The 72,089-nt window shown below is 38.3% G+C and overlaps 3 protein-coding genes across 5 annotated transcripts; 1 reads left to right on the top strand and 2 right to left on the bottom strand.

Moving 5' to 3' along the window:
- LOC109820809 (uncharacterized mitochondrial protein AtMg00300-like) lies at nt 15,876–17,813 on the top strand. Its single transcript, XM_020387006.1, has 2 exons — nt 15,876–16,103; nt 17,688–17,813. Exons 1-2 carry the CDS (start codon nt 15,876–15,878, stop codon nt 17,811–17,813), a joined length of 354 nt encoding a protein of 117 aa, XP_020242595.1.
- LOC109819930 (putative GATA transcription factor 22) lies at nt 33,688–35,175 on the bottom strand. Of its 2 annotated transcripts, none has more exons than XM_020385919.1 (3): nt 34,969–35,175; nt 34,551–34,889; nt 33,688–34,235 (listed from the first exon to the last, which is right to left on the bottom strand). In XM_020385919.1, the coding sequence occupies exons 1-3, from the start codon at nt 35,119–35,121 to the stop codon at nt 33,912–33,914; spliced, it is 816 nt and encodes a 271-aa protein (XP_020241508.1). In that variant the 5' UTR covers nt 35,122–35,175; the 3' UTR covers nt 33,688–33,911. The 2 variants fall into 2 exon arrangements, with proteins under 2 accessions (XP_020241508.1, XP_020241509.1); XM_020385920.1 differs by having other exon boundaries at nt 34,551–34,877.
- Nucleotides 48,587–62,637, bottom strand: LOC109851332 (calcineurin B-like protein 9). 2 transcript variants are annotated; one of them, XM_020421405.1, is made up of 9 exons: nt 62,516–62,637; nt 62,247–62,433; nt 62,069–62,151; nt 61,895–61,984; nt 60,971–61,079; nt 60,814–60,866; nt 58,432–58,512; nt 58,232–58,344; nt 48,587–49,079 (listed from the first exon to the last, which is right to left on the bottom strand). In XM_020421405.1, the coding sequence occupies exons 1-9, from the start codon at nt 62,531–62,533 to the stop codon at nt 49,025–49,027; spliced, it is 789 nt and encodes a 262-aa protein (XP_020276994.1). In that variant the 5' UTR covers nt 62,534–62,637; the 3' UTR covers nt 48,587–49,024. The 2 variants fall into 2 exon arrangements, with proteins under 2 accessions (XP_020276994.1, XP_020276995.1); XM_020421406.1 differs by having other exon boundaries at nt 61,925–61,984; nt 62,516–62,636.

The raw sequence follows: 72,089 nt of genomic DNA, 5'->3' as shown, positions 1-72,089 counted from the left end.
TTTGTAGTCTCTTTCTATCGAAGTTTTGCAAAGATCGTCATTTTGTAATCTTTACTTTAGCTCTTTGATATGCAAGAGTTGTCAGATTGTAACTCTCGATGTTGATTGTGAAGGCTGTTAAACTAGAGCTCTCATCGGTTGTCGTGAAGGTTGTCAGATTGTAACCTTCAGCGATCTACGTGAAAGTCTTTAAATTGTAGCCTTCTGGAAGTCGTCAGATTGTAACTTCCATCATCGGTGTTTGATGGGGATCATCTATCTATTGTGATTTTTAGACAGCCTACAATAGCCAAAGCAGTGGGAGTAGCATTTCAGATACAGATGGATCTAAGTACATGGATATAGAGGAACTTCCAGATAGAGGTGATGATGTTTGTTCTAATCAGAGAATGGAGGAGGCTCCAGGTACAGAAGAAACTACCTAGGCCATGGAGCTTAGGAAGTCATCTAGGGTACCCAAAACCAAATCCCAGATATTTTTCATCTCTTGACTACTTATTGTTAACAGATAGCGGTAAACCGGAGTGCTATGAAGAGTCAATGCAAGTGAGTAAATCTCAGCAGTGGGAGCATACGATGCAGGAGGAGATGGATTCTCTACTCACTAATGAGACATGAGAGTTATCCCAGCTACCTGCACAGAAGAAGGCCTTACATAACAAATGGGTCTACCGGGTCAAGCAAGAGAGTGACGGAAGCAAGAGATTCAAGGCCAGATTAGTAGTGAAGGGGTTTTAACAGCGGGAAGGAGTGGACTACACGGAGATATTTTTCCCTGTTGTGAAGCTCACAGCCATCAGAGTGGTATTGAGTTTGATGGCTGCAGAAGACCTCTTTCTTGAGCAGTTAGATGTGAAGACTGCCTTTCTTCATGGTGACTTGGATGAAGAAATCTACATGAAGTAGCCTGTTGGCTTCATTAAAGAAGGAAAGGAATAGATGGTGTGCAAGCTCAAGAAGAGCTTATATGGTTTAAAACATGCTCCGAGACAGTGGTATAAGAAGTTTGATAACTTCATGCAGAATAATAGCTACAGAAAATGCAATTCAGATCATTGCTGTTATTTCAAAAGATTCGAGTCCAGCTTTATTATTTTGTTATCATATGTTGATGACAATGTTGGTAGCAGGACCATATTTAGAGAAGATAAACAGTTTAAAGAAGCATCTAGCAAAGGAGTTTGCAATGAAGGATCTGGGTACAACGAAACAGATTCTAGGGATGCGAATCAGTAGGGATGAAGCTGGAGGGAAATTAAGATTGAGCCAAGCTGAATACATTAAGAAGGTACTTTAGAGGTTTAACATGCAGAATGCTAAAGTTATTAGCATACCTGCATACCCCTTGGAAGTCAGTTCAAGCTATCTGAGGAGCAATCGCCTAAGACAGATGTAGATAGAGAGCATATGAACATGGTATCATATTCTTCGGCCATTGGGAGTCTCATGTACGCGATGGTTTGCACGAGACCAGACATCGCCCATGCAGTGAGAGTTGTGAGCAGGTTTGCTAGCAATCCAGAGAAGCAGCATTGAGAGACCGTGAAGTGGATATTGCGGTACTTGAGGGGAACAACAAATAAACCACTATGTTTTAGGAGGAAGGAGTTGGTGCTGCAGTGATACGTTGATGTGGACTTTACCGGTGATCATGATACGAGGCGAAGCACCACGGGGTATGTTTATACATTAGCGTCGACAGCAGTGAGCTGGGTCTCATATCTATAAAAGATTATGACTTTATCTATAATCGAGGCTGAGTATGTCGCAATGACCAAAGCAAGCAAGGAGATGACCTGGTTGAACGGGTGCTTGGAAGAGTTGGATTTGAAGCAAGGGAGAGGAGTTCTTTATTGTGACAGTCAGAGCGCTATACATCTTGCCAGGAATCCAGTATATCAAGCCAGAACGAAGCATATCGACGTCAAATACTATTTTATACGCTCGCTAGTTGAAGACCGAAAGTTACATTTAATGAAGATTTTGGGGAGTTAAAATCCGGCGGACATGTTGACGAAGACAGTCACCATTAAGAAATTAGAGTTGTGCGCAAGTTCAGTTGGCCTTCACGAGTAGAAGACGAAGGCGGAGCCACACTACGAGGATCGGCGAGATTGCCGGGATGTTGATGATTGAAGAATAGATTTTTCCAAGTAGGAGAAGATGCTTGTGAAGAAGGCGGAGTTCGGGAGAGCTTATTGATGGTGGTTTGATCTCCAGGTGGGAGATTATTGATCTTGATAGTGGAGACTCAAACCTAGAATAAAAATCAATAATCTCATGAAAATTAAAGACAGGCCATGGGTGTGGTGTCTGCCACACCTTGGTGTGACAGAATCTGCCCTGTCTACCATGGATGTGGTGTCTGTCACACCAGGATGTGACAGACTCGTTTTAGAATCCTAATCTGTTTGAGATTATGTTTTGTTATAAATAGAAACACGTCCCTTAAGGGTTTAAATGAGAAAAAGAGCACGAAAAAGAGGGGTTTGAGGGCTCTTTGAGATTAGAAATCAGAGAGAGAGAGAAAGACCAATTGCAAGCATTATAATCTTCTTCAAGTAATCAAAGAATTGTGTGGTGTGGCTCCCGAGGACGTAGGCACGTTGCCGAACCTCGTTAAATCTGATGTGTTCTTTCTTATTTACTTTCCTATAAGTTTTTATTTTTGATTTGTGGTGAATTTCTTTCTTACTCAACTCTCAAACACAAGATCTGGAAGGATACAGATTTGATTTGATTATTTTGAATCCCCAACATGTAGACTCTTTGAGATAGTTCTAAAGTTCTTTTAGACCTATCTTTATGAATTTTTATGCCAATGACATAAGAAGCTTCACCTAAATCATTCATTTTAAAGTTTTTAAAGAGGAATTATTTTATTTTATGGAACAACCCCAAGTCACTGCTTGCAAGTAGAATATCATCCACATTAAGACTAGAAACATACTCTTGCTCCCACTGACATTAAGATTTATACATTGATCAACGATATTCTTAGAAAATCTATATGAGGAAATAACATTGTGAAAATTTTTATACTATTTATGTGAGGCTTGTTTTAGTCCATATATAGATCTCTTTAGCTTACAAAATAAGCGATCATCTTTCTCATCACAAAATCATTCTGGCTACCTCGATCGTGTATACTTCTTCCTCAAGATCCCCATTTAGAAAGGCTATTTTCACATCTGTTTGATATAACTCCAGATCAAAATAAGTTACTAGAGCCATGATAGCCCTAAATGAATCCTTTTTAAAAACTAGAGAGAATGTTTTATGATAATCAATTCATTCATTTTGAGTGAAATGTCTAGCTACAAGTCTAGCCTTATATTGCTCGACATCACCAAAAGTGTCCCTTTTGGTCTTGTAGACCTATTTGTAGCCTATAATACAACACCTTTTAGTAATTCAACGATATCTCAGACTTAATTTTTAGCCATAAATTCCATCTCTTATTTCAAGGCATCATAATAAAGAGTAGATTGATCTCCACTCATGACTTGTGAAAACGCACACAAATCATCTTTAGGCCCGATATCAAAATTAGACTCCTAAAGATGTATAACATAATCACTAGAAATAGCTGAACTTCTTTCCTTGAGGGCCTTCTTAATTCTACCTCTTAATTTACATCAACAGGGCTTCATTATGTTTTTTCAATTTCATAGGCCGGTTGCTATTGAATTGGTTGCTCGTCAACATCATCTGTTTGAGTTTCTTAAAGAATAACCAAATCTCTATTTTTATGCAACTCGATTTCCTCATGTGCTTCCTCAAATTCTATCATACGAGGAAACATACTCCCATTAGGTTTAGAATCTTTAAGAAATTTAGCATTTTTAGCCTCAACTACTCTTGTAGAGTGTGAAGGACAATAAAACGATATCCTTTACGGTTAACTGGATAGCCAATAAAATAACCACTGATTGTCCTCGGATCAAATTTCCTTATGTATGGATTATAAATCCTCAATTTAATTGGACGACTCCATATGTGCAGGTGATTTAAACTAGGTTTCTATCCATACCAAAATTCAAATGAAGTTTTCATATTTATATTATATCCGTTAGGATAGTTAATGTATGACCCAAGTAACTTGTAGGAAGTCATTTATAAAGTTTGCTCATAAAGTCGCTCACTTAGTGGATTTATGCATTGTGATACATTGAAGGAAGAGCTTTTTATTACTAAGAGCTTAACTGCTATAATTCCTGCATTAGATTCTTTGTTTGAGTGGGAGCTACCCACTACTAAATAGTATGAATTTTAATTATGACCATATTCTATGTTAATTATGAGATATTTGTATCATGTGGACCAAGTGAGAGAATGTTGTATGCACATAAAGTTGTGGCTCACACAATACAAATTATCTCAATGAATTTGAATCCTCTCCACTACAAAAAAACAGTGGAGAGACAACTACTTTTAATCTCAATCGTTGATTACTTAGTAGGTAATTATGATATAATCTAAATCTAATACTCACCATAGCCCCGTCTATTGCATTCAAAAAAAAATCACAACTATCAACTAGATAATTAATGATTGTGATTATGTAGTGGTCCCTCTACTACTTTTTAGATAGTGGAGAGGATCTGAATCCTATCTTAATTTGTTATAGTATTTGAAATTCTTATTCTATAAAAGTTGTAGTGGATTAAAATAATATCATATCTAGATAGTTTTCCTGATAGATAGAAACTGTTTTTTCTTTCAGAAGTCTTATTTTTTAAGAATTTTAGTTATAACAGAAGGGTCTTAGCCTAGCATAAACTTATACCCATGGTTCTTTTTATCAGATTTAGGCTTTTCGGTAAGGTATATACTAGAAACTCTTTCTATATTTCTTTATTTCATTTATTTTAACGGTGATCTAACTTTTATTCTTTGTTCATCTATATGCTCAAATTATCTCTAGTTTTGATCTAATTTTCTGAGTTACAGATTGTTCTAGACAACAATGGCTAGAGGTATTTTTTAATTTAATTTATTTTCGCTGCATGATCTATATTTATTTAGATTACAATTTCTAACATTAGATGGAGTTGGCTATGATACCACATGTTAGAAATTATAACCTAATAAATTAGATCACGTAATGAAAATAAATTGAATTAAAAAGTACCTCCAAGACGGATTGGAATCCTCTCCTCATCAATAGTGTTTTCTAATATCTCCTCATGCATCTCCACCCTTCATTTTGTAGGACCCACCTTTGCATTTGTACTTGCCCACAAAATAAAGCGTGGAGATGCATGAGAAGATATTAGAAAACACTATTGATGAGGAGAGGATCCCAATCCCTCCAAGACACTCTTGTCTAGAACGGTCTATAACTCAAAAAATTAGATCAAAACTATAGATAATCCGAGCATATATATAAATAAAGAACACAAGTTAGATCACTATGAAAATAAATAAAATAAAAAAATATATAAAAATAGTTTCTAGCCTATGCCTTAACGAAGAGCCTAAATTTGATGAAGTAACCATAGCTATATTTATAGGCTAGGCTAGGATCCTTCTATTACAACTATAATTATTAAAAGATAAGACTTCTTAAAAAATAGTTTCCATCCATCAAGGAAACTATCTAGATATAATCTTATCTCAATCCACTATAACTTTTATAAAGTAAGAATTTTAAATACCATAATAAATTAAGATATTTCGTATCGTGTGGGCCACTACTTTATCCGGATGCAATAGCACATACTATTATGAAAATGTTCTTATAAAGGCTCAGGTAGACAAAGTGCAAATGTATAACGTAAGTGTAAGGTAATGATATTTTCATTGTCAATTGCATATAAAGAATTAATTCCATGAACTGTTGAAATCCATGTATAAAGTTACATAGTGGACTTTTAAAATGATGATGACATACGTGAGCGTCAACTTCCAACCAACCACAAAACTCAAAACTTCTATATGAAACGAATTCTACAACCGGTATCTTGAGCGAATAACGAGCAAAATTTTTTCAAAGATCACACAAGCATCTAAATAATAATAACGTATACTTTACTGTGCAATTATACACACACACACAAAAGAATACCAGTTGCAGATTTCATTTTAGTTTTGAGTGATGTGTTTGGATCTGACAATCACATATGCCATCGTCATTTTTAAAGGTTGATCAAAGGGGGTAAAAAAAGGTAAAACAAATAAAAATGCCATTTCCTTTTTGATAATTTTGTTTGTAGGTATAAATTAGATCACGTAATGAAAATAAATTGAATTAAAAAGTACCTCCAAGACGGATTGGAATCCTCTCCTCATCAATAGTGTTTTCTAATATCTTCTCATGCATCTCCACGCTTTATTTTGTGGGCAAGTACAAATGCAAAGGTGGGTCCTACAAAATGAAGGGTGGAGATGCATGAGGAGATATTAGAAAACACTATTGATGAGGAGAGGATCCCAATCCCTCCAAGACACTCTTGTCTAGAACGGTCTATAACTCAAAAAATTAGATCAAAACTATAGATAATCCGAGCATATATATAAATAAAGAACACAAGTTAGATCACTATGAAAATAAATAAAATAAAAAAATATATAAAAATAGTTTCTAGCCTATGCCTTAACGAAGAGCCTAAATTTGATGAAGTAACCATAGCTATATTTATAGGCTAGGCTAGGATCCTTCTATTACAACTATAATTATTAAAAGATAAGACTTCTTAAAAAATAGTTTCCATCCATCAAGGAAACTATCTAGATATAATCTTATCTCAATCCACTATAACTTTTATAAAGTAAGAATTTTAAATACCATAATAAATTAAGATATTTCGTATCGTGTGGGCCACTACTTTATCCGGATGCAATAGCACATACTATTATGAAAATGTTCTTATAAAGGCTCAGGTAGACAAAGTGCAAATGTATAACGTAAGTGTAAGGTAATGATATTTTCATTGTCAATTGCATATAAAGAATTAATTCCATGAACTGTTGAAATCCATGTATAAAGTTACATAGTGGACTTTTAAAATGATGATGACATACGTGAGCGTCAACTTCCAACCAACCACAAAACTCAAAACTTCTATATGAAACGAATTCTACAACCGGTATCTTGAGCGAATAACGAGCAAAATTTTTTCAAAGATCACACAAGCATCTAAATAATAATAACGTATACTTTACTGTGCAATTATACACACACACACAAAAGAATACCAGTTGCAGATTTCATTTTAGTTTTGAGTGATGTGTTTGGATCTGACAATCACATTAGTGCCATCGCTCATTTTTAAAGGTTATCAAAGGGCCTGGTAAAAAAAGGTAAAACAAATAAAAATGCCCCATTTCCTTGGTTTGCATAATTTTTGTTTGTGGCGCTACTGTGGCGCATATATATAGTATATATATATATATACTATATATATATACTATAACATTTGTTGTGGTACGTGCGGCATATATATATTTATATTAATAGTATATTATAAATATATATATATTATATATAGTATATATAATATTTATAATATTAATTATATATACTATAAGTATATAATAGGGAGGTTCTAATTAAAAACCTCCTTAAGGCCTAAAAACTAAGAAAACCACATATCAATCCAATGGCTAGGATTTAGTCAAACAATGCAACACTACCACAGGTGCATTAAGTACCGTCAACGGCAGTGAATCCAGATTCACTATAAGGTAGTGAATCCAGAGTCATACCTCAACGACCGTCATTCACTGCCATTGAACCGATTCATTACCTCAACGAACACGTTTTTCACCTACAGTGAATACGAGATCCACTGCAGTGAAACAGATTCCACTGGCAGTGATACAGATTTGGGGTTCGATTGAGGTAATTAAGCATGGTGCTGTTGAACTGTTTGACCGACCCTCCTAGCATTTGATCATCTAGAACCAATACGTGATATTGGTTTTTAGTTTTTAGGCTAGAGGAGGTTTTTATTTAGAACCTCTTCCTAATAATATAGTATATATAATATATTAAGTAATATATATATTATATATATAGTAATATAGTATATCATAGGATATGGGAAAAGTGATTCTACAGGTGACTACCTTAGATTCCCACCTAAGGACGCGGCCTAAATAAATCACTCATTCCCTAATTGTTTTTGTTCCGATACCGCTCCAATTGCATTTGATCTAACACGTTCTTAAACCCCCCAAACACACCAATTTTGGGTGAAACCCGTCGTGTTTGAACCATTCTTGAACCGTGCAAAAAGTTCTATTCATTGAAACGCGTAAAATTGCGCGACGAGTGAGTGAAAGGTAAAAAACGACGGCTGCAACCCTCAAAAATGTGTGTTTAGGTTTATAGACGTGTAGATCGTGAACGGAGCGGATAAAAAAACAATTAGGGAATGATAGTAGATTTAGCCGCCGTCCTTTAGGTGGGAATCTAAGTGCACCTTAAGAAATCACTTTTCGGCCATATATATATATTATATATAATATTAATAATAATATGATATATATATATATATAATATATATAAATATATATTATATATATATAATATATAATATATAATATATAATAATATAATATATATAATAATGATTAAGGTTTGTTTCCGCTTTTATACACCAATTTTTTTTGTTTCCTTAACTTTGATAACTTGAATTGTTTGATATATATTTTGCCAATTAAATTTAGGGTTTGTTTGGCAATTGATTGAAAACTGGGCTAGATTGGCATTTGGACTAGTTTAAGTTTAAATTGGTTCTAGTTTGAACTAGGGGACTGGTGCCCTAGTTCAAACTAGAACATGTTAAAGGCCAAAGTTTGGCTGAAAAACAAGTCCAAAATCGGTCCTAAAGTTTGCCAAACATAAAACCATTCAAAACTGGGCTAGGTTCAAATCTGGCCTACTTTTGAATGATTGTCAAACACACCCTTAGTATCGCTGCTATTCTGCCGTCTATTTTCCTTCTTAAATTGTATCACATAGTTAACACATGATACATATAGACCAATAGTATTTCTATCATGAAAAATAGTTCCTCCATTATCACCGAGGTGTACACTTTAAACAAATGTGAGGGAGAGGGACCAATTGAAATATGAGAAGGCTTTAGAATATGAATATGATATTTTACTGTGTGGTCCTCCTCTGCAATTCGCCAGCATTTCAAATTTAATGGTAACATTATTGCACATGAAAGGATGTCAGAATATTTAGACAAGTTATTCGGCTTAACATGATCAGTCTACAAAAACAAGCAGGAAAACTAGATGCAGCTATGTCTTTTTTCCTCTTTTTAAGAGTCGGAGAGAAGCCACAATCAAAGCAGTATATAAATTGCTATTTAAACTATGCCTTGTGCAATAAATATTTATCTTCTGATGAGAAGCTTTTGTCTCAACAAGCTTCCCCAATTTTAGATGCTTGTGCTATAATATACTTTAATGTGGACTCTGCTTTACTTAGTGTGCAGTATAAAAAAAAAAATACTCCATATACCATACTAGATCCAGTTCCCATTTAGTTATGAGCAAAATATCAGAAAAACCCCCATTAACTTTGGATGATTATCAGAGAATTCCCCGTGACTTTCAAAATAATGGAAAACTCTCCTTAAGTACATGGATTACTAGAAAAGCCGCATTTAAGATTTTTTTTTTTCAGAAAATTCCTTTTTAACTCTGAGATTTTATTAGAAAACCCTTCTAAAGGCATTGTTTCACTTTAGGAGGGTATTTCTGATAAAATCTCAAAGTTAAAGTGGGTGTTGGGATAACATCTAAACTTTAAGGGGGTTTTCTTACATTTTCAAACTTTAAGGCGGTTGGCTTCTGATACTTAGCCTTAATAATTTTGCACTCAAATGCAGACAGTGAAGAACGGGTCTGGCCCTGGGTTTTAGAAAAAAATCCTGCAAAAATTAGCCTCACATGGTTGATGGGCCTACACTGTGCTTAATCTTGGGCCATATTTCCAATGCTCACCGAACTGACTGAGACTGCTTTATAAAAAGAGCGTACTTCACGGGACGCAAAAAAATTTTGGTGCACATTGAGGCAACGTTAAACAGTTACAGGACATGTCACTTGTTAGCCTCAAAACCTTTTCAGATAATAAACTACAAAGTTGGTGGTAGGGATGTTAAAATGGACCCAAAACTAATTGCCCACCCATACCCACCCGCCAAATGAACCATTCAAACCCACCCATTTAGTTAAATGGGTCATAAATGGGTGAGTATAGTTTCTATTAAAGATAAATGAGTCATTAATGGATGGGTTATTACCCACCCATTTGCCCGTTTAAATGGATATTGTTTTAAAAACACCCTCAACGCTTCAACAATTACAAAACTTATTTTTACAAGTTAAAAATTATAGAAAAAACTTAAAATGACTAACAACCCCTTAAAATTTTAAGATTTGCAAAAAACACCCTCAAAGTTTAAAATATTATAAAAACACACTCAAGAGTTAAAAATTATAAAAAAACTATCAAAATTTTCTAACCTTGACACATGAAATTCAAAATTACCAACAGCCCCCTAAAATTTTATAATTTACAAAAAATACCATTAAAAGTTGTAGAAAATGAGAAAAACACCCTCAAGACTTTAAAATTACCAAACAATCTTAGAGTTTTCTAAACTTGCAATTGACATATGAAATCTAGAAAATTTTAATAGTCCCCTATAAATTTAAATTTTGCAATTAACACCCTCAAAGTTTTAAATTTTTAGAAAAACACCCTCCATAGTTTAGAATTACAAAACCATCCTGAAATTTCAAAACCTACAAATGACACATGAAATCCAAAAATTACTAGCAGCCCCCCTGTAAATTTATAATTTATAAAAAGCACCCTTAAAATTTAAAAATTGCAAAAAACACCCTCTAGAGTTCAAAACTACAAAACAATCTTAGAATTTTCTAAACTTGCAAATGACACATGAAATCTAAAAATTTTCGGTAGTCCCCTATAAATATCAAATTTGCAAGTAACACCCTTAAACTTTTAAAAATTGCAAAAAACACTCTCAAGGATATATAAATATAAAAAGTAGGCGCTCACAATTCTTCGTCGGCAGGAGATATATGCGTGTGCAGCCAAGTGTAATTTGCAAAACTTGCGTCTATTGCGCGAGAAACAGGAGAGAAAGAGGGCGTGTATTGTTATCCGGCGTGATAAAATTTTTTAAGGAGAATTACTTGGGGACACTCTGTAATTAAGAACAAACATGGAAAAAAATAATAGACTTTAACCAACAACAAATATGAAGAAATGAACAATTACGCTCATAGCTCATGGATTTTGAACAAAGGAAAGAAAAACACCATCTCTCTCAAAGCAGTTCACGCAAGGCTAAGGAGGTGCAGGATTTTTAAGATCCTCGGAGTGGGACGTGATATTTTTACCATATTTTGTTGACAAATTTAGACAACAAAAAGATTTAGTTAGGATTTTTTTATGGAATGTGTGGTGCGTGGGTTTTTAGAGCCAAATTTAGGTAGGATGTTTTTATCAAATAGAGCTGTTAGGTAGTGTGGTTTTGTAAACCGTGCAAGGTGGGGTTTTCTGAAGATATTTTGTCATTTCTTTGCTTTGTCCTAATTTGACCCTAAGATGAAGAAGAACTGAATTAAATGTTGAGGGTACTCCGTTATTCTAAAAATTTTGACACATGACCAAAGTATGAGCTTTTTTTAAATAACCGAGCAAGCAGTAGACTAGACTTGTTACGAGTCCATCTCTTCTTTTGCTCAGTCCCGTCATCATTTGCTTCTTTTGCTCACAATTCTGTCCTAATTTTTCCAAGTAGTCGATTCAATTGAGAAAAAAATATTTACAGAAAACCCCCTGAAAGTTTGTAGAAACCCTCTAAAAGTTTACAAAAAAACCCCTGAAAGTTTATAGAAAACCCCATGAAAGTTTACAGAAAACCCCCTGAAAGTTTACATAAAACCCCTAAAAGTTTGTAGACAACCCCCTAAAAGTTTACAGAAAAACCCCTGAAAGTTTATAGAAAACCCCATGAAAGTTTGCGAAAACCCCCCTAAAAGTTTACAGAAAACCCCCTAAAAGTTTACAGAAAACCCCCTGAAAGTTTGTAGAAACCCCCCAGAAAGTTCACAGAAAACCCCTAAAAGTTTGCAAAAACCCCCCTGAAAGTTTATAAAAACCGCCTGAAAGTTTGCAAAACCCCCCTGAAAGTTTGCCAAAAAAACCCTGAAAGTTTGCAAGTAGATCCCTGAAACTTACATATATATAGAAGCATCATAATCATAACTAAATGGGTTATTGGGTCACCCATGAATCACCCATTTAGTAAATGGGTGGTTGAGAAGTGACCCATTTAGCAAATGTTAAATGGGCCATAAATGATCAAGTAGTCATAAATGTGCCCACCCATTTATGGCCCAACCAAGACCCAACCAAAACCACCCATTTGACATCCCTAGTTGGAGGTTATCTAAAAAATAAAATTCACAAAACTACAAAAGTTTTGGGGTTAATTGACATTTTAAAACTTTTTTGAGGGTTATCTCAAAAATAAGTCAATTTCTCGAGGGTATTACGAAATTTACCCTTCATCAAATTAGCTCAGTTAATTCAGTGTCTATGACTACGAGAGAGGTCATATGTTCTATATTTGCTTATGAGGGTTAATGCCTGGCGTTGCAATGCCAATGATTATGAAAGAGTATCCCTCCTTAAACTAGCTAGTAGCTAGGATGATTCAATTATGTATAAGACCTTTATTTTATTTTATTTTTATTTTTGAAGGTGATGGCATCAAAGAAATGCCTCAGACGCATTATTACCCATTAAAAAGTAAAGCGTCCTCATTTGCCCAAGACCTTTATTTTCTTCTTTCTTAATGAGAAGCATTAATGAGAACTGGTTTTCCATCAAGCAAGTCCAACTGTTGAGACTAGTCTTCAGTAACTTGTTAGTTGATTTGTCTCAAATCTGGCTTTAGATCCACACAAAGTCCCTTTTAGCATGCAAGAAGACAAATTAATTAGGAGCTAATACTGCCCAACTATCAAACTTTCATCTTCTTGTCTCTCAAATTTCTTTCCATTATTTTCAATTTCTCCACATCACCACCGTTAACCCCTTTCTTAGAGTCATCTTTTTCACATAATAACTTCCTAATCATTATTTGAGCACTGGGAGATAAAGAACTAAGTTTTTAATCAAAAAATTTGTATTTTTTGGATATCCAAAAACCGTCCACCATATATAATTCTTCATGGTCCAAGTTGTCTCCAAAATTGGTCTGTACCTTATAATAGTAAACTCTAGTCTTCCTCTCTTCACCAATTCTGTAACTTGAAGGAGGAGATGAAGCACTAGAGCTCTATTTCATGGCTGCCTGTAGAAAATGTAGGAGAAAGAGGGATTCAATTAGGATATTGGGTTTCAAATTAAATGATAGAATTTTTAAATTTGTTGGGGGGTAGGTAGAAACAATAATTTTAGCCATTAATAAGGTTAAAGAGGAACTAAATCTGTCATGTGATAGACACGTGAGAATGTTCATATGAGAATAGTTTATAAAATATTCTCACATATGACTAACAGAAAGTATAAGTGTACTAAACTCGTGAAACTCATGGTATTTAAGTGTCGTAAAAAAAATAAAATAACAGATGCTTGGGTTAATTAAGTGCCAAAACGTAAACTTTGTGGTGTTTAAGTGCCATTTAGCCTTTCGATCAAAATATTAATCTCGAAGTAGGAAAGAAATGTTTTCTTCTACATTCCTATGTCTAACTTATCTCAAAGATATTCATTCTATTGTTTTAACAATACACACATAATAGGTACATTTTGTTGGAAATGAGTGTAGCCCCTTACCTTATCAGCGACGAACGAGGCGAGCTTCAGCGAAATTGAGTTAGAGAAGGCTCGGGCGGATCTCGAACAGGCGAGGGAGATGCCCTGTTGGCGAGATCGATGGACTTCGGGTGAGGTCCAATCGGCGAACTCGAGCGAGAAGAGCTTCAGGCGAGTTTTTCGAGCGGTCCTCGAACAGGCGGATTTCGAGCGGCTGCTGAAGGCGGATTCGAGACCCCTCCCCCTTGCAGGCGAGATGGTTGCAGGCGGATTTGAGCTCGAACAGGTGTGGAGATCGCCTGTGTGTGAAGAGGGACTCTCGCCTGCTGCGGACGTTGGAGGCGAAGGCGAAATTTCGCCTGCGAGCTGTGTTGGATCCAGCTGGATCCTACTCCCTCTCAGCCCTAGGGTTTCCCTATTTAAAGGAACCAGAGCACGAGAAGCAGTTGCCCCGTTTTCTCTTCTTCTCATCTCATTTATTCTGGCGGCGGCCACTAAAGCAGAGCTTCAAAGGAGAATTTTTTTAGAGGAAAAATCTCCTGTTTCCTGTAGCGTTTTATTGAGGAGAGAGAGGAGATTTTACTGTTGTAAAATCTTGCGCCTTTTATTTGAACAACAGAGAGTTTCTGTTTGGCTCTTCTTTTGAGAGATCTCAAGTTTGAGATCTACTCTTTTACAAGCTTTGTAACATTCTTTAATATAAAGGAAATTGTTTGTGTGACTCCCGAGGACATAGGCAAGTTGCCGAACCTCGTTAAAATTTGGTGTTCTCTGTTCTTACAATTATTTTTGATTTATAGTGATTTTTTTTCCATTGCTTAACACAAGATCCGGTAGGGCAAATTCCGCAGAACGGGTGTCGAAGCGTATCTGATATTTCCCCAACAACTGGTATCAGAGCCATTGTTCAGATCTGTGTGTGTAAGAAATGGCAGAAGAAGGCAAATCAAAAATTGAGAAGTTTGACGGATCAGACTTCGCCTACTGGAAGTCACAGATGGAGGACTATCTGTACCAAAAGGATCTTTACCGTCCGTTGATGGGTAAAGCAAAAGGAAAGAAGAAAGAAGAATTCGACGAAGACTGGGAAATATTGGATCAAAAAGCCTTGGGGCAGGTCCGATTGACCCTCGCAAAATTTGTAGCACACAATATATTAAAGGAGAAGACGACGGTAGGACTTATAAAAGCGCTCGTAACGATGTACGAGCAACTGTCAGCTTCAAATAAGGTGCATCTCGTCAAGACGCTATTCAACCTCAAGATGGCAGAAGGATGTTCCTTCACAATGCATCTCAGCGAGTTTAACACGATTGTTGATCAACTTATCTCAGTCGACATCAAGTTCGATGACGAAGTGCAGGCCCTATTGATACTATCGCCGTTGTCGGATAGTTGGGCAGGTTGCGTGACCGCAATAAGCAACTCGGCAGGGAAGGAGAAGTTGAAGCTGAAGGAGGTAGTAGCTATGATTCTATCCGAGGAGGTTAGAAGAAAATCGAATGAATCAGAAGGTTCAGGTTCAGCCCTAAGTCTCGAGCAGAGAGGCGGAAGTCATAATAGGGAGAACCAAAACAGGAATCGATCGAAGTTGAAAAAAAAGAGGTCGAACTCGAAGGTGAGACCTATTAAGGGCAAATGTTGGAACTACGGTCAGGAGGGCCACATGTCTTCTACCTGTAAAGCACCGAAGAAAAATGAGCAGGAGGCTCATATTGTGCAAGATGCGCTGATTCTCGCTATGGATAGTGATTCCGATTCATGGGTTATTAATTCGGGAGCCTCATTCCACGCCACTGCTAATAGAAAGCTATTTCAGAACTATGTAGCAGGGGACTTTGAAAAAGTATACTTGGGGGATAATGAACCCTGTAGTGTAATTGGGAGAGGCGACGTGTAAATACAGTTGAAGGGCTCTAAGTGGTCTCTGAAGAATGTCAGACACGTACCGAAGTTGAAGAGGAATCTTATTTTGGTAGGTCAGCTTGGAGAAGAAGGCTATGTTACAACATTCACCGGAGATTCGTGGAAAATCTCTAACGGTACAATGGTGGTTGCCCGTGGTAACAAGACCGGTACCCTCTACCAAACTTCACACGCTAGTGACACACTCGCGATTGCTGCAGACAAGGAGAGTGCAGATCTATGGCATAATAGGCTGGGACACATGAGTGAGAAGGGTATGAAGATTCTACACTCAGAAGGAAAGCTAATTGGCATTGATTCGGTGGAAGTCGGTGTTTGCGAAGACTGCATCTTCAGGAAGCAGAAGAGAGTTAGTTTTCTGAAGGGTGGAAGACCACCTAAAGCTGTATGGGGTCCAGCTAGCGTGTCTTCTCTTGGCGGTTCGGCGTACTACATCACCTTTATTGACGATCACTCGAGGAAGGTGTGGGTATACTTCATGAAGCACAAGTCAGAGGTGTTCAACATCTTTAAGAAGTGGAAATCCATGGTGGAGAACGAGACAGATCTGAAAGTGAAGTGTCTGAGATCAGACAATGGTGGAGAATATAATTTGGAGGAGTTCAAGAAGTTCCGTGTTCTGAACGAGATTCGTTTGGAGAGGACTACTCCAGGGACGCCACAACAGAACGGCGTAGCAGAAAGAATAAACAGAACGCTGACAGAGCGTGCGAGGAGCATGCGTCTACATGCAGGTCTACCAAAAACTTTTTGGGCGGACGCGGTGCATACAGCAGCGTACTTGATAAATCACGGACCATCAGTTCTATTGAACTTTGGGATTCCGGAAGAGGTTTGGAGTGGTAAGAAAGTTAATCTCTCACACTTAAGAGTCTTTGGGTGCGTGATATATGTCCACATCAGTGACCATGTCAGGGACAAGCTAGAAGCTAAGTCATTGAAGTGTACATTCATTGGGTACGGCATTGATGAGTTCGGGTATCGTCTGTGGGATGAGAAGAACAGGAAAATCATCAGAAGCCGAGACGTCATATTCAATGAGGAAGTGATGTACAAGGACAGGGACAATGCAAAAGCGGGCCAAAGCAGTGGGAGCAACACTACGAATGCAGACACATCCAAGTACATGGACTTGGAGGAACTTCCAGATGAGGGAGACAACGTCGATTCTGACCAAAGTACGGAGGAGACTCCAGTTGCAGAACCGACTACCTAGGGCGAGGAGCTTAGGAGATCATCCATGGTACCCAAACCGAATCCCAGGTATCTCTCGTCACTAGACTACCTACTTTTGACAGATAGTGGAGAACCAGAATGCTATGAGGAGGCTATGCAAGTGAGAGAATCTCAACAGTGGGAGCATGCAATGCAAGAAGAGATGGATTCTCTCCACTCGAACGAGACATGGGAGTTAGCCCAGCTACCTGCACAGAAGAAGGCCTTACATAACAAGTGGGTTTACCGAGTCAAGCAGGAGAGTGATGGAAAGAAAAGATACAAGGCTAGATTAGTCGTGAAGGGGTTCCAACAGCGGGAAGGAGTGGATTATACAGAGATATTTTCTCCCGTTGTGAAGCTCACAACCATCAGGGTGGTGTTGAGCTTGGTAGCTGCTGAAAATCTCAACCTTGAACAGTTAGATGTGAAGACTGCCTTTCTTCATGGCGACTTGGATGAAGAAATCTACATGAAGCAACCTGTTGGCTTCATTGAAGAAGGAAAGGAAGAGATGGTGTGTAGGCTCAAGCAGAGCTTATACGAATTGAAACATGCTCCACGGCAGTGGTATAAGAAGTTTGATAACTTCATGCAGAGCAATGGCTGTGGTAGATGCAATTCAGATCATTGCTGTTACTTCAAGAGGTTCGAGTCCAGCTATATCGTGTTATTGCTGTATGTCGATGACATGTTATTTGCACGACCGTGTTTACAGGAGATAAACAAGCTGAAGAAGCAGTTAGCAAAGGAGTTTGCCATGAAAGATCTGGGTGCAGCGAAGCAAATTCCTGGGATGCGGATCAGCCGAGATGCGGCTGAGGGGACGTTGAAGTTGAGTTAGTCTGAATACATTGAGAAAGCACTTCAGAGATTCAACATGCAGAATGCTAAGGTCGTTAGCACGTCCCTTGGAAGCCAGTTCAAGTTGTCTGGTGAACAATCACCCAAAACTGATGCAGAGAAGGGGCATATGAGGAAGGTGTCGTATTCATCAGTCATTAGTAGTCTGATGTACGCAATGGTCTGCACGAGGTCAGATATTGCCCATGCAGTGGGAGTTGTGAGTGTTTTCGTTGAAAGTTGCCTTCATCATTGATTTCATTAAAACTTCAAACGTTACAAATGAATTCAAAAAACAAATAAATAAAAATTACAACTTTCTTGAAAATAAACACAAGATCCGTTCGTCGTCTCTTGCTTGCGTGGGTCTTTAGCCTGTGACGGGGATGTTGATATCCGTGGACTACCTGGTAATCAGATCTGATCCAGAGCTTCATCGATCCGCGAGAAGATCTAGAAACTTGAAGCGCCTATCTCGATAAAAGCGAGATATTTGCTCTTCTTAATATTACCACAACGGGATAATACTAAGGATCGGGTACGGGTGATATAGATCTAACGAAGAACTCTCTTGCGTTGAAGTGCTAAATCACTCTTCAGTCCGGCAGGGCTTCGCCAATTCTCTAAAAAATCCAGATTTGAAAAAATAAGGCCTAAGGCTTGTATTTATAGGCTTGAGGGGATAACGGAGCGGTTAAAAACGCTTAAAAGCCCAAATCTGCCTTGGAGACACCCCAGGGTGTCTCCACTTGTTCGGAGACACCCTAGGGTGTCTCCCATTGATCCGAGACACCCTAGGGTGTCTCGGTTTGGGCCAATACACCCAAGGGTGTCTCGGCCTTAGCCGAGACACCGAAGGGTGTCTCGTTGGTCCGAGACACTCCTTTTGGTGTTTTTTGACGGTTTCCGCTGTAATTCCTTCGTCCGAACTCGGATTTGAGTGATTCGAAGTGCATTGGAAAGCCGACGAGGTGTTTTATAAGCTCCGATGGTTGGATCATCTGTAGAATGAATGAGGCATGAAGGGCATTGTTCCTTTTGTAAACATTGCGGGGCTCCCGATTAGCCCGTACCTTCGTTAGTTCACGTAGTTCGTCGATTTACTTTAAGCATTCATCGACATCAATCGAACTCCTGTGAACCGGATAGTGACGTTCATCGTCATTCCTTAACACTGAGCTGTTCGTGGAGACCTATAGACAATTTTCGATGCCTACAGATACCCCCTCCAAAGCGTTCCGGACTCGTTTCTTTTATAGAAGAGGCTGGAATACTTTGGATGTGATTGGTCTAGCTTTCAGTCAGCGTAAAGGACCTGTAGTTAGCTTCAACTCTTGACTCCTTCGATTTTCGGTCTATTCCATGCTTTGACGAATAGCCGAAGTTCTTCCGGCGCTGCGTTTATCGTCTGGCCGTCGTCGGAGTCTTGAGTCTATCACCAGTGAGTTGAGTTTGGCTCGTGTCATTGACTTTGGACTGACTATCTCTGTCACATTGCGTTGACTTAGGGTTTCAGATCACCGTATGTTGACTTTTTGTCGCAACGCGTTGACATGGCGTTGACCCTAGGGTTTCGAACGTTGAATGTTGACTTTTTGTCGCAACGCGTTGACTGGCGTTGACCTAGGGTTACGCGTTGACCGGCGTTGACCCCAGGGTTTTGAACGTTGAATGTTGACTTTTTGTCGCAACGTGTTGACCGGCGTTGACCTAGGGTTACGCGTTGACCGGCATTGACCCTAGGGTTTCGAACGTCGAATGTTGACTTTTTGGTCACAACGCGTTGACTGGCGTTTACCTAGGGTTACGCGTTGACGGTTGACCGGCGTTGACCCTCGGGTTTCGAACGTCGTACGTTGACACAGTTTATACTCGTACGTTTACTGGAGTATACACAGTTTAAGCTCTTAAGGTATTGGAGCACGGCGGTCCCAAGTGTCGGAGTTGCAGGACCAACTATTAAAGCTGATTCATCTGCATTTGTGGATCTTATTTTAATGTTGTTGGATAATCGAGTCACGAGACCAACTAACAGAGCTGATGCACCAATGACTCGCACTTATAGAATTTTTAGCAAATTCTCAGCCATCAACGGGTTTGATGAGCCTTTACCGACTACCGTTTGAGTCGGGCTAGCATGCAGATTGTTTAGATCCGTTCTGCACATAACGTTGTGCTAAAAGAGTTAACTCTTTTAGTGCTACGACATTGAATACGTAGACTTCGTCTTTCTCACGGGAATAGACTACCCGGCAACGCGTGTTAGACGCTGACTTATCCTTACTTTTAGACATAGGCTTTGGGATTTTTGGCAAACCCCCGGCCATCAACGGGTTTGACGTGCCTTTACCGATTACCGTTTGAATCGGGCTAGCATGTGAATTATTAAAACCCGTTTCACATGTAACGTTGTGCTAAGAGAATTGCTTCTCTTAGACTTAATGCTATGATTTTGAATACATAAACTTCGTCATTTCTTACGGGAACATGGCATCCGGCAACACGTATTAGGCGTTGACTCATCCCTACTTAGGATTCGGGATGAAAGTCCCCAGAATTGTACTCTGGTGTCTTTTTCAATCGGTGAAAGACTAAACCGGTAACGCGTATTAGGCATTGACTCATCCCTACTTAGGATTCGGGATGAAAGTCCCCAGAATTATACTCTGGTGTCTTTTTTCAATCGGTGAAAGACTAAACCGGCAATGCGTGTTAGGCGTTGGCTTATCCCTGCTTAGGCTTCGGGATAAAATTCCCCAGACTGGATTCTGGTGTCTTTTTCAATCGGTAAAAGACTAAACCGGCAACGCGTGTTAGGTGTTGACTTATCCCTACTTAGGATTCGGGATAAAATTCTCCGTACCTGTGAGGCACAGATTTTGGGAGTTGAAAAAAATGGTGTCTTCTCTTGGGGCGAAGACAAACCCGAAATGGGAGAGGAAGAATTTTATATTCTATCTCCCGATATTGAGAAAGAAGAATTTTATATTCTATCTTCAGCTGGAAAGGAGACTCGAGGTGGGATCTCCACCCCTAGAATCCGGAAAGGTGAAACTAAGAGTGGGATCTCCACTCCGAGAATCAAAAAGATTCAGATAACCCTAACTGTCGGAAGGTTTGATTACCGAACTAAAGATGAATTTCTCGTTTATCGAGAGTGAATTGCGGTTTTGGTCCTAACTGTAGGAAGGTTTTGGGAGGTTTGAGGCGATCCTAACTGTAGGAAGGTTTGATCGCTCGATTTGTGGACCTCTCGTTCATTGGAGGAATCGAGAGGGGATTTTGATTGTGGTCCTAACTGTATGAAGGTTTGACCAGGTAGACAGTGAGAGTGGGAGTACAAATTATGGTGAGGGTTTAATGTTTATCACCTTGTTCGTAATTATCGGGTTATTACATATAGTGTTCTTCCGGGAACTTCCCATTACATGACTCATCCACCCCAGCTTCTTTCTTGGAACTGGGTCTGACTTTGTACTCCGTTACATGTTTGGGTTATCCTTAAGAATATTAGCGTAACATTCTCCAGGAACTTCCCATCAATGGTAGGAAACAATTTAGACTCATATACCTATTGGAGTATCAGGGAGCAGTTTAAACTCATATACCGATTGGAGGATTAAGAAGCAGTTTATACTCATATACTTGTCGGAGTGTTAAGAAGCAGTTTATACTCGTATACTCTTCGGAGTGTTGAGAAGCAGTTTATACTCGTATACTCTTCGGAGTATTAAGAAGCAGTTTATACTCTTATACTTGTCGGAGTCTTAAGAAGCAGTTTATACTCTTATACTTGTCGGAGTTTTAAGAAGCAGTTTATACTCTTATACTTATGTTTGGATGCTATTCTTGAGAGCGAAGCAATCCTTGGTGGGATGAAGGATCCTCCTGTGGTACCCGCAGTACTTCGGATCCGTAGTATTGTCAGCTTCCTCCTGATTGACGATAGGTGGTAGCTTGATCTTGTTGTTTTCAAGGAGGGATTCGAAGATGGCTGGAACGTCTTCGTCCTTGAAGGAATACTCTTTTTGGAGTTTCGGTTCCGAAGTCTTTTGCTGCCTTCGGGATTACTGTTGTGACCTTGATTGTTGAGGCGCCTTTTGTTGCTGCTGTTGCGGTTGCGCTTGCACCTTGAATGTTTGATTCGCGTCCACAGCATTCGCATGTGCTTTTCCCTTAGGGACAAAGTTCTGTTGCGGGGCATTATTAGCTATTTGGCCCCTTTCCACCTTCTTCCTTTTAAGGAATCGCTCGGCTCGTTCTCCTCGCACCTTTAAATCCTTCCAGGTCTTTGGCGGTACCATTCCCATAGCTTCGAGGATGTCCAATGAAAGGTTATTGTGACAAGTCTCGAGGATAAAGTCTTCACTGACCGGATCCCTGCAATTCATTGCTTTGTTTCGGAATCTCTTCACGAAGTTTTCGACTGTCTCACCATTCTTCTGCTTCTCGTCAAATAGAGTGCCGATTGAGATCTCGGTGTCGTCGTCAAAGAAGTTCGTCAGAAACATATCCTCTATATCATCCTAACTACTGATACTCCCCGGTTTGAGGCGACGATACCAATCGAAGGCTGCTCCGCGAAGAGTGCCAACGAATGACCGCACCATTAAGGGTTCATTGCCGGAGATTATTCCTAAGTGAGACTTAAAATATATCAAGTGTTGGGTAGGGGAACCCTTTCCATCAAACGACGTGAAGTTAATTAAATTGAACTTTGCCAGATATGGAATTGATTCCCATTCCCTTGGGTATGGACATGGTATGCCAGACTTCTTCACTTCTTGAGCATTCATCAACGCGTTGATTTTGCTCTCCAAATCCTTCATTTTCTTGTCTTCACTCACATCTGTCTTCGAGTGGTTTCTGGGAGAGGTAACATGGTCCTCCTTCCCATTATCATCCGAAGGACCGCCTCCGTTATTGTTGTTGACAGGAGGGATAGTTATGTTGACATTATCCTTTTCCCGTTCATTCTCCTCTTGATTCGGATTATTGCGACGACTGGGTTCTCCTTGGTGAGTTATCAGTGCCGCGATTTGCTGATCATGCATCTCTCTCATCTGTTGCATGGCCATCTCCATCTCGAACTTGAAAGCTTCCTTCTGCTTAGTCAGGGCCTCTTTAAGCATCTTGTTTACTTGTTCAGCGCTGATCATAAGTGATTCGTAAGGCTGTCCCGCACTAGACGCCGTGCTATAGCCGAGTAGGAGTCTGAACCAGCATCTGACGCCTCCTCTTCCAAAGGAAGTCCCTTTTGCATCCTTTGGTAATTCTTTCGCATATTGATCCCTGACCGCAATCGAGTCATGCGCTGGGATGCTTCGGCAAGTTGATCTGAGCTAGAGTGTCTTGTCGATTTCCCTCTGCCGGTCATATTAGCAGACACCTCTAGGAACTCGTCCTCTTGGCAGACAGGCTTCTTCCTACGGAAACGTCTTGACTTGTTTTCGGATGTTCTAGTAGAAATCCTCTCGAACACCGAAACTCTCCTTGGGCTTTTAGTACAGCAGCATTCCGACAACACCGCCTTGATTATGTTGGCACACGGACAGTGAGAATCCGTGTCTCTGGTGTCTCTCTTCCGAGACTTACTCATACCCCCAGCTCTATAGTACAACTCGTCAGTTTGATAACTGGAGCAACTCATAAAGTGTTGGCATGACATCCCAGGTATAACACTATCATCATCAGACGAAGGTGCTTCCCTCTGGGGATACGACGCTTTATTAGCGTTTTCAAAAGTCGCTCGTTCAAGTCTACGCTTTTGCGAGCGTGAAAATTTAACGGGCTCTTGAACTTCGACCCGCAATCCAATGCAGTCGGTAACATGGGCTTTCCCTTTGTTATCTTTCTTGGGGGGATTAGCACGACCCCCGGTCTGGTTTGTTGTTTGGGGACCTTTCAACGGTCCCAATCGCTCCTTGATAGGTGCTTTACCTCGGTTTTCCGGTAAAGGACCGAGACGACCTTTCAAAGGAACCCTGGATCTTGAAGGACCCACGTTCTTACCTGGCTCCACCGGAGGTACGGGGACAGGGGACACTGGATCTGAATTTGATGAAGGTTGGACGGTATTTCCGTCCACTCTTGTCTTTGGCGCCGGTTTTGCCTTTGGCACCCACATCTGCTTGTGTTTTGATGGCTTCTTGACCGTCTCTTCTTTCTGCATCTCTTCCGCTTTCTGCAGAAGGACTCGAGCATGCACAAGCAATGCGCGGCGTTTCTTGATTCGCTCTTCGAGGGTTGAGCGAGCCCTCTTGATGCGGACCCATTCATTTGTCTCCGCTTTAGAGGAGGAGTTGGTTGTTCGCCGTTGTTGCACCTGGCGCTGTCTGGACTTTAGATCCTCAATGTAGCGGATCTCGTCCATCGATTCTGCGGCCTTGGCCAATTGTCGCGCAAGGCGTTGACGCCGTCTTTGGCGCGCCCTCTTCGACAAGGTTGGAACACCTTCAGCAGTTGACTTCGCGGTGGAAGGGAGATCTGGATCTGCAGCTTCGACCACGTTAGACGCCATTGGAGCGTCGCGGTGAGTAAGTGCAATAGCGGCGAGGGGATCTTGGATCTTCGATCCTGAGGGCCCGCGAGCACTCTTGGAAGAGGAAGTCATCCTACGCCTGTTTGGAGAGGCGGATCTGGAGGAGGAGGAAGAGAGGTACTCTTCAAACTTCTGTTGATCGAACTTGTATTCGATCTCTTCATTGACCCGGATCTTGAATGCCGGTTGCGTCACGACAGCCTCGGCAGCGAGGCTGGTGGCTCCCACTGTGGTCGCCAGTTTGTTTTCGTCGAAAGTTGCCTTCATCATTGATTTCATTAAAACTTCAAACGTTACAAATGAATTCAAACAACAAAGAAATAAAAATTACAACTTTCTTGAAAATAAACACAAGATCCGTTCATCGTCTCTTGCTTGCGTGGGTCTTTAGCCTGTGACGGAGATGTTGATATCCGTGGACTACCTGGTAATCAGATTTGATCCAGAGCTTCGTCGATCCGCGAGGAGATCTAGAAACTTGAAGCGCCTATCTCGATAAAAGCGAGATATTTGCTCTTCTTAATATTACCACAACGGGATAATACTAAGGATCGGGTACGGGTGATGTAGATCTGACGAAGAACTCTCTTGCGTTGAAGTGCTAAATCACTCTTCAGTCCGGCAGGGCTTCGCCAATTCTCTAAAAAATCCAGATTTGAAAAAATGAGGCCTAAGGCTTGTATTTATAGGCTTGAGGGGATAACGGAGCGGTTAAAAACGCTTAAAAGCCCAAATCTGCCTTGGAGACACCCCAGGGTGTCTCCACTTGTTCGGAGACACCCTAGGGTGTCTCCCATTGATCGAGACACCCGTGTCTCGGCCTTGGCCGAGACACCGAAGGGTGTCTCGTTGGTCCGAGACACTCCTTTTGGTGTTTTTTGACGGTTTCCGCCGTAATTCCTTCGTCCAAACTCGGATTTGAGTGATTCGAAGTGCGTTGGAAAGCCGACGAGGTGTTTTATAAGCTCCGATGGTTGGATCATCTGTAGAATGAATGAGGCACGAAGGGCATTATTCCTTTTGTAAACATTGCGGGGCTCCCGATTAGCCCGTACCTTCGTTAGTTCACGTAGTTCGTCGATTTACTTCAAGCGTTCATCGACATCAATCGAACTCCTGTGAACCGGATAGTGACGTTCATCGTCATTCCTTAACACTGAGCTGTTCGTGGAGACCTATAGGCAATTTTCGATGCCTACAGTGAGCAGGTTTGCAAGCAACCCAGGAAAGCAACATTGAGAGGCCGTGAAGTGGATATTACGATATCTGAGAGGGACTATGAATATGCCACTGTGTTTCGGGAGAAAAGAGTTGGTACTGCAGGGATACGTGGATGCAGATTTTGCCGGTGATCATGATACGAGGCGAAGCACCACGGGGTATGTTTATACCTTAGGATCGACAGCAGTGAGTTGGGTCTCACGCTTGCAGAAGATTGTGACGTTGTCCACAACTGAGGCAGAGTATGTCGCAGTGACCGAGGCGAGTAAGGAGATGATTTGGTTAACCGGGTACCTGGAAGAGTTGGGTCTGAAGCGGGGGAACGAAGTTCTTTATTGTGATAGCCAGAGTGCTATACACCTTGCCAAGAACCCAATGTTTCATGCTAGAACGAAGCACATCGAGTTACTGTTTGTTGGAAAAATTGTAAAGAAGAGAGTAAAGAAAATTTGACTTTGATTCCTTTGATCTCGATTACTGTTTGTTGGAAAAATTGTAAAGAAGAGAGTAAAGAAAATTTGACTTTGATTCCTTTGATCTCGATTACAACTTGATTACAAAAGAGAGGAAAACGAATTTGGTTTTCCCCTTTGTTTAAAACTGGGTTCTTCTTGGCAGCGATGGAGTGCTTCCTTCGATTGATTGCGTCGAACTTGCTCTCCGTTGACGATCCGACCGTCTTTATCTCGTGGGAACGATGAACTTTCGTGGAAAGTTTTATGAATAACTCTGAATGAGTTTAAGAACTCTGAACGAGTTTGAACTCTGTGAGTAGAGTTGTTGGAACCGAAAATTCGGTTAATGATCAAGCTGTCATTCTGTTGCTGACGAATCCCCTCAGATTTGATCTTCTGAGATTGATTCAAAAATCCTATCTTTAAGGATTTCGCTGCTGCTATATCTCCAAACCCGAGTCTTTTGATCCTTGCTAAATCTTCTGTTTTTTAAAGAGCCAGCTGCCAGCCTTTTGATAATTGGAAAATCTCCAACCTGTGCGGTTTAGATTCTCCGAAATCCAACCTGTGTGGTTCAGATGCCAAAAAATCCAACCTCCTGCTCTGTTGGGTTTGTTGAGCTTTTATAGGGGGATAAGAGGTTGTAACTGACCCCTATATCCGCTCCTACGTGGGTGAAAATCCCCTCAGAACGTGGGATAAACGGTTTTGGAACCGTTCGACTTATGTTTGAACAAGTCAAACGCCCATTCTGGCGTTCAGAACCCAACTTCGCTTCTTAGGATTAAGACGTGAGGTTGGGTGTTAGCTGTGTTAGACCCTAGAGGGGGGGTGATTAGGGTCTTATGCTAATCTAATCCGATTAAATGCCAATTAAAATTAATTAACAAGTTATCCTAGCAAGTATGAAATACCACAAGAATTATGAGCTAGGATAAGCAATGTAAACAATGAGATATATCCTATATGATGAAATATATATATATGCAAGGATATATAAACTAACACAAGGGGTAAACAATGTGAACTAGATAGTGGATGATATATGAGCTAACACAAGATGATATATCCTATCAAAGAGATATACAATATGATATATGTATAGGATATGTAAACTAACACAAGGGGTAAACAATCTAAACAAGATAGTGGATGATATAGATAATGAGCTAATGACAATGGCGATATAAGATATGAACATAAATATGAATGAACGCCAAAGCACACTCAAACAAGCAATATGATCACGGAGTTCGGACCTTCCGTCCTACGTCTCCGCTCCCCACTCCCGGGGAGAAATCCACTATCACAACCGGGTTTTCTACGCTCACCCGAATAACGTTTACACCTCACAGTGTCGGTTTTCAACGCTCACCGATCAACGTTCACACTCACCCTCACAATGTCGGTTTTCAACGTTCACCGATCAACGTCCACTCCTCACACTCGGTTTTCTAGTTCACCGAAAACTTCACAACACACTCGGTTTCTAGCTCACCGAAAACCTTACAACACTCACAAAGTAAATACAACAAATTTGTTCTCTACAATAGATGAGAACACAATGTAGCACAACTCAATGTTACAATCTCTCACCACCCAACTATACTATGTATGCAAATACTATAAGCTCAATGTGGGTGTGTGTAACAATGAGTAAAATAAAATCTAACTCAATTAACAAACTAGCAATAATAAGAATATGAAAATCAATAATGAAATTGCTAGAGAAAAGAGTTAGAAAACTTCTCTAAGAACACAAGAAGAGGATGAAGGGGATTGAGAATGAATCCCTCAATCTGCAGTGAAAACTTCCTCCTTTGTAAACAGAAACCCAAACTCAAAACGAACAATAAAACCCTAAACCCTTGCTTAAACTTTTCTTTTCTTTTTAAAACATTTATTAGTTTACTTGAGAGTTGAAGACAATGGGGTATTTATACCCTCTCACAACTCAGCCAAGAAACCAGAGCAAAAGACAAAACAGCCCCAAGGCAACGGTCAAAAAACTAACTAGCCGTTGGAAGCAATGAGAAATATCATCTTTTTGCAAAATAGTCCAAAACATGAAAATATGAGATACTTGAATTTTGATGTTTTGACATAAACCAACTTTTGAAACTTTGTGAAATGTTTTTATGGACTTAGTAAAACATGTATAAACTGATATTGAAGTCTACAAACTAAACATACAATATTTTCACAAAATTGCATATTCTATGCAATGTTTTCAAAAACACAATAGAAAATATGAAATATATAATTTCATATATATAATCATAAAAACTCAAAACACATGTATGTATATATATAACTATATATATATGCATAGAAACCAAAACTTATGTATATATATATATATAACTATATATATACGAAGAAACCAATAAATGTGTGTGTAAATATAATATTGAGCTTAGAGTATATAACACACATAATATAAATCCTAAACTAAATTACCCAAGCTAGATCTTGATCTTCAATAAGCTCTTCTAGGTAATCTTGCGGATGAAGCTTTAACTTGGATCTTGAACTTTGAATAGCAAGGCTTCACCGACATTCCGCCAACCTCCTTTGGATATGATCGTTGAAGCTCAATTCCATCCATCCTCCAACTACGTTGTTTGTCTATAAAACATAAGAATGCACAAACACTAGACAGACAATAGTAGTAATAAATTGTTTGTTAAACATCATCAAAACAAGAAGGCCAACAAGCTGAACACCATTGAACGCGAGGGTCACTCGCGTTTAGCTTGTTGCATGCTTGGAAACGCGGGGGTCAGTGTTGGTTGAACCCCTATGAACGCGAGGGTCGCTCACGTTTGGCTTGTGCCTTGGAGACGTCGCCTTCATTTCCAACTTGGTGACGCGGGGATGACATCCGCGTTTCAGAAGGAGCTTTTTGACTTGTAGCTTCTTCTGTGAAGCGTTGCGAGGACCGTTGTTCAGTAATCCTGGCTTTAGCTGTTGTGGAGTGTGAAAGTCATCAGATTGTAACTTTCACTGTAGATTGTGAAGACTGCTGGATAGAGTTTTCATCCGTTGTCGGAAGTGTCGTTGAATTGTAACTCCTCTCGATCTATGTGAAAATCCCTCTATTCGCAACTTTCGTTCACCGACCCGAAAGCTATTTGATGGTAGCTTTCGTTGTAGGAGCTAGACGGGAATCAACATCCATAGTGTCTCAAAGATGAATATTTGCCCATAGCTCTCTACCAAGCAACTATTTGATTGTATATTTCGATTATCGGCGCGAAAGCTATTTGATTATAGCTTTCGTTGTGAGAGATTGACGGGAATCAACATCCATAGTGTCTTGAAGACGAATATTTGCCCACAGCTCTCTACCAGGCAACTCACCAACTAAGTCCAGCCTTTTATTTCTGAAATCATCCCACTACTCATCAGCATCTCTAATAGTTGTTAATATAATATTAGTGTTGTTGTCGCAGCCATCAAGATCAATCGTCTCAGAAGTGAGGTCGTGTTTGTGGCGATTGTGGAGTTGCGGATGCAGTGATTGGGAAGTCGTCTGATTGTGACCTCCATTGTCGGAGCTTGTTTGGATAAGCTATCTATTGTGATTTTTAGACAGCCTACAGTTACGTTACCACTTCATACGCTCGATGATTGAGGACGGGAAGTTACAGTTAGAGAAGATTTTGGGGAGCCAAAATCCTGCAGATATGTTAACTAAGGTAGTCACCATTCAAAAACTGGAGTTGTGCGCAACTTCAGTTGGCCTTCATATGTAAGAGATGAGGGCGGAGCCACACAGAAGAAAATGCTTGTTAAGAGAGAGCTTGCTGATAGCGGTATGGTCTCCAAGTGGGAGATTGTTGGAAATGAGTGTAGCCCCTTACCTTATCAGCGACGAACGAGGCGAGCTTCAGTGAAATTGAGTTGGAGAAGGCTCGGGCGGATCTCGAACAGGCGAGGGAGATGCCCTGTTGGCGAGATCGATGGACTTCGAGTGAGGTCCAATCGGCGAACTCGAGCGAGAAGAGCTTCAGGCGAGTTTTTCGAGCGGTCCTCGAACAGGCGGATTTGAGCGGCTGCTGAAGGCGGATTCGAGACCCCTCCCCCTTGCAGGCGAGATGGTTGCAGACGGATTTGAGCTCGAACATGTGTGGAGATCGCCTGTGTGTGAAGAGGGACTCTCGCCTGCTGCGGACGTTGGAGGCGAAGGTGAAATTTCGCCTGTGAGCTGTGTTGGATCCAGCTGGATCCCACTCCCTCTCAGCCCTAGGGTTCCCCTATTTAAAGGAACCAGAGCACGAGAAGCAGTTGCCCCGTTTTCTCTTCTTCTCATCTCATTTATTTTGGCGGCGGCCACTAAAGCAGAGCTTCAACGGAGAATTTTTTCAGAGGAAAAATCTCCTGTTTCCTGTAGCGTTTTATTGAGGAGAGAGAGAGAGAGGAGATTTTACTGTTGTAAAATCTCGCGCCTTTTATTTGAACAACAGAGAGTTTCTGTTTGGCTCTTCTTTTGAGAGATCTCAAGTTTGAGATCTACTCCTTTACAAGCTTTGTAATCTTCTTTAATATAAAAGAAATTATTTGTGTGGCTCCCGAGGACGTAGGCAAGTTGTCGAACCTTGTTAAAATTCGGTGTTCTCTGTTCTTGCAATTATTTTTGATTTGTAGTGATTTCTTTTTTCCATTGCTTAACACAAGATCCGGTAGGGCAAATTCCGCAGAACGGGTGTCGGAGCGTATCTGATATTTCCCCAACACATTTGTCTGGTAACTTGAATCCCAACATGAACATGAACAAATTAACGTGGCATCAAAATAATGTCGTGGATTCGTGGCAACATTTTATGCCAACTTTACGTCCCGAGCAGGAAAAAAATCCAAACCCAATTCTTGTGAGGCCATTTTCTATGGCAACTTTCGCGCCCTCATCCAGCAGATAAAAGTGGCATCGTCGCAGCAATCGTGCTATACTTGTGACTCTTCGGGTGGATCTTTACACAATTTCTGCAAACTGTACCCTAACAATGGAAATGCAAGAACATGAAGCTTGTCTTTAGCAAGCAGAAGGTTTAATGCCAAGACAAATAAAGGATAGCTGTATCCTGTAAATTGATCAGACCTGACCCGGACAAGAATGCTTGCTCCTCTTGGCCATCCACTGCTGATAAGGGAGCCAAGTGTGCTCACCACAAGTTGTTATAGACGTATTTAGTGGGGAGATTTATGAACAAAGTTTTAAGGGTCGATGTTTTTGAGTTATGTGTGTGTTATCTGAGGATGTGTGGTACTTCAACTTCCACCGGAACAAGGGTTTGATGGAGCTCGTTATTAGAAACTGAACACACCGTGTCGTCCCTTATACCAAATGATTGACAACTTGTTGTCCACCATGAGATTTTAGAGTACTGTCGGATTAAGGCAATATCTTTTAGGCTTTATGGCATGAAATTTTGCTGCAACAGGAATTTGGGTGAAGGGTTGCCATCTTCGTGATGGATGATCGTTGTTAGATTATGAAAATATAATCCTCGGCCCTCATCACATCTTTAAAGTTATGGTATGCTGACAGGGACTTTTGACATGGTATCAAAGCAACCTAAGTTCTTTAGCTCCTAAAAGATTTCAGCCATTTATCTAGTAAGGTCAAGTCATGATTAGCATGTTGAGAATTATATTTTTATACTCCTGAAACCTGGACTCTGGCAAGGTATCATTTTTTTCTAAAAATCAGCATTAAATTCGTGGCCAGTGGAACTCAAACCTGAGTTGTTTTGGTATCGTCTTAAGTTAAGTCCATCTAAGCATTACACAAAGCTCCAAAGTTATGATGAGAGTTGAGAATTATATTTTTATATTTTAACTCATGGATCAAATTCTGCACCAATTTGATTGATTCATTGAGATAAAACTAGAAGGAGCTAAACCGGTGATTAGAGATGTCAGTAGTTCAAGGCAAATCGTAGACCTATATATTTATCCACCTACTCATCCCGAAGGAGAACGGGAAGAATGAAACTTATTAATTCATCAAGTATGTTCTTGACAATTTCACTTGGTCATATGTAGTTGATTCCGTTTATGAACTTGAAGATACAATACAATTTTGTTTTGATTAACTCAGATTATCAAACTTCATTAATACATATTATTAGCCCAACGCTACAAGAGATCTAATCAAACTTTATCCATTAATGAACTAGGACTCCTAGCTTCATTGATATTAAACCTCATAGGAAATTTGATGTTACAGGTTAGGCTCTGAGCTTCAATTCAGGACACTGGGCTTGTACTTAATTCGTGTGTGTGGAAGCGCACATTTGGCTATACACCAGCATATACGCATACATGTGTGTGTATGACTTGATTGGACAAAACCAAAGTGATCCTTGCAAGATCGAAAGTCAATCAAGTGAACCGAAGTTTTTCTCTGATACAACTTGGGAGAACTCATGACAAGGCAAAATTTAGATTTCGTTGTAAAGTAAATACATGTCTCATCCACAAACTGAGAGAGACAAAGCGTGTTCATGACATGAAAGTTCGGTCCACAGATTTTTTGTGATATTTCAGAAGCTTATCAGGATATTTCAGTCATAGCCTAATCACATGCATTGGTACCAATCGAAAAAGCTGGTTCGCTATTCAAATTTCGACAAAGCTCTGTGCTTAGTTCTACACATACAAAATGCATTTCTAGAAGGGAAAAATTCTCAACTAATCATTTTTTATGTGAAGCTCCTGTCACCACATCTCCCTGTTGGCAATATTTGTAAATAAAGCCTTTTAATGGTTATCTCGTAGTTTCTTTTAAACATTATCTTCAACTACAGCCACACGATACGATCATGGCTTACTAACTTCCAGATGTCGATCTGTGGACTCATACATACCCTGCCTGAAACTTGCAGATAACGCTCAAATATCTGTTTTCTTACTGTATTCCCAGCGGTAAGTACTTCTTAAATTAGTATAATTTTGTAGATATCCCCATCTGAAGCCTTCTGAAGATTTCACATCGTGAGCCAGAAGAATATCAGTCAGAGTCTTTCATGCATCCAATTGATAAATTAGATATAGATCTTCCCTTTTAGTATTATTATCCACTATCAGTTATATGTCAGAAATTACAGGAGTACTAAAGCCAGAATAGAATTTTGAATGACAGAAACCTTTAACTGTTTATTTATGTCTGAAACTCATTCTTCAGACTCAGTGAGTAATTTTATCGGTATCTACAGATTATTTGAAGATGTTTATGTTGGTGCTGATGCTTCATGACTGTTAACTTTCATACAAGGGTTAATTTCAGATGGACCCTTGCCAAATGGCTGATATACCTCCTGTATGTTCTATTGTTGCAAATAGGACCCTCAGTGAAACTTTTTTTACTCTCACCCTCAGAGAAAGAGAAATTTGCTTTTTGACATGTAGATCTTCTGAGGGTAATAGAGTCAAAAAAAAATTTCACTCGTCTTGTCTTCTACAACAACAGAACTACTGTGTGATAGGACAGGGGCTTATCCCTATACAGATGATACTATTAGTTAGTAACATGCTTAATATTTCTTATCTAGAGATGAAAGCCCATCAGAGATCCCTAATGCATCATTAACCTTTATCTGCAATACACACTAAGATCAAAAGAAATGAACAAACAAATAAAAAGCAAACAAAAAGAAAAAAAAGCAGCTGGTCCTTCTCTTATTGTCTTTATACTACTTAAAACAATGATACAAACTTATTTTCCCACATACTAAAAAAAAGAAGAAAGATTATCCTCATAGAAAATTTTATTTCAGATTACTCTCACACAAAACATCTTATCTCATCCCTTACTTCATACTAAAATAGTTAACAACAAACATCTTAAGATGTCAAAAAACAACTAAGTAAATAATATTCAACCATGTATGAGGCCACCTGATAGAGCCATTAACAAGATAGCAGCATCTTTTTCTTCTTGAGGAAAAGTTTGATGAAAAGCTAACTTGTTCCGCAAACTCATTGCAATGTCATCAAATTGAATTTTCTTTTGAGAAGAAGCTGGGGTCACAATCTTAAATCTCTTTTTAAAAGGAACGGTTCGATCCACATCTGATCTCTTCTCCTCCTCTTTCTGAATCTTGCATTCAGCAGTGTTGATGAGACTGTTGCTTAATCCTGCTGCTGCTCTCATTGCTCGCCTCGCTTTCATTTGCCTTATCCCACAAGCATTACAAAGAGACTGCAAAAATGAAGTTCTTTTATTGGTTAAATTTTTTCAAAGTACAATATTATAACTCTCAGCTCTTACGACTTTAGAGTTTTGGTGTACTGATGGAGATTTTAAGATGATATCACAGCAATCTAAGATCAAATCTTAGTCATAAATTTCTCAAGCAGATTGGAAAAAAAAGATATCGGCCTGTGAGTCTAGGCTTTGGCTCAGGGTATAAAATTATAACAATCACGTCAACTTTGGAGTTTTGGTGCAAAGGCAAGGACTTCAAGAACATATGATATTCTCTAATATATTACGATCATGAATTTAATTTCTCACCTTGGGGCCTTGAGGGCCACTTCTCCATAGAGGGGTCTTTGTAGTTTTGCAACTAGAGCATACCCTGATGATTTCATTGGATGAAATGTTGCTGCTGCGGCTTGCTTGATTAAGCTGTGTTTGATCTTGGAGAGATTGTGATCTTCTTTGTTTGTTAGTGAGAATTTGATCTGTGCCTAGCATTTTTTTCATTAATCGCATCTTCGAGGACATCCACTTAGTTGATCCCTGTGCATGCTCATCTTCAATTTGCTGATTATGGTTACTGGTAGTTTGATTGAGTGCAGAATGACTGCTCGGTCCTCCAACTGACATGAGATCATTTGTCTGCAAACCAAACTAAGAACTCATAAAGTTTAAAAAAAATGTTGCATAGTTTTTTTTCGTGCAATATCATAACTTAACATGCAGTAGCTACCTCTTGATGATGATGATGATGAAGCAAATGATTTTCTTCTTGATCTTGACGAGGATTAAGTCGAAATGGACATGAGAATGATGAAGTATCGGCTGATATAGTAGAAGGAGGGAAATGGTTTTGATTCTGATAATTTTCCTCCATGGAGATCATGAGGAGAGAGAGAGAGAGAGAGAGAGAGAGAGAGAGAGAGAGAGAGAGAGAGAGAGAGAGAGGGGGGGGATGGAGATCATGAGGAGAGAGAGAGAGAGAGAGAGAGAGAGAGAGAGGGGAGGGAGGGAGTGAGAGAGAGTATTATATATAGAAATGCTTATAGAGATTTGAAGGTAAAAAGCTAACTAACAAACAAAGGCCATATATATAAATAAGAATGCTAGGGGTAATGAAATGACTGAGGATAAGGGAAATCTAAGATGAGAAAGGCAAGAAGAGCAATCGCATGACTCCCCTCTTACAAGTTGAGAGAGACATCACATAGCATAAAAAGCTTTGGTCATAAAAGCGATCCCCACAACATTCCAAGAATTCAGAAGGGCCCCTATCTAACAAAATCCTGAATTACTGCAAGAATTAAAAGATGTTGGAGGTGGAGATTTTGCATGGAGGCATTCCAAAAATCCCAAAGTTAGGACAAATTTTCAAAACCGACCACTTTGGGATTTTAATTGCAAAAAACGACCCATTTCAATCTTATTTATAAAAACCGACCCAGTTGGTTGAAACTGGGTCGGTTTTTAAAAAAAAATTTCCCAAACTTCACGGGAGTTCAACTCCCGTGAAGTTTTGTTATGAGAAAAACTTCACGGGAGTTCAACTCCCGTGAAGTTTCCCAAAAAAAATTACAAAAACCGACCTGTTTTCAGCCCCTGGCTGAAAACAGGTCGGTTTTTGTAAATATTTTCAAAACCGGTCGTTTTTTGCAATTAAAAACCCAAAAGGGTCGGTTTTGAAAATTTGTCCCCCAAAGTTATAGAAGATTGCTAGCTCTTTGACACTCGTACCAAAACTCTAAAGTAGTATCGAGGGTTGAGGGATAAAATTTTATACTCTAACATGTCATTGCATGTTGAGTGCACGTTTTATGGGCTCAAGTATGGATTCAAGTAGCTGTTGGATATTTTTGGTCAAAACCGCTTTCCAAAAATGATTTTTTAAACTATGTTTGTATTAACTACTGATAGTTTTAGAAATCCTCAGTAGCGTAACGGAAAGTTAAAGTTTTGATATCTCAAATGTCCTGTGTTCGAGGTTTGCCAACGACAAGCCGAGAATTATTTTTATTTAATTAATCTCTCATAAGTTCTCGTGGGCCGTAGGCAGTGGGCCGTGGGCTCGTGAGCAGTGGGCTAATGGGCCAGGCATTGGAACTAATCGGGCTGAGGCGCTAAGTGACGCTTTGTTAGGCGCACAGTCTGCTTCCTAGCATGCGGACGAGACTCGTGTTCGTATGAGGGTACGACCCTCACGTTCACAAGAGGAAACGCGACCCTAGCGTTCGCACGAGGCTGCACGCGACCCTCGTGTTGCGTAGGATTGCGACCCTCACGTTTAGACATTACTGCATGCAGTAGTTACAACATTTATGTTATTTACCGTTACTATTATAATTGTCATAATTGCTATTATGTTTGTAACGATCAAATTAAATGTGAGTGACTTTTGAGATGTGTTTGCGGTGAAAGTTGATGTTTTCATTGTTATCGAATCTATTACAACTTTAATCGTTACAATAAACTCGAATAAAATAAAAAGTTGATCTTTTTATAAGATCTCCTTACACAATGAAAATAAAATAATTTTACAACTTTGTCAAACAAACGCAGAGAGATCGTTTATCGATCTTCTGCTTACGTGGGTGTCTTTGCCTGTGCCGGGGTTTATCCGTGGACCACCGTCGATCAGATCTGATTGCTAAAAAATTGGGCAGAGCTTCGTCGATCCGCGAGGAGATCTAGAAACAGAAGCGCTTATCTCGACAACGGCGAGATAATTGCTCTTCTTAGAATTACCACAACGGGATAATACTAAGGATTGGATGCGGGTGATGTGAATCTGACGAATCTCTCTCTCTTTTACGTTGAAGAACTCGATCCGATCTCTCCTCCTCCTCTCTGAAATTCGTACACCTTCAGTCTTCAATCCGGCAGGGCTTCGCCTAATCTCTAAAATTCCAGATCTTAAAAAATGAGGGCCTGAGGCTTGTATTTATAGGCCCGGGGGAGTTTGGAGCGGTTAAAACCACCTAAAGGCCCAAATCTACGTTGGAGACACCCCAGGGTGTCTCCACTTGATCCGAGACACCCTAGGGTGTCTCCCCTTGATCCGAGACCCCCTGGGGTGTCTCGGTTTGGGCCGACACACCCTAGGGTGTCTCGGCCTTGGCCGAGACACCTTGGGGTGTCTCGCTTGGCCGAGACACCTCGAAGTGTTGAGACGCCGTTTTTTTGTATGTTTGTTCGTTTCCGTCGTAACTTCTTCGTCCGAACTCGGATTTGAGTGGTTCGAAGTGCGTTGGAAAGCCAACAAGGAGTTCTATCAGCTCCAATGGTTGGATCATCTGTAGAATGAATGAGACGCGAAGGGTATTGTTCTTTTTTGTAAACATCGTGGGGCTCCCGATTAGCCCGTACCTTCGTTATTCCGAAATTCTGTTAGTCCACGTAGTTCGTCGATTCACTTTAAGCATTCACCGATATCAATCGAACTCCTGTGAACCGGATAGTGACGTTCATCGTCGTTCCTTAACACTGAGCTGTTCGTGGAGACCTATAGGCAATTTTCGATGCCTACAAGATGGTCTTATAGGCCTACATATAGTGCCTCTTAGGGAGCTCTTGGATACAAGAGATAAAAAAAGAGATACGAAAAAACACACAAGTGCTTTGTGCTGTTATGCTGCTGCTGCAGAGTCTGAAAGCATGAAAGCTTTAGTCTGTGCTCGAAGGAACATAGCTCTTAAACAAAAGGTTTTTACAGATCGAAAGATCTTTGCCTGAACTGAAAGGTTATTGAACCGAAATATTTTAACAGATCGAGGAGATCTCTACCTGAACTGAAAGGTTTTAACAGACCGAGGAGATCTTTGCTTTGACCAAAAGGTTTTATAGATCAAGGAGATCTTAACAGTACTGGGTCGGTGCACACCAGAATAATGTACCGATGTTCCTGAAAGCAGTTTGGCCTTAGGATCCTTACATTGGAGTAGACCAAATATTGCTTTAAGCACATCGTTTCATAAACGCACAGCAGCTAAACTTGTAAAAAAGTTTTAAAATATAGCACTTCATCTCTCTAACAGATTTATCTGTTTTATTCCAGATTTAGCCACATACCCTAATAATCTTAAAATAATATTTCTGATCTATAATGGATCTTGCGAGAACGATTAGAGTGGACTGTCTCAAGTTAGAAAACTTTGACGGATCCAACTTTAACGCATGACGTCGAAAAGAAATTTTCGGGATGCAACTCCTAAAAATCTACTATGTCGTTTCTGAGAAGAAACCCAACTTTGAAGAAGATTCTGAGTCTGAAGCCTCTTGGGCTAAAAATGATCATTTCTGTAGGAGTTATTTCCTTAACTGTTTGGTTGATCATCTGGTAGATGCTTACACTAATAAGCCATCTGCAAAGGAAATCTGAATTGCTCTAGAGGATCAATACAAGGATGAGGAGAAGCTTTCCAAGTCTCATCTCATTGATAAGTTTCTGGATTTCAAATTCGAAGATGACATTGAGGCTTTGCCTCAAGTCAAAGAGCTTGAAAAGCTTGTTATGAAGCTGAAGAATGAAAATATCAATCTTTATTAAATTTTTATTTCTGGTGCAATTGTTAACAAGCTTCCTCCATCTTGGATGTCATTCTCCATGGACATTCAAAGAAGGAAAAGATATGTGATTCTGTCTGATCTGAAGAGGTTCATTTGGATCGAGGACGAGATTTGAACTCGTACGAAGAATGAGCTCCTTGCTAAGCAGAATGCGTCTGCTAACATGGTCGCTGCTAACTCTGAGAAGGGTACTAGTTCTTCTTTCAAGAAGAAGAAGTTATTTAATAAAAAGAAGAACCAAAACCCAAAGAATCTAAATGTTCAGAAGAAAGAGTTCAAGAAGTACTTCAACTGTGGGAAGCAATGACATTTTGCCAAGGACTGCAAAGTAGCAAAAAAGAGAATATCACACAATGTTAATCAAGTTGATAATTGTGTGGCTATGCTATTTCACGTGACAACTCCCAATAATATCTTTGGTTGGTGGTTAGACACATGTGCTACCTATCATATTTACTCCAACAGAGATTTGTTTTCTTCTTATGTTGCTACCAAAGAGAACATATTAATGACTGATCATTTTATAGTGCCTGTTCTTAGAATTGGGATTGTGGTGCTGACTCTCTCTTTAGGGAAGACTCTCACATTGAAGGATGTGAAACATGTTTCCTCAATTGCTAAAAACTTAGTCTCTAAAAGCCTGCTATGTGTCGCAGGTATGAGGCTGGATTTCCAAGGAGGAAAGACTGTACTATCTTTTAAGAAAATGTATTTTGAAAATGCATATCATACTAATGGCATGTATAAGATTAATATTATCGTACCCAATTTAGTTGTTAATGAAATATCATCTTCTGCTAACTCCTCTGTGTTATGACATAATAGACTGGGACATGTAAATTATAAAAAACTATCTAGCATGGAGAAGTTAGGATTACTTTCAAAATGTGGGGGTAACAAACCTGAGAAGTGTGAAGTCTGTGCGTAAAAAAACTGACAAGGAAGCCCTTTCAAAGTGTCACAAAGAGCACCAACCTGTAGGGTCTAATTCACTCAGATACTTGTGACTTCAAGAATTTCATCACTTGAGGCGGCATTAAATACTTCATCACGTTCATTGATGATAATTCTCGCTTCTGCCACGTCTATCTGCTGAAATCTAAAGATGAAGCTTCAGCAAGTTTATCGAGTTTCGGACTCGTGTGGAGAAGCAGTTTGGACTTCAGGTGAAAAGACTCAGGAGCGATAAAGGAGGAGAGTACCGATCTAAGGAATCAGAAGCATACTTCAAGGAGCATGAAATCATTGTTGAAACTATTGCTCTGTATTCTCTGCAATTTAATAAAATTGTAGAAAAAAAGAATCGCACATTGACCGAGATAGTGAATTCGATGCTAATCACATCTGGTCTACTTACTTGCTATTGGAGAGAAGCTTTGTTGATGACAAACTAGATTATGAATAGAGTACCATATTCCAAAACTGATAGTACTCCTCATCAGTTATGGTTAGGATATCTAGATTCTTTGGATAGTCTCAAAGTGTAGGAGTGTCTCGCATATGTTCGAGTTCCAGATATCAGAAGACCTAAGCTCGGACCAAAGGCTAACAAATACGTGTTTCTTGGCTTTGCTGAAGATAGTGATGCTTACAGGTTCCTGGACCTTGGAACCAACTCCATCATTGAAGCTCGAGATGCAGAATTTTTTGAGGATAAGTTTATCAAAGATAAAGTTTTATTGCTCAAAAATATAGTAGAGAATGCTAGTATGTCAGATGCATCAGAGAAGCCAGTTTTGCAAGAAACTGAAAGTGTCAATGATGAAGAAGTTACCAAACCATCTTCCAAGCATGTCAGGAGACAGAAAAATTTTGAAGATGACTTCATCACCTATAATGTGAAAGGAGATCCATAAATTTTCCAAGAAGCAATGCAGTCAACAGACGTTCTTCTGTGAAAGAAGCTATAGATGATGAGATGGATTCATTGATTCAAAATCATACTTAGGAGCTAGTGGATGTACCTGAAGGTGCAAAGCCTATCAGTTATAAGAGGATCTTCAAGAAGAAGCTTCGTCCTGATGGTACTATTGAGAAATACAAAGCAAGACTGGTAAGAGAATCTTTAAGAAGAAACTTCATCCTGATGGTACTATTAATAAATACAAAGCAAGACTGGTGGCGAAAGGATTCTCTCAGAAAGAAAGAATATATATTTTTGATTTCTATGCACCAGTTTGCAACATCACTACCATCAGAATGCTTATCGCATGTGTGGCGATAAAAAGTTTTGTCATACATCAGATGGATGTGAAGATTACCTTTCTTAATGGAGATCTCACAGAAAAGATCTACATAAAGAAACCAGAAGGACTTGATGCTCCAGCTGGTAAAGTTTGTAAACTTGTTAAGTGACTATATAGACTTAAGCAGGCACCAAAACTCTGGCATAAGAAGTTCGATGAGGTTGTTCGCAACAATGAGTATCAAGTCAGTGAATTTGATAAGTGCCTATATATCAAGAACGTTGAAGGAAAAGTGGTGATTATCTACCTCTATGTGGATGATATGTTCATCATCGAAAGTGATTTGGAGATAGTAATATCTACCAAGAAATTTCTTTCAGCACATTACAGTATGGAGGGTCTTGGAACTACGGACGTGATTCTCGAAATCAAAATCATATACTCTGAAGAGGGTATTGGATTGTTCCAATCTCATTATGTTAAAAGCATGCTAAGAAAGTATGATTACTACGACCTGCCAGAACAGTCAGTACCGTATGATTATAACAAGAAGCTTTGACCGAACACTAAAAAAAGATCAGTAGAGTAGCTAAGGTACTCAAAGATCATTGGGAGTCATATGTACGTGATGAGTTGCATAAGGCCAGACATAGCATTCGTTGTAGGAACGCTTTGTAGGTTCACAAGTAATCCTGAAAAGCTTCATTAAGATGTTGTTCAGAGATTGATGAGATATTTGAAAGAAACTACAGGTCTGACCCTATTCTACACTGGATATCCAGCTGTAATCGAAGGCTATTCAGATATGAGCTGGTGCTCAAAACCAGATGAGTGCAGATCTACTGGAGGATTTGTCTTCACCATATGTGGAGCTGCCGTCTCGTGGAAATCTAAGAAGTAGACTATAATTACAGAGTCATCGATGGAATTTGAGTTCTTCGCACTCTGTGCTGCAGGAGATGAAGCTGAATAACTTAGTTGTTTTCTTCGAGACCTTCTATTAACAGAATTGCATGTCTCAATTACTATTTATTGTGATAATCAGGTGACGAGTGCTATGGTGGCTAACTCGATGTTCAATGGAAAGAAGCGGACCATTCATCTGAAGCATGACTATTTAAGAGACCTTATTTGCCAAGAAGTCATCTCTGTGATTGGCGTCTGGTCTTCAGAGAATGTGGCTAATCTTTTGACTAAGGGTCTGAAAAAGAACATAATCAAAAGGACGTCTGCTAGAATAGGTCTCAAAATTTTATGAGTCTTACAAATACTTACCATGTACATCAAGTTATTAATTCAAAGCTTATGCTATTAATGATAAGATAATTGGTTCAAAAGTCAAGTAAGATTTGCAAAGTTTGGTGTGTCTTACAAATACTTATCATTTACATCAAGTTATTAGTTCAAAGCTTACGTTACTAATGATGAGATGATTGGTTCAAAAGTTAAGTAAGATTTACAAGTGAAATTCTATCATGGTAAAGAGGATGGCTGTTAAGCCTTAATGAGTCCAAAGTATTTCGGATGCGGGCTGTTAGATAGGTAACATACCTAAAGGACTCACCGATAATCCTATCGTATAAAGGGGATGGTTGTTAAGCCTTAATGAGTCCAAAGAATTTTGAATGCAGGGTGTTAGATAGGAAACACACGTAAAGGACTCACCTAGAATCCTATCATGAGAGATGTTGGCTTTTAAGTCTTAATGAGTTTAAAGCATCCCGGATGCAGGATGTTTGATAGGAAACATGCCTAAAGAACTCACATATGCCTGAGTGGAGATTTGGTCTTCTCCTATGGTGTTTTGTGGAAAGATACCTAAAGCCCTACCTGAAACCAGGACATGCACAAGGCCATAAATATGCAAGGCTAAGGTAAAGGCAAAGGCAAAGGCAAAGGCAAGTGTGGTTCAAAGTGAAAACTATCACAGAAGAGTTTGATCTTGTGTGATCACTGGATTTTAGACATATGCTAGTTCAAGTCTCTGCGTCACTATGCATCTATCTTTTATTCAGTTGGTCTAAGGGGAATTCAAGTTCTTACGACATCTACCTTATGCACAATGATTGAAACAACGACACCGTTACACGATGCTAGTTTAAAAACTTGTGGGGGATTGTTGGATATTTTTGGTCAAAACCGCTTTCCAAAAATGAGTTTTCAAACTATGTATTTATTAACTACTGATATTTTTCAGAAATCCTTAGTAGTGTAGTGGAAAGTTAAAGTTAAAGGTCTTGTGTTTGAGACTTGCCAACGACAAGTCGAGAATTGTTTTTATTTAATTAATGCCACACAGACTTCCACGCAGACTACCTCGCAATCTGCTTTGCAGCATGCGGACGAGCCTCGCGTTCTCATGAGGATGTGACCATCGTGTTCACAAGAGGGAACGAGACCCTTGCGTTCGCGTGAGGCTGGACGCGACTCTCGTGTTGCGCAGGATCGTGATCCTTGCGTTCAGACATTACTGTATGCAGCAGTTACATCATTTATGTTATTTACCGTTACAAATATAATTGTCATAATTTCTATTATGTTTGTAACGGTCATATTAAATGTGGGTGACCTCTGAGCTGGTCTTAGAGACCTATATATAGTGCCTCTTGGGGAGCTGTTGGATACAAGAGATAAAAAAAAGAGATACGAAAAACACACAAGTGTTTTATGCTGTTGTGCTGTTGCTGCAGAGTCTGAAAGCGTGAAAGCTTTAGTCTATGCCTGAAGGAACATAGCTCTGAACTGAAAGGTTTTTACAAATAGAAAGATCTTTGCCTGAACCAAAAGGTTATTGAACCAAAAGTTTTAACAGATCGAGGAGATTTCTCCTTGAACCAAAAGGTTATTGAACCGAAAGGTTTTAACAGATCGAGGAGTTCTTTGCCTAGACCGAAAGGTCTTATAGATCGAGGAGATCTTAACAGTACTGGGTCATTGCACATCAGAGTACTGTAATGTGGTTCCTGAAAGTAGTTTGTCCTTGGGATCCTTGCACCGAAGTAGGTTAAATATTGCTTTAAGCACAGCGTTTCATAAACGCACATCAGCTAAACTTTAAAAAAAGTTTTAAAATATAGCACTTCGGCTCTCTAACAGATTTATCTATTTTATTCCAGATTTAGCCACAGACATTAACAACAACTATATTAAAAATTTTCTAAATTCATGACCTGTGAGAATTGAACTTGTGCTACTCTAATACCTTGTCGGAGGACTCTCACTGGACCAAAACTCCGAAGTTGCGGAGAGTACGGAGAGTTATAATTTGACACCCACCCAAACCTTCCAAAGGACAACAATTAAGGGTGCATTCGGTCCGGATACGGCTCGGATATGATGCTTACCATATCCATATCTGCTTAATTATCTTGGATACGGATACGGATACGAATACAGGTACAGATATATCTCGGTAAGGAAAACTCATATCCATATCCGCTAAAATCGGATACGGTTACGGAGATGGATGCAGATATATAAGCGGATATGCATGAGGATACAAAACGAATATGAGAAAACTAGATAATATTGAGAAAAACATAGTTCATGTGATACGAAAGAGGTCCTTAATATGTCCATTATAGCTAAAAAAACTAAGATTAGACATCTCGATTATCAAAATTAACCATAAATCCATAATTTAAGAATCGAAACTATCGTAAGAATATGACTAATGTGCATTCAGACATTTCGGGATACGGATACAAATATTTCACTACAAAACCATATTCATAACCATATCCTATCGGTTATAGATATGAGTAACCATAGCCATATCCTAACGGATACGGTTACAGATATTTCCTCGTATACGGATACGGTTTAACACCCCTAACAACAATGCTTTTAGCAGGCCATAGGATTAGCTGTATTGATTCATAACCAGATTCTACTGTTACACTGGATAGTCCTGAAAGAGATGTCTAGTTCCTTAAAAGTGCTCTACCAAAATAAGCCAATGAGTTTAGGTAATAATTATTTTGTGGTCATGTACCATGTGATATTGATTGTGGAGTCTAAAGTTGTTCCGTTTGGTCTCTTTTAAGGCAACCGACTAGTTTTACATATAAGCTATAACCGTACTCTTAAAATTCTTGCTCCTACCTTTCATTCGGAATATTCCATCAAGAGCTGTATTTAGAAAATACTCCCTCAAAGAAGTAAAAAAAAAAAAAAAACCACGCAAGAGTAAATTTGTTTGGTTTCCTCTGAAATCAAAGTAAATTCTTTACATGAGTCGATGACTAATTTTTAGGCTCATCTTCACAAATAATAATCCAATAACAGAATGATTTAGCAGACTTAATTTTTAGTCTGGCAGGTTGAAGGCCCTACTCTATGCACATCAAACTCTTGTTATATCATTGTGCAGAAAATTACTTATTGGGACATAAATTACAGGCATCACTGGCCTCACTGAGAAAACGATGCCATCTACATACAATGGTATTTTACAAAATGTCACAAAGCAATATGATAGGAGGGCGTGTATGTACAAACTCTAGTATGCCACTTATTTCTCTTACAATTAAAATCATTTTAACCATCGTCTCCCATGGACATGAGAGTGAATATTCCCTATTAACAAAATAATTCATCTTCTATGAGTTCGACAATCGTGAGAATCCTGAACATATAATACCAGTTCCTCATGTATGGAAGAGATTTCTCCAAGAGACTTACTAAAGATTCACAATGTCAGCATACAACCTGTAACTCCACACAATATAATAATAACTTTACATGATTTTCCAACTTCTTGAAGCTGTAGGCTGATTATTTGATAAGAACGAGGAAATAGAGAAGTGAAAATAAGAAAAGTTATTAACATAACGCAAGCTGCATAGTTTAGCTCCTAGTATACTTTTTGGCACATATCAAGCACATATTATCTCAATTTTGATCATCAAGAACATTCGATCATCTGATCTTGTATGATCGATCGTACATCTATGATACTAAGAGGTGATACGTTACACCGATGCAAATCACTCGTGATCCGAGATGCGAGAGAAAGAGACCTAGAGAGAGAGGCGTCTGGTCCCCAAGTAGAATGCAGGGACACGCACTGTGTCAATAGTGTCTGTTAGCTCCATGAGCCATGATCTGATGGTTTTGGCTGCTTCTGTTGAGAGCAACGGTATCTTGGACGCACCCTCTTCATCATTGACCCTCATTAAATACTATCACACATACATCATCAAAAATCAAGATCTCTGACCTCTTTCACTCTCTCACTCATTTGATCATCAAAATCTGATCCAGGACTGCTAGCTAGTGCCAATGGGCTGAGTAAAGCTTGCAGTACACTGATCTGTTACTGAGAAACCCTGAAAGTTTCAGCTGGCGCATGCAGCTGAGAGTTCTCATTGAACATAGAAATACTTACTAGACTGCAGTTTTCACGCCATTTTGGAGCTCAATTGAGAATTTTAAGATCATATTAGCACATTTCAATTGCACTCGGATTAGCGTTCATTTCAATCGCAGGAGGTTAAGCATGACTTGCTCTTGGAAATCTACTTACATCCTCGTCACAAGTTTGTAAGATACACTTGAGGATCCGAACTGAAATCAGAATTAATATTCAACAAACAATTCTTTCTTACAAAATGTCCAACTTTTCTTGAGAATCAGAAGAAATACAGAATATGTAGAATTGGCTTTCAGGCTCAGGTTTCAGGCAGACTGGGTGGCGGTCGATCGCGGCGGTCGACCGCGTTCGTGCACATAGCCTACTATGCGCTTGGATCAGTGGCGGTCGACTGCCGCGGTCGACCGCAGAAGTTTCTGCTTTCGCCGCGGTCGACCGCCGCGGTCCGGTCGACCGCGATGGATCGCGGTCGACCGCCGAAGCGGTTTGGGCCTGGGTTCTGTTTCCAGACCCGTTTCGTTTGGGAGTTGTATAAATACCCTTAACTCGATTTTAGGGTTTAAGAGAGAGGATTTTGAGCAGCAGCTAAAAAGTGAGATTTGGGGCTTCTATTGTTGGAGCCAATTGGAGAGACAAAGAGGGCTTATTTGTGGGTTTTGGTAAGATTTGTAACCCTAATTTGTATTCCCCTTGATTTCAAATAGTAAAACTCCCCCCTCCTTGCCCCGTGGACGTAGGCACATTGCCGAACCACGTATATCTTATGTTCTTGCTGTGATTGGGTTGCTTGTGTTCTATTGTGGTCTATTATTGGTTCTTGTGTGTGCTATTGATTTGTCGAATCGGGCTTCCGCGGCGCACAACAGAATACGCTCTTTCTTTTCACAAAGTTAGGACAAATCTTAAGCACAGAGCCTCAAATAACATGTTCATTTCCTTCAAGGATTCAATCAGACATTGAGAAAATTGCACCTCCTTTTTACTCAAGGTATTCCCTACAAAAATCCAAATTACCATGGGGAACAAAGACAAAAAGATGAATTCTGAATTCATGGAGTACCACAGAGGAAAAAATACTGATGCACCGTTGAATTTTTCTTGTCTAAATTCCAGTTTTGAGTTTATTTTGAACTATTAATTAAATCAAAAGAATTGATGCCAAATAATGTTGCTCCAAACACTCTATGCTCCTTTACTGAGCCTAGTTTTGGGGTAAGGCTGTAACGTCCCCCCAGGATACTTCATTTTTATGAGGCTACTCCTGCCGTAGTATTAATATTTTTAGGTATGAGTGGGGACGTGCAATGAAATTCCGGAAAAAAGAAAATGATCCCTCTTATATATGAAATTATAAGGAGAACCAACAACAGCCAAAGAAACTGAGAAAATCCTCCACATAACCATACCATGGATTCAAATGATAAAAGGGTTTTTGATGGCCGAGGGGGGTATTTTTGCCTTTTCAGTCATGTGCTTGGCACATGACACATTAAGTGTTACTTTAGGTTAAAAATGAAAAACCTTCAAGCATTTTAGTGGAATAAAAGAAGCTCAGGGGGGTTATGTGCAAACACCCCCTCGAATTTGTGGAATTAAAATAGTTAACTGGGTAATTAGCAAAACCCCCAAAGTTGAGGCAGGTTTTCTGAAATTAACCCTGAAACACCCTAAAAACAAGTTGCCTAGATTTGAAAACCGCCTCCCACAACCATGAAGATGAATCAAAAGCAAGATGTGGGAATAACCCCTTGAGAAGGGCTCTCAACCTGTTTTTCTGAAAGAAAAATTACATGAGAGCGCAATAAATGCACAATGCAAGAACTGAAGAAAATAAATTTATAGACAATCAAAATATACTCATATGTCATCCTATCTACTTACAAAACGGAATGGCATAATTTTATGATAAAAGGAAATGCATATGAAATTTAAAAAAAAATGACAGAAACAACTGAACAGAGCTAAAATTTTCAACATGCTATGGCGAAACCAGAAAGGTTGTTCTAGGACAGGACGAGAAGAGGAGAAAGAAGGGTAAACTCCTCTACAGTCTCCACAGAACTTTCTGCAAAATTTAATAGTACATACTTTTGTTCTTTACGTTCATAATATGTTCAATAGCAAGAAACACAAACAAGCATCTCAATTTTGTACTGGTAACAATGCCTCCTTGTACGCAGAGGAAAACACTGTTCAAAACTTCAAACTAATCCCCTTCAAGGTCGGGATAAAGCATAACTAAGGATTTTACTACTAGACAAAACAATAAATTAAATATGAGATTGATGGTTTTAGAAACAACCAATCATTCCTTCACAATATTTACAGCAATGAAAATCATAAATAAATTAGTTTAAGAACTACAGTTATGTTAGTTCATAGTTCCACACACATTGGATTTTCCCTCCCTCTTTAAGGAGGTTCGAACCAATCAGGAAAAAAAATAGCAATTGCACTTCCACCACTGATGAATAGTCCAGCACAGTCTGAGTTGATGAGCAGATGGAAGCTTGAAGAGGAAAATGACAATTCATCTATTCTCATTTAACTGCCTCCTCTGACTTCCGCCAATCACCCTTTGAGAGATCAATTCATCTCCATCTCATGGCCATTAAGGTACTGACTCAGCAGTTCACTAGATATCTTGGATTTATGCATGGGTTTCTTTAATCCTCAACCTCAGTGTTGAAGACAAAACTTGGGAATGCAGTTGTGATGTCCCTAAAACATAACAAAGTATCAGCATTAGAGAAAACAATTTCCATTCCATTAATTTAGAAAGTTATAAAAAATCTCCATCTAACTCTTGTGTTTGTTTGTGGATGTACAGTGAGTTTGTGAAGCAGCATAACGGAATCTGAAGGCAATTGAAGTTTATATTTCAGGAAACGGAACCAATCCTGGCGAGGAGTACAACCAAATGAAGTGTATTTATTTAACAGAAAAATAGTAACAAAAAAATGCCAGACCAATGCAGTTGAACTCGTATGTTGCATAATAATATACAATAATATACACTGTTGAGAGTTGTTTCTTGATGTATGTTTAGTCCCACATTGGTAAGGGACAAGTCTCTTTGTGTATTTATGATATTATAAACAACATCCAGGGGGGAACTATGCATCCTCTCTGATTACTATGTTTAGCATGGGCATCCGAGCCATCCACCCGATCCTTCATCAAATCCCAACCGTCCATCCAAACCAACAACCTTAAATCGGATATCTCCAGGGGGCACCTTCACTCTGTGCAAGAGTTGAAGTGGGGTCCACATGAAATTTGTGCAACTCATAGCGAAACCCTAGTCGCCACCCACCACCATCAAACTCTAAGCCTCCACCCTCAGCGGACAACTCTAGTCACCACCACTTCTGATCACTGTTCAAAGATATGCACTGTTCATCAGGAGCACTGTTCATACCCCACTCCTACCAGGCCCGCTTGAAACAAAAGCAAGGCACTGTTCATCCTCCGGCACTGTTCATCAGGAACGCTGTTCATCCATCATTTGATATACTTTGTGATCGATATAGCGCAAAATTAGTTTGTTTAGTTTGGATTTTGGGGATTGGTTTGATGGAGATCATTCGTTGGTTCGCTTTGATGTTTGATTTAGTAAAAAATGTTCAGTTGGTTCATTTTGGATAAGATTGTTCTCTCAATTCATTTGGTGGATCCTTAAAGAAGGATCCTTTGTTATTAGATCCTTCAAGGAATAATCATTTATTTGTTAGATCCAAGAAGAATCATTTATTGTTGGATCCTTAAAGAATGATCATTTATTATTGGATTCTCTTAGGAATAATTATTTGTTTGTTAGATTTTTAAAGAATGATCATTTATTTGTCGGATCCTTAAAGAAGGATCAGATCCCTGAAGAGAATTATTTGTGTTGAAAAGATAATGTAACTAAGGAATATTAGAGGGGTTTTATGTAAATGTGGGTGTAAGGCTACATAAGCCAAGCCATTCTATAAATGAAGTGTGATCTTAAAACCCCAATCTAGCAATATGGTATCAGAGCCAAACCTAGCCGCCGCCTCCCTCTTCTGAGCCAAATCCTCCGCTCTCCACCACCGCTCTCCGCCGCCCAACTTCCTCCTTGGCCTTACGGTCGTCACGTGCTGACTTGCGGTCGAGCAGCGCCTTCCGGTCCTTGTCCAGCTTCAACGTCGGGATCAACCTGGACCACCTTGCCGTCCCGGCCCTTGTAGGTCCCACGGACGACGAGGACCTTGTCAAGACGCGACGGACGCTGGACGGGGCGGTGAAGTGGGCCCGACGGCTCTTGCAGCGGGAGCTGGACACCATTGGGTTGAACTTCATCGTGCCTCTGTGATGATCGGCTGCTGGTTTTTTTTTTTTTTTCTTGTGAAGATGAGCCAGAGATGAAAGGGTTGTTTCTGATTAGGGGATTTGTTTTTTTTTTGTGATTCGGGGATTTTCTTTTTGGGGGGAAGAGAAATAAGCAGGACTGTTGCTGATTAGATCCAAGAGAAAAAAAATGGGATCTATAATATGTATTAAATGATTTTTTCTTGAATTGTAATAGCTTGTTTAGGTTCCCTCGACAGGTCAGTCCTCGAACTGATGAGAGGAAGAGCTGATATCTCACCTTGTTGAGATATCTTGCTTTTGATTCTTGTTTCCTTAGTGAAACATGAATTCTTGTTGTTCTAACTCTCTTGTTGTGCTGCCGAAGTGCTGCCGGAATTTTCGCTGCGCATCAATACAAGTTGGATCGATGACGGAGACTGGCAGAAATCCGATGGAAGAGATCATCAAGAAGTTGAATCCTGATGAGATCTCAACACTGATGCAACTAATGAGGTTGTCGAAGGGAGAGGGCTCGACAAAGCCACCACCCAAGAAGGTGGAGCTTCCACCTATCGATGTAAAGCTCGATGGACCTGCGACATATCTGAGTTGGTCGCGACGGGTGAAATATACCCTTGCCGGGAGGAGCCTGGAGGGATATCTGACAGGAGAGAAGACTGAGCCAGCTGAGGGCTCCGCAGAAAGAGATGAATGGTAGTTCACTCATATGTTGGTGTACATCTGGCTCTTGAATTCTGTAGTCCAGCCAATTGCCGTCACAGTGGATGGTCTTGGGAGGGTGCAGGATGTCTGGGAGAAGCTGAGGAGGACCTACAATGGGGTGGGGAATAACCTGAGGGTATTCCAGATCGAGAAGGAGATCAGCGCTACAGTCTAGGGAGAGAGGACTGTACAAGAGTACGCCACAAAGCTAGAGCGCTTGTGGCTCGATCACGATCACTTCTCGTCCCTAACGAGCTACAAGAACCCGGAGTGCAAGGAGCGTGAGGCCTCTTTGCAGAAGAGGACCATGTTGTTTCTCCGAGGCTTGGCTCCAGCGTATGAACAGAGGACGGCGTTGCTACTAACCCAGACAAAGATCCCACCACTGGAGGATGCAATCTCGGCCATGATACAGGAGGAGAGCCGTATCAGGCTACAGGCTGGGGCAGGTGGACTTACAGGGGAGAAGTCTGCACTGGTGGTATCCAACCCGGATAACACTAGATTCAGAGGGGAGACTAGCCAGTGCTTCAACTGCGGAGATGTAGGATATCTGAGAACCCTAAACCACCCAGGGAGAGGGACTAGGGTAGACGTGGTCAGGCTGGAGATCGTGGCCATGGCCGTGGAGGCAGGCGAGGTGGAAGAGGAGGTCACCGAACAAACTTGACAGTGACAGAAAGAGAAGAAGCTGAGATGATCTTCACTGACGAGGATCGGGCACTCTTGGCAGCATTAAGAAGGAAGCAGAGAGCAGTAGGTGATGTGTCTGAGGAGGCATCTACTATTTTCTCTGGAGACTATGCCAATTATGCCCTTCGCGCACACCCAAACAAGGAAAGATCCACCGCCTGGATAATGGATTCTGAAACATCCAGACATGTGACAGGCAATACCAGTGAGTTCTTATCTTACACTCACTTAGCAGAAGCCGAGAGCATCCAGATCGCTGATGGTACATCACATGATGTGGTTGGTAAGGGCACTATTAGTTGTACAGGTTCTATAACTCTATCTAATGTTCTGCATGCTCCTTCATTTCCTGTTAGCCTGTTATCCATTAGTGCCATTATCCTCCAACTAAATTATATTGTTTCTTTTGATATTCTCAAGGTGATCTTCCAGGAGAAGGGGACAGGGCGAAGACTTGGGACTGGGACATAACGTAGCGGACTGTGGTATCTGGACCGCAAAGGGAGGGACTCAGCTCTGACATCTGTGATGGAGAGGACGGGAACAGGAGGAGCTAAAGTGTATGCAGAAGATGAGTTAATGCTTTACCATCAACGGATGGGACATCCATCATTTGACATTTTTGGTAAAATGCATCCAACCCTGTTTGAAAAAGTAAATAAACAGAAGCTACAGTGTGATGCTTGTGAGTTTAGGAAGCTGACTAGAAGCTCTTATGTTAGTTCGGGTAATAGGAGTTCTTACAAGTTTGAAGTAATACACTCTGATGTATGGGGACCCTGCCCAGTAAATTCTATAAATGGATGTAAGTTTTTTGTTACGTTTATTGATTGCTTCTCTAGAGTCACTTGGGTGTATCTTATGAAAAACAAAAGTGATGTAGTTGATTGTTTCAAAGATTTTCATAAGCACATCCAGACTCAGTATTGTGCAGCAGTAAAGGTGTTGAGATCGGATAATAGAATAGAGTACACCAACAGAACACTTGGGGAGTATCTGTCAGCTCAGGGGATTCTACACCAGACTACATGCCCATACACCCCAGCTCAGAATGGGGTAGCAAAGAGGAAGAACAGACATCTCCTAGAAGTTGCTAGGAGTATGATGATGACGATGAATGTCCCAAAGGTGTTGTGGGGACAAGCAGTCTTGACTGCTGCTTACTTAATCAACTGAATGCCTTCGAGTGTATTGGAGTAAAAGTCTCCTCGTGAGACACTGAAGGGAGATAACGGGGGGGCCCTACCATTGAAGGTATTTGGTTGTGTGTGCTTTGTGAAGGATAACAGACCATCGGTTGAGAAGCTAGACCCTAGGGCTGTGAAGTGTATATTCGTGGGATACAATGGCACCCAGAAAGGGTATGTTTGCTGGAGCCCGGTGGAGAAAAGGCTGTTTGTCAGCATGGATGTGCGGTTTCGGGAACTTGAGCCGTACTACACAGTGGGGGTTACTTCACCTTTTGGCGACTTGCCCGATGCTGGAGGTATGAGGCGAGGGGGAGAATGGTGAGAGCTCAAAGGGGTCAATCCCAATTTCGATTCCGTACTCAGAAGAGAAGGAGGATGAAGACGAAGGGGAGGAGGAGAAAAAAAGGTGTGTTAGGCCTACAGCTCAGGGAGAGTTGCTTACATACAGTAGGAGGGGGAAGGAACCAGAGGTGCCTACAGTAACAGTGCCAGTGCCTAGTCCCTCGTCCAGCGCTGCTCCAACTCCTGAGACACCTACACCACCCTCCACTCTAGGTAATACCATTCCTACTCCTACCCCTCTCCGCACTCCAATGTCAGAAAGGAGGACTACTCGCAGTAATACGAGAAATCCTCCTAAGAGATATGGTTGGGATCTAGATCATTCTGTTTCCTATTCTCACATATCCCCTTCACATGGACCATTCATTACATCATTAGATTCTGTTATTATACCTAACAGCTGGCAGTATGCTAAGAAGGACCCAAAATGGAAGGCTGCTATGCATGAGGAGCTGGGGGCTCTTGAGAAAAACCACACGTGGGAGTTAGCGACACTGCCAGCAGGGAAAAAAGCAGTGGGATGCAAGTGGGTGTTTACCGTAAAGCAGAACCCAGAAGGGAAGGTTGAACGATACAAGGCACGACAGGTGGCTATAGGGTACAGCCAGACATATGGCATTGATTATGATGAGACTTTTGCACCAGTGACGAAGATGAGTACTGTTTGGACGCTGATTTCTCTAGCAACAAATGGTGGATGAGAACTACACCAACTGGATGTGAAGAATGTGTTTCTTCATGGAGATCTAGTGGAAGAGGTGTATATGGAGATACCACCTGGATGTGGCACAAGGCAGACAGTGGGTAAGGTCTGCAGGCTGATGAAGTCTATGTATGAACTGAAGCAGTCCCCTCGAGCATGGTTTGACAGGTTCAGTAGAGCCATGGTTAGTATGGGATACAGACATATTAATGCTGATCATACTGTATTCTTCAGAAGAAGTGGGGGTCACATCACTATGCTGGCAGTATATGTGGATGACATGATCATCACAGGGGATGATGAGAAGGAGATTGCTCAGCTCAAGGTAAGATTGAGCAAAGAATTCGAAGTGAAGGATCTGGGTCAGCTTCGATATTTTCTTAGGATAGAGATAGCTCACGGACCTAAGGGGATTATTCTCTTCCAGAGGAAGTATGCACTGGATCTTCTTGCAGAGACGAGGATGTTGGGGTGCAAGCCTGCTGCTACACCGATTGATCAGAGTTTCAAGCTGAGTGCTGAGGCGGGAGAACCTGTTGATCGTGAGAGATATCAGATATTGGTGGGCAAACTGATCTACCTGAGTCACACACGTCCAGACATCTCATTTGCGGTAAGTGTGGTGAGTCGTTACATGCATGACCCGAGGAAGGGTCATATGGATGTAGTATATCAGATACTGAGGTATCTGAAGGGTGCCCCTGGCAAAGGACTAAGATTCAGGAGGAGTGGCCATGTGAACATTGAGGGCTACTGTGACTCAGATTGGGCTAGCTGCGGAGATGATCGGATGTCCACCTCAGGGTATTGCATATTTATAGGAGGCACCTTAGTCTCTTGGAAAAGCAAGAAGCAATCTGTAGTGACGAGATCAACAGCTGAAGCAGAGTACAGAGCTATGACTTTGGGGATTGCGGAGTTGATGTGGCTGAAGAACATGTTGGTGGAGTTGAATCTTGGCCAAAGGGCCAAGATGAGTTTGTGGTGTGACAACAAGTCAGCTATCAGCATCGTCAACAACCCAGTTCAGCATGACAGAACTAAGCACATCGAGATTGATAGATTCTTCATTAAGGAGAAGCTGAACAGTGGGTTACTGGAGTTAGGTCATGTTCCAACTAAGGAGCATGCTGTAGACTGCTTGACTAAAGGGCTTAGCTCAGTAGATCTAGCTAAAGGGTATGACAAGATGAGCTTAATAGATATATTTCGCTCATTTTGAGGAGTGTTGAAAAGATAATGTAACTAAGGAATATTAGAGGGGTTTTATGTAAATGTGGGTGTAAGGCTATATAAGCCAAGCCATTCTATCAATGAAGTGTGATCTTAAAACCCTAATCTAGCAATAATTTGTTTGGTGGATCCCAAAAAGGATCGTTTGTTGTTGAATCACTGAAGAAGATCATTTGTTTGGTAGATCACAGAGAAGATCGTTTGTTGATGGATCCCTGAAGACGATCATTTGTTTGGTGGATCCTAGAGATGATCAATTGTTGATGAATCCCTAAAGAGAGTCATTTGATTGGCGGAGTCCTAGAGAGATCAACTGATTTGAAGACATCCAAGTGAAAGATAATAAGATCAAGACTACTTTTGAGTTTTTGAAGCCTCATTACAGATTAAAGTTTGTGCAATTTATTTGTAACAAATTGAATATATATAATATATATGTTCAGCTTGAGAAGAAGTGTTGAGAGTTGTTTCTTTATGTATATTTAGTTCCACATTGGTTTATTTATGATATTATAAGTAACATCCAAGAGAGGAAACTAAGCATCCTCTCTGATTACCATTTTCAACATACACTAAGCTGCAAGAGCAATCATAAAATTTTGGACCATAAAGAGCAGATGCAATAAAAAGAATTTCCGATAATAGGCTCTGTAAAGCTATTGAGTGTAACATAGAAAAGTTGCAAGTTTTCCGTCATAAACTTATCTATAACTAGTGCCATACCGTGCTACCAGGAATCTCTTTTATTACATTTTTATCAAAATGATGAACCTGACTTTTCATATAACTGTTTATTAAAGAAGGCTACAATAGTTCATTTTTTGTGATATTCTTCAATTAGAACTTGAATTTATGCTTTAAGTTCATTAAAATAAAGGACAAATTTTCAAAACCATCCCATTTTGAAATTTATTTATAAAAAACGACCTCTTTTAGCCTTAATTGCAAAAACCGACCCAGTTTGTTGAAACTGGGTCGGTTTTTTAAAAAAAAAATTCCAAACTTCACGGGAGTTCAACTCCCGTGAAGTTTTTTCTCATAACAAAACTTCACGGGAGTTCAACTCCCGTGAAGTTTGAAAAAAAAAATTCAAAAACCGACCCAGTTTCAACCAACTGGGTCGGTTTTTACAATTAAAGCTAAAAGGGGTCGTTTTTTATAAATAAATTTCAAAATGGGATGGTTTTGAAAATTTGTCCTTAAAATAAAATATACATATCATATATTGCACAAAGCTCAAGTGTTGCAATGTTGTTGTATTCATTATATTGCAAATAATAATGATTTTGTACTTAATTTTTATTCTAAAAGTTATACACAATTTAGTATTATTAAATAATAATTACAAAATCAATAAGTTAACATGATAATATTTTTTGGAACAATGATTCTTAGACAATGCACGTAGTTACTCGTGGGGTTTTCAAAAACCAAATATCAGGAAGAAACTCTTGAAAACGTGAACCTTCCGTTTACTTGGTGATGCTATAATTATGAAAGAAAAAGATACCTACAGGGAGGAAAGATTATGTGTGCACTGTTGTTTGCGTGAACTTACGCAACACAATTCCATGGGTATTAATCACTTAAGGTTGGGAATTGAGCAGATTGCCAAATATAAGAATATGAAGATATTATCCGCTATCCATATTTGCTTGGATGTCCAACAAATGCAGAAAATGATACTCATAAAATGCTTCTTTTCTTCCTGATACTAGCATTATGACGTGTGAATGCACGTGATTTAGAAATTAAGTTATTTATTCTAAGTATTATTTAAAAAAGGGTTAGTTGCATCGAAATGCCTAAAGTTTTACATTACGAAATTTAAATTAGCTAAAAAAATACTCCATACTTTTAAAATATAGTATTTATAAATGTAATAATGTATAATTATTATAGATCTGAGACATAATAATAAAGTTAATGGAGCATGAGAATGTTGTTCTCCATTTATTAAATATCAGTTCAAATTATGATGGATAATTGCTTTTTCCCAATAGTATAAAATATAAGTACTTCGGTTTTTCTATAGAGTGCCTATGGGCACTCTATAAGAGAGGAGAGAGAGAGAGAGAGAAATGAATGAGGAGGAGGGTCCCCTGATTTGCATTGGGATCCTCTTCTCATTCATTTCTCTCTATCTCTCTCCTCTCTTATAGAGTGCCCATGGGCACTCTATAGAAAAACCGTTTAAAAAATTCTCCTATTTAAAATGAAGGACTGCACTTTAAAGTGGTCATAGTTATTCTTTTTAAAAAAGATTACGTTTTTATTGACACATATTAATAGTTGTTTTTTTAAAAGCTTATCATTTTATATTTATAAATCTCTTATCACATATAATATGATGAATATTTAATTATGTGAGTTCAATTTCTATTCTTATGTCATGGTTTAGAATGTTCTAGAATAAAAAAAAAGAAAAAAGGGCAAAAAGTCTCTCTTGTAACATTACAGTTTTGCCCTCTCAACTAGAATAAGAATAAGGGCATATCCTTCATTACTCCACACTTTTTACTACCGTCACAAAGATCATTATATATCAGTATAAATACCTCTTATCTCATAATAGTACTAGTAAGCATGACCAAAAGAGAGACAATATAATACTACTGATGAGAATCCGACCATATGAGGGGATAAAGATCGGGATGATACAAACAGTGTACCTCAAATAAGGAAGAGTCATATTCTTTAAAAGAGAAGGGTGTCGCATAACAAATTCCTTCCATTCATCCTTGTTTATTCTTCCGTCCCTATCAGCATCAGCATCTGCAAATGTCTGCACAGGTATGAACAAATGATCTGAATTATGAGTTACAAATAAGATTCGAGGAATCAAGAAGACATATTGCTAGTGGAAAAAGACCTTATCAATTATCGCTTCAAGAAGGTCATCTGACAGTTTCATGTCAGACTCCATCAAAATTGCAATCACCATTTGCTTTACCTGTGAATATATGGATATAGCATGAAAAAAAAGAACCAAAAAACAAAAAACAAATAAGTATTATTTTATCTTCAGATTGTGTGTGATTTGTTCACTAAAGCAGTAAGAAAGAAATAGCCATGACAAAAACAAGTAAACTATCCATCAGCATCATTTGGGTGGACTATCTCAGGGTTAAATTCACCAACAATAAGTAACCAAGGTTAAGTTTAAATTGACTCATTTACAGCTCATAGCAAACTTATGACCGATTCAGAGAAATTTACAAACATACATTTTCACATGTTTTTCCCTGTTAGCGCACTGCAGCATTGTGTCATAAAAATCCAATGATCATGCTACCTTCAAATAGGATAAGATGAGGGAAAACAGTTGGACATCGCTTGGGCATGTGCCAGGGAGGCTGAGTGTCATCTCTGAATAAGCAATAAGGACTTGAGATGACCAATTTGAACATGGATTGAGGTTAGAGAGGACATGATAGTTAATAGTGTTATTGATTTATTAAAGAGAGAGTAGTGATTTAATATAAAGAGACCCATAAAGATGCTGAATAGAAAAAGATTATGTTGTTCTATCAGTGCATTGATTATACTTATAATTAGTCACATTCAAATGCTAGGCACAATTCATGTCTGTCAGTTTAAGTTTGGCGGGAAGAAAACAAGAGAACAGTGATAATGAAGAACAAACACAATCATAAAAGTCTATTTGTCTATTCGGTCACAGATAGGAGGTGAAGACTTTCTAATATCCTGTCAATCAGATGAAGTTTGTATTTTTCAATAATACATCTCCTTTATTTACCTAATGTTTCTTGAGAAAGAACAAAAGAGAAATGGACCAAGAAGGCAAGAACAATAAACCATCCACACTTTGACTCACATATATGCACCAAAATGAATTGACCTTTAAAATGTCAAGATTAACTGAGAGAAACAAGATATTGATTGGTTGCTAATCCACTGGTTATGTAGCTAGCATAAGAGTACATCAAACTACTAATGCTAATAAAAGGTGTGAAATTCCCTAGTGAAAGCTTTAAAAAGGCATCAATTAGTAGGTCATCCTCAAACATGTCCAATGTGTTTTCCAGGTTCTTCCACATTTGCGGTCTGAAGGCTGTAATTACAACTCACGACTTTCCTACATACAACCAAATCCTGAATGTTAATAACATCAGCACTTTTCAGGTGGTTTGTTATTTCTATCAATTTTCTTCAGCGCCATCTACATAATTTCCAAGCCAGTGATTCCTAGACTATAGTATAATAGCGGTAACAAACATAAACTGCATACTCTTAAGACAGACTTTCTACGGTGGAATGTAAAGATAGGTTTCTAACTAAGATGTCTTCCAAAGTATGTCTTCACATCGAATTCACCATTGTATAAACAACTAAGCCATGAACTCAAACCTCTAGAAATATCAATCAGTTTTCTCACATCCCGTGCAAATGAAGATCTAGTATTGTTTATATGACTATGGAAAAAGACACTCTGCACCACTAATAAGCTACCGCATTAAAAAGAAAAATGTAACCTAGCGATTCCCTGAAAATAGAAGCCTTGCGGAGGAAAAGGGAAACATTCCTGATGGAACACATTTGATGAATATCAGATCCCATAGTAGCACAAAACTGCAGCTGCCTATCAGGTGAAAAAGAACACTGCGACCTTAAATTGGACAAATAGCAGTTTCATTGAAAACATGAGGTATTTCCTGTAGCCATTTAAAAGAGAATTGTGTACGGAAAGATACTATATAATGCAGGAAAGGAAATGAATATCTGAGAGAATGCATATGAGCTGTTGATAAAGTATTCTCATGCATTCCCTGGCATCTTAACTTAATACTTTCCAAGGGAATTCCTAACTACTTGATTCCTCCATTTTAGAGACGTTGGTGATTCAATAAAGAGACGTTCAGAAAGGAATGTTCTTTTAGTTATCCAGGCAGTAAATTTAACAAGAAGTAGGATGTAGGAGATATAAGAATGTTACTGCTACCACACATATGGTAATCATGTCATGTAGATGATAGGTCATGTCAGTGTTCTACTACCATCTGTATGAAGAATCTTCATAACTTGGCAATCCTATTCAGTATGAAGAATCTGATTAAAAAACTTGCTCCTGTGGAGTGAAAAAACAACAAAATTAAGGCCTGATAGGAAGGAAAATGTCTACAATCTCAGCTGTCACTGTTGCAAGTGGGAATTATATTGATATTTACCATATTACTGGTAATCCATGATTCCATTTTCATATGAACATCAAAGAAATTTTTACAAAACTCACTTCTTCACGTTCGATGAACCCTGTCTGTCTCAAGTCATATAGTCTGAATGCAACTGCAAGAAATTCAGAGAAACAAACAATAAGTCAGCCTTAATATTTTTTATTTTTACTTTTTCTCAGTGCATTAACCATGTGTTCTTGCATTCTCTGCTCTTACAATCAATTTTTTCCTCTACAGGAGCAAAAGGATGAAAGACACTAAGCGCATGGATAAACTCCTCAAATTCAATAACACCATTTTTCTTTTCATCGAACAAATCAAAAACCTGCAGAAGAAGAAAAGATTGCTAATAAATGTTTAGGTTAAGAGAATGAGGACATAAGAAAACATTCATCAGGCTGGATTAACAAAACAGGCAATCTGCAGCAAAATCTAGCTGGGTCTGACTAATAAGACAGCTAGACAGCTTACAAATCTAAAATTGAGAAATCTTCGGTGGAAAGATTAAGCAAGCAATAGGAATCAAACTTATCCAAGTTGTACAAAATCTAAGAGTACAAAAAGCCTACAACTAATTAGATTGAGAAATTTCTTCTTATCATGTCAAAGGTCCCTCCAAAATCACAAGAATTCCGTAAGTTACGGTCAGGGTTGATGGTTATAATCTTATACTCTAAAATGTCCCGCAGGCTGAAGGCCCTGACCAAAACTTGGACTTAAGCAGTAGGTGTTTTTTTTCTTTCCGTTTTATTTAAATTCTACGCCATTGGAAAATAAACCAAGGTTGCTCTGATACTGTGTCAGATATCCCTTCTACTAGACTCCAAAGTTAGGTTGAGCGTTGAGGGTTATAATTTATACTAAACCAAAGGAAATAGAAACTAATTTTCGCTGATCGATTAAGGGTACATATACAATCACTAATAACGTAATCTTTCATTTGCCAAACAAAATCCCAGTTGTAATGTGCTACTCACTCTCAAGAAATAGGGAATCAAACTTACGCAACTCATACAGAATCTAAGAGCATAAAAAGCCTAAAACTAATCAGCTTGAGAAATTTATTATTTTTTCAAGAAAATAGAAATAATTAATCTTTCATTTGCCAAATAAATTCCACATCGTAATGTAGCTACTCACTCTCTCAAGAAACAAGTTCTCGCTACTCACTCTATCAAGAAACAAGTTCTCCCCAGATGGAGTCTTAAACAATGCCAATTGCAACTCTTCCTGCACGATATTTCATTAAAAAAATATCAAATTTGTTCATGCACTTTAAATTTGTACAAATATTTAGATCAAAATTGTTAGTACCTTATGGATGAGCCCATCGTCAATTATGGAACAACTCAACTTTTTGTACAGCTCGTGCAGCGCCTCGACCTCGTTGACCGAAACTAAATTTTAAAAAAAAAACAAAACTTTTAGGGCAAAAAACAAATAAATGGATCCAGATCTCGAAAAAAACACTAAAAAATTAATAAAAATGTACAGCATCTGGATTCGTGAGCGAGTCTACGAAGATCATATGTTGTCTGCTTCTTGAGAATCCGCTGCCGAATCGACGGCGGTCGCTGATCGAAGCAATCGGAGACGACGAAGATGATTGCTTCGATGATTGCTATAAATGGAATGAACGCCGCGCAAAATTTCTCGCCTACCGTCAGAAAACTTGATCTCTGAGGGGGGGAAATGAAAAAAAAAATTAGAAAAGAGCAGATTTTGAGAGAGAAAATGGAGGAAGGTTTGTATTTTCTTTACGATTTCGCTTGAAGGCATCTTCTTCTTTCGCACAAAAAACCATTCCCTAATTAAAATTCGCCATCTTCTTCTGCTTCTCTGTTGGTGGTCCAACGAAGCAAATGAGAGGGCAAGCGGACGCAATCTACATCTTTTATCTTTTGTATTTTATACCATATATGCCCCTCGCATCTATCTATTTGTAAATTGAACCCTAAATATATCCTATTGTATTACAATGAACCCATGTCCTAAATTCAACCTTCTAATAGGGCGTTTGCTTTTGGGCGATTGAGGGAATATTAACTAAATATGGTAATTTAGCAAAAAGTAGGTTTAGAGGGTCAATTTGAAAACATGGTTGATTTGGGCATATAAACAATAGTTTTCTTTTTTTTTTTAATCTTTAAAAGGGGTTTTGCGTTCAATGATTACTTGGATAGCCTTGGGGTGGGGCCCGCGGGATCCTTTTCTGCCGCCTCGCGGGGTTTACGCGACGGAGCGGTAAACTTGGCGATACTATTCTCCTGCGTGATTTTCTTCGTGTTTGTCAACGTCTCACAATGACGCTAGGTTCAAACTTAGTAGGCTCGGAGCAAAGTTTGTTTAAACCGATTAAACTGATCGAACCGCCCAAACTTTGGTAGCCCAGTGTCGTTTTTATAATGAGTTCGGATTAGATCGATTTAAGCGTTTTAAGTTCGGCGCGGATTGAACCGACCGACATCGCCTAGTAATTATTGTAAACTCATTTTTTAGTTCACTCACGAGCTAAATGTATCTCTTTACAGCAACAAAGCATGCGATGGGGACATTTCATGACGTTAAATGTGCACCCAAGGGATATCAACTGTTAGATCTGAACACAAATCATGAAATCTAATGATATAACAGTTGATATCATTTGGGTACACATTTAATGTCATGAACGTAGTGCACTTGATATTTTTTCTTTACCACCCCTTGTGGAGCCCACAAAATGCACCCGTGTGATTAAGACTTCTATTCCCAACTCCAAAATAGGCTTTGCCTGGCCTCCCAGAAGATCTGTCTTCTCCTCTTACGAGTTTCTAGGCAAACTCAAATCTCGTTGATATTTCTCTCTTGTTCTTCCATCTTCATCTTTAGCTTTTTTTTTTGTACTTCCTCTCATGGGGAATGTCTTCTCCTCCGGTTGTTGCGGCTTTAGTTTTTGTAATTACTTGGTGAGGATTGAAACAACTGAAAAACTCAACCGAACTGAACTTAATAACTCTGTTCGGTTCATTGTGTTATTCGGTACAGTTTGCTAGAAAAAGGATAAACACTGATCAAACCGACTGTTTGCTCTTCCCTACCCTTTGGTCCAAAACAAAACTAGAACAAGGCTATGGCTAGCCCTGATCCAATCTTTAGTTCCGGCATATGTTAATTTGTTGCTGCTTTTTTATATATCTTGTTAGACAAGTGTCTTCTCCGGTTTGTGGAGGGTCCCTAAGTAAAAAAAGTCTCTTCTTTTTCCTTTGTAATAAAATTTTGATTTGAATCATCCCTCATTTATATATAATGAGAAATTAGTTGTTCTCCTACAGTTATAAATCCTACAGTTATAAAAAACTAACACGTGTCATTTAAATGCATGACATGCGTCATATTAATAAATATTCATGGGTCCTTCTATTCTATTAAAAAATAAAATGTGGACACCTAATCTTATCTTCACTTAATTAAAAATTCTCATTAAATTAAAATTAGCCATAATTTAAAAAAATAATAAAATATTTAGTAATCCTAATCAAATTATTACTTTACATATTTAAATTGTATGGACAATTAAATTTTTCTATGATTAAAAAATTCTAATAATCAAATAGTTGATCATCCTAATCAAATTATAACTATCAATGATAAAAAAGCTGACACCTGTCATCTAAATGCATGACATGTGTCATATTAAAACATAGCAATGTGTTCTCCTATCGTATCAGAAGATAACTATTGACGCCTAATCTTACTAGTATAGTGCACGTGCGTTGCACGTTGTTGGATTAATTTTATGTTTATCTTTTTTTATAATATAAGTTTAGTGTTAGATGTAATTTGAGGATTTTTGCTATCTTTTTATCATTAAAATCCTAGAGTAAATATAATCTTTTATGAGGTTTATTTGTGACATTTCAAGGTCCTTTCTGCAAATTTTATAGCATATCTATAAAATTATAAAGTTTCAGGGTTGTTTTGCAAATTTAAAGGTTTACTCTATAATTTTTCTAAAATTTTAGTTTTATGAAACCAGAGCTTTCCAATAAAATTTATGGAATACGTGAAAAACATTATTTAATTTGTGAACATAAAAAGCACAATTCTATTTGTTTTATAATTTAACATAATGTCTGCCGTTTATAATTTAGCACATGCTGGGGGATTTTTTCCATAAATTTGTAATATAGTTATACCATTAGGAAGGATAAATAACATACTGACTGTAAAATAATAATTTAAATATTTTGTATTAATATGAAAAATTTTAATGTTCTATGACAACTAAGAAAATACTCTATCAGAGCTAAAAAATTAACCAAAATCTATATAGTCCTCTGAAAAGACTTAATCAGAGTTTCTTCAATTGTTAAGAACAAACATCATTAAAAAAAAGTTATGGGGTCTTATAGTAATGTGTGATATTATTTTGCTCTAACAATATTTTTAAGTTGAACCTACAAATTTCAATCAGACAAAACTTTTTGTGAAGGATAAATTTTACAACTCAGTACATGATTGTTTAAGGAACCATCATGATGAGTATGACCAAAGTATATCCTCAGCTCAAAGTTAATTTCCACAATAGCAGACTGGATATTATTTGACGTTAAAATTTTTAATCTTTTTTTCGTTACGCTGGAAAATATGGACTGCTATGTGCATATTATGCTAGTGCTAAAGATCTTTGCATATACATAGTAAGATCGGAACCTAAAAATCTCAAACTCATTTATATAAATACGGGAAACTACTTTTTGTTTCTTCTTCAATTATTCATCTTACTTGTTTCAGTTGGAAGTGAAGTAACTTGATGTGTCATTTCCAGAATTTAGTCTTAAGACCTTGAGCTCTAAATAATACACACATATCACGAAGCCTCACTCTATATTTAGCTTATTTCGAAATCTTACTTTATTAGTGTTAATAATGAAGTAGGAAATTATACTTAAAAGAGAATTCATAGAAAATTTTAAACAAATTAGTTGTGATTTATAGTGGCTAGTATAAAGATAAACAGTTGAAACATTCTCTATAATTATGGTATTGATCATTAGTGAGAATTAAGAAAGAGAGAGTAGAAGATTAATTTGTTATTGGTTATAAAAATTAAGTATATTTAGTTTCTGCTGAAACTAAAGGATAGTGTTTGTTAGTGGTGGGGGTGGGGTTTCATTATTGTTAATGATGGAGATTTATGGATGAAATTAAATATTAAGAGAGGTTGTGAGTGAGAGATTAAATAAAAAAATTATAGGTAAATCAAGCAAAGAGAAATTCTAATGGTAAACAATCAGTTAAAACATTCTCTATAAAAGATAGAGAAAGAACCTTTCACTATAAATCATGCTAATCTCATCATGTTATAATAAGAGATAGTAAGTAGTGGTTGGTTGTGCAGAGAATGAAATCCAAATGGGCGAAATCGGAACAAAGAGACGTTCAAGGATTTGAGGAGGTGAAATGGAGATGATGATGGTTATATATGATGTATTCATTTTGTAAGAGATTTGTTATGACTTATAGTGGTTTAGTAAGACGATGAATGGTTGTAACGTTTTTTTAATTATGATAGTGATAATTAGTGAGAATTATAAGAGACTAATATGTTAATGGGAGGTTATAAAAAATATAAACAACTTAGTCATGGTGAAATTATTTTAGGGGTTATGAATAATAATGCATTTAATTAGGAGTTATGTATGTATAATGTATGGTTTATGTATGGATGCATGTGTTTTATGTATGCATGTATGTGTTTTAAAGGGTATTTATGGAAGAAATGTTTTAACATACCAATACACTTTTATAATAGTATTAGATCTTCACCTAATTAAGAATTCTCATCAAATTAAATTATCTATAATTAAAAATTCTAATAATCAAATATTTAGTAATCCTAATTAAATTAAAACTATCCATAATTAAAATTTTATGGAAAATTTAAATTATCTATAATTAAAAAACTCTAATAATAATTTTTTGGGTAATAGTAATCAAATTATAAGTATCCATAATTGAAAAAAATCTAATAATCATATTTCCCCTTTATATATAAATTGGTGAACTACTTTTAAAGGCTATCCTATCAGAAATTGACATGTTGACACCTAATCCTAAGAATCCTAATCAAATTTAACTATTCATAAGTAGATAATTCTAATAATTAAAATCCCTCTTTCTAATCCTCTCTATCTAAGAATCCTTATCAAATTAAAACTATTTCTAATTTAAAAATGTTATTAATCAAAGCCCTCCTCTATATATTACAAATTATCCCATAAAATCCAAAACTTATAAATCCTAAGATCAAAAAATTAGAAATAGCATCTAGATAAATCTAAAATTTCAAAATGGCACATACAAAGTCAAAAATTTAAAAACAACCCCTTAATTTCAAAAACTACAAATAAACCATTAAAATGCAAAAATCACAAATATATCATAAAATTTAGAAAAGCTATAAACTACCCTTTTCAAAATCCATAAATACAGACAATCCTTAGAAAGTACAAAAGTTACAAAAGTCCTATGAAAAGTTCAATCAAGAACACAAATAGCCCACTGAAATTTTATAAACAATAACTTAAAAATTTTACGACCAGCCCATATAGTATTACAAAGTACAAATGCCCCCCCGAAAATTTTATAAATATCCCATTGAATTTTTTACAACTAGCCCCATGAAAGTTGCAATAATAACAAACACCCTACTAAATATTTTGAAATGTTATATATAACCCCCTAAATTTTTTACAAATAACCCCTTTAAAGTTTCAAAAACTACAAATACCCCATGAAAAATCTTTTAAAAATTGCAGATAATCTCATGAAACTTGCAAACAACCCCTTGAGATTAAAAAATTATAAATAAATTCTTTAGAAATATGAGAATTTCAAATAGCATCATAAAATATACAAAATTATAATATGCCCCTTTAAAATTTATAAATTACAAATAATCCTAAAAATGCAAAAATTATGAACAGTCCTCTAACAAGTTCAAAAACTACAAATAGCTCCTTGTAGTTTTACAAATAAACCCTAAAAATTTCATGACCAACCCTTCAAATTTTTCAAAAATTATAAATATCCTCTTGAAAATTTTAAATTGCTATTTGAAAATTTAACAACTAGTCCCGTGAAAGTTGCTAAATAACAAATACGGTGCTAAATTTTTTAAAATATTACAAATAACTCCTTAAAGATTTTACAAACAACCCCTTAAAATTTTCAAAATTACAAACACTCCTAAAGTATTTATAAAAAGCCCCCGAAAGGTTTCCTAAATTACGAATAACCCTATAAAAACTTTACAAAATAGCCCCATAAAAACTTTATAACCACCCTTTGAAAGTTTTAAAAATTACAAACAATCCTCAAAATCTTACAAACATCGCCCTAGCAAATTCTAAGTTTAAATATGACCCCCTAATTTAACATATTGTATTATAATTTTATAATATATTGGTGTGGGTAGTATGTGATGTGAGAGGTTACAGTGGTAAATGGTAATGGGAAGTTCTATGTCCTGAATGCTAGGGGCTAGTAGAACTCTTTATTACCCAATTTTAGAATTAGAAGAAAGTTCTAATCCATTCATGTCCCAATCTTAGGTGAACCAAACATGTGTACTGATTGAAATCTCAAGACATTAAAATCCCAATTATCTTTTAATTTTTAAACATTATAAATTTTTATTTTGATTGGAAAGGAGAGATTGATGGTTAAGCTAATCTAATTTTGAATTTTAAAACTAAGATTTTAATTATTGAGAAAAATCATCCCCCTCAAACTATGCATTTTAACTAATAAATAAAATCATATTCTCTTTTTCTCATAACATAGCAAATAGAGGTACTCATTGTTTCTTTCTTCATAAGCATTTAAAGTATTAATTAAAAGATAATACCTAAGTTATAATCTACAAAGAAATATAATCAAATTATTTCTTTTATTGCACTAAGATAGTTTAATGTATTCGAAGGGTGTATAAACCAATATATATAAATCAAAGAAATCAAAATAATCCATGTAAGCATAGGCTTACTACTTGTCTCTACTATAGAAAAATAGTCAAGAGACCAATACTTTTGATTATAATTATTAATATTAATTATGTTAATAAATGATTATGATTCATTTTAAATTTAATACTTGTCATATCCCGTGATTTACACTCATTCTTATTTTACATTCAAGAAAAATAATCGCAACCATCCATTAAATAACTAATAATTGAGATCAATGCAATGAGCTTTCTACTACTTTTTTTATAGTCGAGAGGATCAATGCAATAAGCTTTCTAATAATCGCAACCATCCTCAGGCTCGTCCTCATCGACGATGATCTGCACGTTGTAACCCGACTTGAAGTAGAGTACATTGGTGTTGCTCAGGGCCAGGTTGGCGGCGGCGACGGAGGAGGAGGAGGAGACGACGAGCGGAGGAAGGGCGGGAGGAGGCATGGGGAGAGGGACTTGAGGGCGACGCGTGGGCGGAGCGAGATGGCCCGCTCTATTTTTTACTTTGCAGCGGGTATTGTGTGGGGGTGGGGGCACCTCGGGATATATTGGTTTGATTTTTTTTTTAAATTGACGGTTTGATTTTAAAAAAATTAGCTAAGTATCTTAGACAAAAATTTCCGTCTAGGATACCTGGCCAATTTAAAAAAAAAAACAAAACTGTCTACATTGCTATTGTAGACGGAACTTTCCGTCTAGGATAATTTATCCTAGACGGAATTCCTAGACGGAAATATTCCGTCTAGTTTAATATCATTCTAGACGGAAAAATTACCGTCTAGAATATTCGCGTCCTAGGTGTATATTTTCCTACTAGTGACACTCTTTCAGATGTTAAGTGCGTAATAAAATTATGGAAAGCTAATAAGTGCTGCCACAAGTATAATGAAGGGGTTCTATGCAAAGTACTCTATTTATTTTCAATTGGTCATTTGGGAAGGAAACCCCGTTAAGACTATGGTTGAACTAGCTTCAGGTGGTTCAATACAGCATGACTTCTCAGTTCTCACACAGAAATACTCTATTAATTAATCTTTAAAAATTGACATAATTGTTATCCAAACCCTTTACCAGCCTTTTTGTTTAGTGCATTCTTTATTTACTTCTGTAGCTTGGGATAAACTCTTCAAACATTGACGAAAAAGAAATTTACAAGTACTAATACTAGCATTAACTACCAAAGACTTGTAATCTAAAGTGACCATCCAACATCTGAGTATCTGTTTGACATATGATATCGATACATTAGTATCATTTACTAGAAAAAATTCTCTACTGTAACGTATCATACGCATTAACCTCCTTTACTAAATTAGCGACTGATAATCTTATTTTTGGAGTTAAACTTACTGCATATGCGATGACAATATGGGAGACGTGATTGAAAGCTGTTGTCCGGTTGAGGAGTCATGACATCACTTTAAAATAGGAAAATGATATTATAAATTTAATTTAACTCTATTTAAAATAAGAGAATCTTATGTGTAGTCTCTGTAGATATCCGGAAAAACTCTTTGTTTTAGGGGCTGTTTGGTTGCACACTTTTTGAGAAAACTTTTCTCAAAACATCTGACAATGGCAAATTTGTAATTAAAAGTTTTCTAAAGATTTCTGTAAATTGTGTTTGGTTCAACAAAAAATTTATAGAAATATTTTCTATAAAATATCAAAACCTACCAAATTTTACAAAAAACAATTTCCTCTCAAAATGAGAGGAAATCACCAGAAATCTGACACATACCATATTTAATTGAAAACCTACCAAATCTTGTTATTTTCTATAAAGTTATGAGCTATTTTCTTGTTTTGAACCAAACAAGCAAAGTACAAAAAACAAGAAAATTGATACTTTTTTATTTCTCAAAACTTTTCCTATAATTTTTTTAAGAAATACAAGGAAATCATATTTTAGGTGGAAAACATTTCCTATAATTTTTAGAAATTGAACCAAACACCCCCTAATGAAGAAAACGACTAATATGCAAAATAAAAGATAAATTTCCAGGTAAAAAAAGTAGTGAAATAAGCCGCTTCATGGAGGTTACGTGCGATAACTCCTAAAGGGGGTTTAGCCTAATAAAAAAAAAAGTTGACGGGTTTTATTATAACTTCCGAAAAGTCCATGTTTTTTTTTTTTGTAATTAGACCCTCTTTTGTAAGTCTTTCTTTTATGAACAATAAATTGCTTGTTGACAATTTTAAGAAATTGGAGTTCGAAATGTGGGCAGCGAGAAATAAGCAGTCTCTATATCTGACTAGTGGGGGTTGTTTTTATAATTTAATTGGCACTAATTAACAATTATGAAAAAATATAACCTAAGTATGTCAAGGATTTGGTGAGCTGACTATGATAATGGATTTTCCTAGCTGGAACAAAAAAAAATGGACAATAGATTGTGAGTGGAGCCCACTTGACATAATCCTCGTGCTACATTTCTTTTTAGGGGCTGTTTGGTTCGCTATTATAAGGGGTGGAAAACTCAGAAAACCCCTCCACGTCAGATTTTTAGCCCTCCACGTCAGCGTTTTTGTTTCCGTCCATTTCTTTGTGCCGTTTTGGTTCGCTCGAATGGAAGAGGGAAAACTCTGCTGAAATCGCCGCCAACTAAGATTTTTTTCCCTCTCCGATTTCCTTCCCCAACCAAGTGAAATTGATGAAAACTCTGCCACGTCAGATTTTTTTTCCTTCTCTGCTTTGTTTACAAAAGTTTTCCTTTTTTTTTCTATGCGAACCAAACACAAGAAAAATAAATACATTGGTTTCCCACCATTTTTATGTGCGAACCAAAGCAAAACAATCTATTTCTTGGAAAAGTTTAGAAAACTCAAAACTTGTGTTTCTTTACATGGAATTGCATTTCTCTATATCAAGGAAACGAACCAAACAGCCCCTTAAGGAATAATCGTTGTACCTACGTGTTTTAATGAATTTTCATTAGTGCATGTGTCACGGGTGACGTCAGCATGAATTGGTAGGCACTACTAATCATACCCTTCGCTGATTTGGCTTCTGCTACGAATTTTCAGCATCAGCATTACCATATGATACAGGTAGTGCAGCCTTTTTATTCTTTTTTTATTACCCGGAATCTAATCTTAACAATCATATTTGCATTGACAACGTGCTTTCACAAACTTAGAATCATAGAAAATGCCAATATGGTCACCGTCGATCTAGTTCAGAAATCATTAACCGGCGGAAATTATAAGAATCATTAATCAAGAACAGAAAGTTATTTGGTAACTAGTTAGGTGAGTAACAAACCCTGATCTTTTCATGACTAATAGATAAGTATTTAATATACCACACCTTTGGCTTTTAAGCATGTGAAG

This window comes from Asparagus officinalis, chromosome 8, assembly GCF_001876935.1.
Source record: "Asparagus officinalis chromosome 8, Aspof.V1, whole genome shotgun sequence".
NCBI lineage: Eukaryota > Viridiplantae > Streptophyta > Magnoliopsida > Asparagales > Asparagaceae > Asparagus > Asparagus officinalis.
The sequence above is the reverse complement of the archived record's forward strand: the minus strand, read 5'-3'. Positions and strand labels throughout refer to the sequence as shown.

What these genes read in the sequence shown, in the direction of transcription:
- LOC109820809 (XM_020387006.1), top strand. Translation starts at nt 15,876, where the DNA reads ATGGTGGTTGCCCGTGGTAACAAGACCGGTACCCTCTACCAAACTTCA. An exon ending in TCTTCAGGAAGCAGAAGAGA is followed by an intron (nt 16,104 to 17,687) that starts GTTAGTTTTCTG and finishes CCGTGTTTACAG; the next exon opens with GAGATAAACAAGCTGAAGAA.
- LOC109819930 (XM_020385919.1), bottom strand. Translation starts at nt 35,121, where the DNA reads ATGATCTCCATGGAGGAAAATTATCAGAATCAAAACCATTTCCCTCCT. An exon ending in ATCATCATCATCATCAAGAG is followed by an intron (nt 34,890 to 34,968) that starts GTAGCTACTGCA and finishes ATGAGTTCTTAG; the next exon opens with TTTGGTTTGCAGACAAATGA. An exon ending in GTGGCCCTCAAGGCCCCAAG is followed by an intron (nt 34,236 to 34,550) that starts GTGAGAAATTAA and finishes TCATTTTTGCAG; the next exon opens with TCTCTTTGTAATGCTTGTGG.
- LOC109851332 (XM_020421405.1), bottom strand. An exon ending in TGTAGAGGAAAAAATTGATT is followed by an intron (nt 60,867 to 60,970) that starts GTAAGAGCAGAG and finishes AATTTCTTGCAG; the next exon opens with TTGCATTCAGACTATATGAC. An exon ending in GGTTCATCGAACGTGAAGAA is followed by an intron (nt 58,513 to 60,813) that starts GTGAGTTTTGTA and finishes ATATATTCACAG; the next exon opens with GTAAAGCAAATGGTGATTGC.